The sequence below is a fragment of the Schistocerca piceifrons genome, chromosome 2 (assembly GCF_021461385.2).
Source record: "Schistocerca piceifrons isolate TAMUIC-IGC-003096 chromosome 2, iqSchPice1.1, whole genome shotgun sequence".
NCBI lineage: Eukaryota > Metazoa > Arthropoda > Insecta > Orthoptera > Acrididae > Schistocerca > Schistocerca piceifrons.
Genome location: NC_060139.1, coordinates 833315804 through 833387892, shown reverse-complemented (window position 1 = coordinate 833387892; position 72089 = coordinate 833315804). Strand labels below are relative to the sequence as shown.

Genomic DNA, 72089 nt, shown 5'->3' with positions numbered 1-72089 from the left:
CTATTACGGTTTCATGATTTCCTTGTGAGTGATCACATTCACACTTATACGAACACCTAAATCGAGCAAGGAGGCATATCTCACTCACTCTACCAGGCGTACAAATTAGGTGTGTCGGTAAGAGATTCCCATCATATGACAAACGTACTGTCACTAAACCGTGTATGACAGCCCAGACGTGTTTTCAGGTGGATGATTCGGTTGACTCGTCGCCTTGTCATCGAACGTTTGCGTTTCCCATTCGAAAGCCACATCCTTTCGGCTGCTAATACAGTAGTTGCGCAGAATCAACTGTCATTATAGGTCCTTTCGTGACATCTCGCTGTTGCGAGCGGGCGTTACACAACCATACAGACTCAAATTTGAATATAGCGGGAAAAAAATTGGCACGGTCGTCCTGCTTTCATGCTTGATCTGTGTTCAGTTTTTGACAGGCTGTCCACTGGGCCTGTTACCACTAAATCTGAGGATGTTGCGACGGGGAGTTTCCTTATTAGAAGTGGAGTGCTGTCATACGTTACACGTCTATATACATACGCACTGTATAGTACAACAATTAAACATTGACTCGTAACTTTTGTTTGACAATGCTCCTCGCACACTAGCCTTTGAGAAAATTTATTTATAAGTGTAGAAAGTATGAATCTACATTTCGACTAAAGAAACCACTGACAGCTTTAATTCTACTGCTTAATTTTTTCGTAAAAATATAATGTATTATGCCTATTTTGAAACTATGTAGTCTTGTTTGCACGTGATAATTCGTATATTCTGCTATCTTTTAAAAACAAATCCCACAGACAAAATTTTTTTTCTCAAAATTTCTTTGACAGCCTTGAATCAAGTTCTGTGCGTCAAAACCGGTGAAGTTTTCCTACAATTTTATAGATTTGTTAATACTTTCAGCCATTCTTTCTCAGTTGCTCCCTCAATTATGTTTATCACGTAGATAAAAAGAAACCCGTATTTTGAAACTAAATGCTTATTTTGTTTTTAAAGAAACATGTTTCGCCTATTCATGCTAGGCATCATCAGTGATCTATAATATAAAAAAAGAGTTATACTTTTGCTACGCATCTGTGGCATTTCCTGGCAGCACATTTACATTAGTAAGTGTTCATATTTATATCGTTCCGATTTATTAATTACTTTTTACTATGCTTTTCACATATCCATTGGTTCTTCGGTAGACAGTAGGTGCACATTGATTCAATGGACACATGAAAAGAATACAGAGTTTAAATAGATAATTTAGATTTGCTGCCAGGAAACATTAAAGATCTCAAAATAAAATACGTATAACTAATTTTTTCTTATAAACCGTTGATGACGCGTAGTATGAATAGGTGAAACATGTTTGATTAAAAATGAAGTAAACATTCATTTGTAAAACACGGAATTTTTATTATTTACAGGATAAATGTAATTTTATAGTTGTTTGTACTGTTGATAATATTGCAGAAACTGCTGCCTAATAACAAATTTATACATATCGTCAGTACGGTATTTGTTGTGGGAATTTTGCTTCTGCTTCTCTGGGCTAGATACTTGAATCCCACTCACAAGGGGACGTACGAATTTCCCCTCTCGGATTTGATCATATTGAAGGGCTCTGGAGCACACGACTATGGCTTCAACATGTGTAAATAGAGAGACGCAAAAGAGATTTTGAACACGCTTAGTTTCGTAAGCACGAGCACTGTGGCTCGACTCTTGCTTCTGGTGTTTTTTCCATCATACCCACGTAACTCTAACAAAAGATATACGTGGTACACGGCGAAATTGTGTCATGGCCGAGTACCGTCTAAAAGTGTAACACACCGAAAAAAACTATGCACATGTTCATTACAAGTGCTGTATGTCGCAATTATTGTTATTTCCCACGTTTCTATTATCCGTATCATCGTCATCCGCACAGTGCTCCATAGGTTACACATTACATTTGCCACGCATGTAGATAAAATAATACAAATAAAATTGACTATACTGATTTGATTGAAAGTGCTTGTTTATCCTTTTTTCCCAATCTCATTACGAAACTTTTTTTCTCCTTTCAGGATAACGATTATGAAAATATGGATGGATCATTCAGTAACAACGGTTTGCACATTTATAATAATTACGCGGGAAGAAAAAAAAAGAAGGGCGGTTACGAGCATTCGATGCATGAACCTCACGATCCTGAAACTAATCTTTTTAACACGCTGAGCTGTGGACTTCCTGAGTACTAGCGACCACAAAAATATATAAATACGCGTAAAGTTTTCAAACCCGATTTTCTCGAAAACTGGTGAGAGTTAGGACTTCCTGTTTACATATGTAGAAGCCGTAGTCCGGTCAATATGAATCAGATCTGTGCGGGGAAGCTTGTACAGTCCCCTTGCCAGTTCATCATCGCGTCCCTCCTGACTTAATCTGCGTACTATCGAATTTCTCATAAACGTCCCGTCACCTTTTCCGTCAACGCTGTCACTCCTTCCTTCTTTTCATCGTCAATAACCATAACGACGTTAACAACAGGCCGTTGTGACTCCGCAGAACATTATTCACGATCTTTTTCCTTGTTTACGCTGTCGGTAACAACGCGAACTGCTTTGAAATGGAACGTGAGCGTACCAAGTAACGTGACAAAAGTTGGTTCCCGCTACGACCGGGTCTACAGTCCGCTTTGTCGAGTAGTAGGAGCCTACCTGCTGATGATCGGAGCAACGGCGGTGCAGCGCCAGCTGTTGTAGACGGGAGCGGCGCGGCTGTGACAGTGTGGGCGGCGTGACAGGTAGCGCGCCGGAGAACGACTGAGCGGGCGGTGTGGCTGGGGGGCGGATCCCACGAGGTGTGTGTGTGTGTGTGTGTGTGTGTGTGTGTGTGTGTGTGTGTGTGTGCGGCGCCCCGCGGACGGCCAGCGCGGAGGGCACAGTGGGCGGTCGCCCGCCGTAGCAACAACACCAACGCTGCCTGTGTCGCGGGCATCAACACAGTGGGGCAATCTACTGCCGGCGGCTACAGTGTAACAAGGCTTCGCCTCGCATTCTGCCGAAAAAGAAATGGAATTGTCAGCGTTACAATAAAACCCGAAAACATGTTTACAAGCGTTTCTTCACAACGAACGTTTGGCGACACCACCTCCGGATTGCCTAATTTTAATGCTAATTAACTGGGAAACAGCGCAACGTGTCGAATTTTTTTTATCGATTATTTCTCAGCACAACCTACTCTGCCACACCCGTATAAGCTTTTCAGATTCTTTCTGGCGACTTTGTGTAAATATGACTCCTGACGATACCACTGCCTTCGATAAACACTCACCGTCTGGGATAAAGTACTAGGTTGTATTACTTAAGAATTCTTCGAGCCACTAATATATCTGAAAAGAGAATTCTGAATATTAGGTAGGCAGATAAATAATGAGGTACTAAATGAAAAGAGGGAGAAAGAACTTTACGGCACAACATGACTAAAAGAAGGGATCGCTTGATAGGACACATTCCTGAGGCTTCAATGAATCACCAATTTGGTAATGTAGGGAAGTGTGTGGGCCAGGTGGTGGGGGGAGAGGAAAAAGGGGTGGAGGTGGGAAGCAAAAACTGTACATCGTGACCAATCCTCGACTACAATAAGTGGGTTCAAATGGATGTATGTTACAGTAGTTACGTACAGGTGTAGGGGCCTGCATATGAGAGCCTGGTGTGGAGAGATGCATCAAACCAGTCTTTGGACTGAAGACCGCAGCAACGACAGCTCTCCAGTAACGAGTAGTGAGTGAAATTCTATTCAGATCTGTGTTTTAAGATAATTCTTCGCTAACTTGGGAAAACATATAGTGTAACCATTACTGAGACCGGAAGGTCTGTGCGCCACCTTTAGGCGCTGCGAAAGGTCAACACCTATCTGCTGTAAGGTTGACGATGAAAATTGCGTTCTATGCAAGGGACACCTGTATTGGACTCCGCAAGTTGAGGAAATCTGCAGAAAACCGGAAATCTCTTGGAACAAACACCGAAGTTCAGAAGTCGTGTAGGTGCAGAGAGGCTGCACAAAAAAATCGAGTCCTACGACAGGTACAGTGCTGTCAGTGCCAACTGCGGAGCGACAAGACGCGAAAATGCAAAGTTCTACATCACTGGTCCAAAATCACCCGTCACTGGTTTGGCGCAGCTATGACTGAAGCAGAGGAAACTGTTGAAAATAAAAATGCGGTTTTATAGGCTAGTATATCTCTTCCCCACCTCCCCTAAAGCTTAAAGTTGGTTCAGGTGGTCCATCACTTGTGGCGGATTTCCGAAAGCGTCACGGAACTATCTGAAGCGCGCTCCCCTCTTTTCATGTGTCGCCGGGAAGGAGGACTCCTTGCTTCCTTTGGTATAAATAATATTATAAGTTGTCGCCTCTACAAGTGTTTGGTAGCAATGGGGCTGACAGTTGATACTTCTCATTTGCCAGTCAGGATCCCTCCTTGATTGCCTTAGCTGAGCGTTTCCAAGCCAGCATGAGTGGATGCCAGCAAACAGGTATTTGCAGCAGGTCTGATACAACTGTGTCACTGGAAACCTCGATGTGACTAGCAGAGTAGCATCGCTTAAGGTAACGCCCATCTTCAGCGGCTCCGGCCAGTTCCAGCGATGGAAATGCAGTCGCTATGACAGAGACAGAGAGCGTTTGCGGTTCTATTATTTCTTCGTCCGTATCAGTTCGCGCTTCTGGTTTCGCCTCTCGGTTTCTCACACACCTTCAAAAATATCGCTGCACAGAAGTTTGCTTCAATTTTGCAATGTATACAGCTACAGGCTCTAAAAACAGATCACGGCACACTTGTGGAACCTCTCAGTCTTCCTCCACTACTCCGAAATATTTGCAAGCATAAATAAATTTGGTAAAGCCTCAATACATTTGCAAATGTTGCTTTAAACAATTTGTTTCAAATACACTAGCACCCAAAACGCTGCACTGCCTTTCCAGGTACACGTGGAACAGAAATACATTACGGAAAATACATTGGGGAAAAAAATACATCGCAAAAATAAATAACCGCAAATCTACCGCGTCGAAATTCTTAAAGAGGATCCTGCACAATATTGTTAAAGACACTATCACAATACTTTGTCACACAAGGCACAGTCGTAACTGGGGGACCCGCAAAGCGACGGTACGTCCGTCAGCAGCTGCAGCTCACACAGAGTGAAGTCCAGACTGGAAGCAGGCTTTTTCCAGCTGAATCCCCGAGCGCGCGAAAACCGTAGCCAGCCAGACCAGCACCAACTTGTCATGCAAGCTCAGGCCACCTCATGATACGAAATTCATATCAAAGTCAAAAATATATTCATACATATTCTTTATTTAATCAGTTTGCGAGAGACGTGGTTCCTCCACTTGGGTCTACATTATGACTGCACCCCTCACCATTGCACGCCATGACATAATAACTGCAATCAGAAGGGAATGGAATGAAGTGCGATATAGTAGTCACTATTTGAGGTCTCCCACGAATGTATCTATCGTCAGGGTGCCGCCACGAAGTTCAAAACAGTCCATGTTCTAATTACAGATCACGTTACTAAATACCACCGACCACGCACCGTCTATCGGCCTCCTTTGATCTCGTGGCCCCCAAACAAAACATCAAGTGGGGGCATTCTGTTGATCGGCAAATTACGGACTCGCTTCCTGTCTCTGTCGCTCTCAAGTGGCCACTCACTGCTAGTCTGTGTGAACCAAAGTCTCCAAACACGAAGATGGAGGTTTCATCTCTCCTCAGAACATTGTATTCCTATTAGCTAAAAAAAAAGGGAGACAAAGAGAAAGTTGACGCAATTTCGGTATCCAAAATATAGTTAAATAATCCATTTGACCTACCCTGTCAAATTAATTGTTTAACAATTTGCAGGAGTCAAAGAGATCGCTTAAAGCACTCACATCCACTTTACGATGATCCTTCTTCATAATAAAACATATTTTCAACGTTTGAGTACCACACGCAAACATTACGCAAATCCAGTGATAAAATTTCCGTCGTAAATAGATCCTAGTCCTACATATATCCGAGGTCTTGTACGCACCCTCCTCCATCACAACGATTCCACGGAACATATGTGGTGGAAAAAATCCTGTTAACCACAATAAGTCGCAACCACAATGAACTGAATGGTAGTCGCTTTCACGTCCGCATGCAATACCATTATTGGAAACAGTAAACTGATCAATCGGGAATTTGACATCGCACGTGAGTTTTTAAAAGTACTATAGGCTTCCTAAATTGGTTGTCTCCGCCACATTTGGAAGGAGGGAGGAAAGTTCTACTACGTGATGGAATAGAGAGAACAACAAATACCACTGCAAGGAAGAGGCCACTGCGATATAGTGAGAAGCACTAAACACGACACGCTTAAACTACGATCCAGTCCGTAACAGTAGTTGTCATGACTAGATGTCGGAGATAGCTGAAAACGCACATAACGCGCGCTCCTGTCCCGAGGTCCACACGCAGAGCGCCCTCCCCCACGTACACTGGCAGCGCCACGCAAAGATATCGGTGAAAATTACCTCTGCGGCCACAGCCGCAGTCGTGGACGCGCATGTATGCCACAGCGCAATATCCCCGTCATGGAGGGCATCCGGGGATGATTGGAGTGCTAGGATTTCGGATGCCATCGATACCTCCAGCACAAACGTTGAAGCGGCGATGTAGTTAACCATACACCTCGAATTTCTCACGCGAAATATAGACTCCTCCCTTTCACACGAGTTATTTTCGAAGATAGAAGAAATCGGAGAAACACGCGTTTTCACGTCGCTGAAGTATAGTTACTTCCGAAACTCCCGTGCAGGACTATGGCACAGGACATTCCCTCTAACAAGGGGAGGCCACGACGATTGGAACGCGGATTTACTTCAAACTTCGTGCACTCGTAGTACTCCATTCCGTGCGGTTAAAGGCGCTGCAGTCTGGAACCGCAAGACCGCTACGGTCGCAGGTTCGAATCCTGCCTTGGGCATGGATGTTTATGATGTCCTTAGGTTAGTTAGGTTTAACTAGTTCTAAGTTCTAGGGGACTAATGACCTCAGCAGTTGAGTCCCATAGTGCTCAGAGCCATTTGAACCAAGTACTCCATTAGGACAACAAAATGTGTAAACAGTAGCGCGTACTTCTCAAGCGTTATTGAGAAAATCGCAAGATAATTTCGGTCGTCCAATATATACCTGTGCGTGGCCATTTTTATCATCAACTGGCAGCAGCCGACTGGTTAGCGTTCAAGCCCCGTAACTATTGGGTCGCTGTATCGAGTCCCGTTCGTCAGTTTTTTTTATTTTCAACACAGTTATTCTTTACTATTTATATTACAATTGATGTAATGAGAAAAATACGTGTAATCGGATGAACTTTTATTAATTTACAATGTTGTTTGGCAGTCTACAAATTTTTATTATCATAAATAATACAATTTACTATCGCCTAGTAAACGACCAAAAGCATACAGTGTAACTGAAAATGTATGCTTGTCCGTGTCTTCAAAATTGTTCGTATTTAATCGAAAGAGAACGAGAAATTGCTTCTCGTGAAGACGCTATTAAAATACAGTTGATACTTCATGACCAATTAGTAGCGCCGACATTTAAGGAAATGCTGCATTATGCATGGTTTGCTTCCAAATTATCGTCTGAAAGAGAGGTTTCTGAAAATGGTAACGAGGTTTGTTTCCCCACGGAAAACCTCAAAAGACCTTGCGTATGCGGAAATATAGCATTTATTCAATGCAGCTGGTGCCGTTTAACTTTATGTTTTCCATGTTTTTACGAAAAATACCATCCTGCAGCTTGTAACGTCAAAAGCGAAGATTAACTGACATCTTTCGAAAGCCGTCTGTGCCGCTCATAAACTTGGAACAAGTCGCTACGGGCTCCTTCCAGGTATGAGGGATTTCTCGAATCACGGACAAGCATACATTTTCAGTATCACTTTATGCGTTTGGTCAGTTACTAGTCGACAGTAAATTATATTATTTGTGATAATAAAAATTTGTAGACTGTGAAATAACATTGTAAATTTAACAAAAGTTCATCCGATTACACGTATTTTTCCCATTACATCAATTGTAATATAAATTGTAAAGAAAATGACTGTGTTGAAAATAAAAAAAAAAACTTACGAATGGGACTCGATCCACGGGGCTTGAACGCTAACCACTCGGCTGCCGCCGCTTCATAGGAAACATTGACCACGCACAGGTATATATTTGACTACCGAAATTATCTTGCGATTTTCTCAATAGCGCTTGAGAAGTACGCGCTACTGCTTACACATTTTGTTGTCCTCGTGGAGTACTACAAGTGTACCAAGTTTGAAGTAAATCCGCGCTCCAAACGTCGTGGCCTCCCCTTGTAGGTGTTCTTTCATCCAGTAGAAAAATATCTTTTCTTATCTGTCCGTCCTGCATCACAAGACTTGAATATTAAACTCATTTTTGGCTCATGACACAGTGCTAAGATCTACCACTGACACAGGACACCTCCTCACTTTCGGACTCTCTCTTAAGTTAATAGCACAGAGAAATTGTAAATAATAGATTTATACTACGTATCACTTTATAAATTCGGTAATGCATCTGATGTTATTAAGATGGTCGTCTCTCCCTGTGTATATGAGTGATACAAATACCTTTAAAAAATATCGAAAAACAGCACGCAAAGTCAAGAATCATATCCGTGGTACCCTAGCCATCGCCTACAGCCGCCAGCTGGCCTGTCACACGGATAGCAAATTGATAGGCTAATTAATTAAGTTGATCATGAAAGTCACTTTGCATGGCGAGTAATTTTTCTTTATCAGTAATCGTATTACACTCACCAGCTAGTTTAAATTGAAATCCCTGGAGGGAAGATGGTGTTCTTTTCGAGGAGCACTATTGAGAACCGACATTTGAACCTGACCACAGACGGATTCTACTGCCCGCAACATACATTACACATAAGGACCGCGCTATTAAAAATTAGATCGCAACGACCCTGCATAAAAGGCGCTTTTGGTTCTACAGGAACACACATGAGTCACTGATAGTGTGACGCTTTCTGGTAGAAATTCTGTCTGTGATTTGGAATCAAATGTCTCATTCAATCACACACTTGCATTGGATTCTATGTAGACGTCTTTTTATGATTACAGCCACTGGTGAACAATATTCGTGCCACACTCATATCTCGAAACGAGTCACCTTTTTCGAACCTATCTGCTACAGCAAAACTTCAACGCGGTTTTAGACAGTCCATCTTTTAACTGTTCCTCAGTATCTGCACTGGCCTTCCTGCAGCTTTGTCCATGTGATAGCCCCAATTAAAGTCGGAAGTGAACGGAAGTCAGAGAGCACTATATACACCACCATCTGCAACCCGTGTAGAAACAGATCGAGCTGAGTTAATGCAACAGGAACGTCTTTTGACCACTCGGTGGAAATGGGAATACGGTCTTAGCTCCGCCAATGGTGTACGACGTGTAAGGTCAGCGCCGAAATGAAGCTTTCTCCTGCAACACATTGTAGTATAAAAGACAGTACAAACTATTACGGTGGTGTTTTCTTATTTAGAAAATTTGGAAGAATCCACATCATACAGGAACTGGAAGAAGGACGAGGATTTTGCTACAGTATAACGAAGTGTTTCCAAACTACATACAGGTACTACAGTCCGAAGATGATCTGCGTCCCTCAGGGTGCATTCACATCTGCGCCCAAACATTCAATCACCGTTATTGTGTACCATCCAACAGAGAAAAATTACGAACTATAAAAGCTCCGCTAACTTCGTCCAACATGCTGTACATAGATATAAAGGTTAGAAGATGTGTATGTAACAATGACTAGTCTGCGTATGATTGTTATGTACACAACTTGTAACCATTACAGGGTGAATCAAAAAGGACTTTACAACTTCCAAATGATATAGAAATTTATTGAGATAGCTTACAGAATCAGTAGATGTGTAATTTGGTAGGAAACAACCTCAAGTTTCACATAAAAGTGTTAAGTGTCAGTGTGGTTTGATGTGACTACGATTTGCCATGCAGCACACATCCCACCGGTCATCAATTTCTTCCCACAGTCACTGCAGCAAATCAGGTGTAACTTAGGCGATGGCAGTGTAGATTCAATTTTTCAGGTAGGCTAAACTGTTTGGTAGGGGAGGAACTCACACAGTGTTTAAAGCAACCCCTGAGAAAGAAATCAATTGGTGTCAAGTCTGAGGGGCAAGGTGGTCACGTGATGTGCCCTTCATGGCCAATCCACCGACCTTGGAAACGGTTATAGAGGAAACCTGGAATTTCTGTGAATCTGTGTGGTTTCAAGAGTAAATGACTCTGCAGTACCGGCCAAACAGTCTTTTGTGGAATATCAGTCTCGCCAGACACACGTCACAATGAATTCTGTGGGCTTCCAGGAAAGCTCTCCCCAACCTGTTCGACATAATCATCAACATGCAGGCAATCTGATGATTTTATCATGTCGCAGTGAACAACCCATCTCAACAAAGTTCTTGTCCCACGAGTATATTGTAGACCTGCTTGGAGGTTCTTCAGCATATTTGGCGTGAAAATTATGCCAAACAGTTGTTGCAGAGTTTCTTTCCTGAAATCTAAACACTCAGCGAGCACACTGCACACCAGTCAAAGTAGCCATTTTAACTGTGCATTGCACTGGCGTTCCTGGAGGTGGAAAGGGTACTGATGCACTACATCAATAATACTTGAGGTTTTTTGCTACAAAATGACACAACTACCAATTCTGTAAGTTATCTCAATAAATTTTTATATCATTCCAATGTTGTAAAGCCATTTTTGATTCACTCTGTTTAACTATGTGCAGCATGTTGCTCCTAGGTACCTGAAGATGGCAAAGTCTGAAATGCATCATATTACAAGCAATAAAGTCATTCTAGTTTTGATGTAGAACTTTTTGACTAGCGACCAATCCAGCCACTGTTAAATCTAAATGCCTTGTCTGAAGACCATCTAGAACAGATAGTTTGTGATCCCACTCACTCCAGAAATGTATTAGATCTAATGGCAACAAGTAGACCTGATTGAAATTGGTATCACTAACTGCAAGTTGGTTGTAGCAATAATTATTACCAAAGTACAAAAGGCCAATAAATCACATAGAACGATTTATATGTTCGTATTAATTGCTGTCTGGTTAGACAACTTTACTATTACACATGAAAAGCACAAAATTGTGGATGTTCTGCGGTAAACTACACACAGGGCAGTAGTCACCTCTCAAGGAGGAAGAGGAAAATTTAACTCCGTGTAGGAGCTTGAAGAGGAACTGTAGATGAAATTTAGAAGAACAACTAAGCACTAGATAGGTATGTATCTTCCAGAACAGTTTGTGAGGTTAGGGACCTTCCATGGTATACAGTCTGTAAAAACTACAGCTACATAAACTGCAACTACTGTACAGGGGATGGACAAATAAATGGATACACCAAAAATGCAACACATTATCATGCCTAATGCAGTGCAAGAAAACCGTTGGAATTCGAAACAGCGCCCACTCAACTCAGAGTGGATAAATATAGGTATCATATGGTTTTCAAGGGATCTGATTCTATTCTTCCCACAAAATAATGGCAAGTTCAGGTAACAATGATGGACAGGGATAGCGTTCACATGCCCTTCTCTCCACAGTAGACCACAACTGCTCAATAATATTAAGATTTGGTGACTGTGGTGGCAGGAAGGGTGCAACAATTCATCCTCTGCTCTCAAAACCAATCCCAGACTAGGCAAGCTGTGTGAACAGGGGCCTTGTCATCTTAGAAAGAAGCCTCACTTGTTGGGGAGCAAACACTGTACAATGGGGTGGGCCTGATCAGTCAAAACAGTCAAATAAAAAAATAATCACTGGCAGTACAGTGAAATTGTAGAGCAACCATGGTGCCCCAATCTTCACTGAACTCCGGTCATGTTTCACTGTTCGAACGAAAATTCGGCCAGAAGTTGGAAACAGCGTGAAACAAGACTCATCCGTCCATTGCTCCATAGTCCAGGTTTTATGGCCTTTGCTTAATGTTTTCCTGTTATGGGGATGCATTGCTGATGAGTGGTTTTGGAAGTGCAGCGTGCCCTGCAATTCCCTGCTTATGGAGCTCCCTTTATGTTTTGGTGCTCACAGGATTTTCAAGTGCGACATTCAGTTCTGCAGTGACTTCTGCAACTGTTGTCCTCTTATTTTTAGCCACAATCATTCAGTACATACTTTCATTTACTTTGTGACTTAGTGGATGACGGACTTAATGGATGACATTTTTCCACTTTCCCTGAATGCAGTACAAACATTTTGGGTACCGTTGTTACAGAAGCATCCATATATGAGCACCAACAATTTACACATGTTCTCAGTCACTTAGCTCCAACATAATGTGCTCACAACCACACAGAACATATTCTGACCACAACTGACATGGCAACATATTGAGGACATGGCACTGAGGACATTAGCACAACCTGCAGGCTTGGCCAGCATAGCATTTATATTCAAGCATGTGTTTCTTGTGGTGTTTCCATATTTTTGTCCAACTGCCATACAACAGGTGTAAAACACAGCACAAGACGATAGATAGATAGGTAGATAGACAGATAGATCGATACAAAACAACCAAACTTGGTTGTCAAAAGGGAAAAGTGTGAAGCTTTCAATGATCAACATAGCAGAATCTTATCGAAAGACCTTTTACAAAACAGAAAAAAACATAAATCATGTGTAAGGGATGTAAGTGGCATCAAAGTTAATGTCCTCTCATGGACGACCAATGAACTGAAATTAATGGCAGCGAAGGAAAGGCAGAAATGATTAACTGGTTTTCCAATCTTCCTTTACACGGGGAAACCCAGGAGTACTCCTCCAGATCAATTCTCACAGCAATGTGCAGGCATCAGTGCCAAAACATCTGAACTTGCTAAATCTGAACAAAGCTCCAAGTCCAATGGAATTCTTGTTATATTCTACACAGAATTTGCATTCTAGTTGCTCTTCTTTTAACAATAATATGCTGTAGATCCCTTGAAGAATAAACTTTGCCCACAGGTTACACCTGTCTACAAGAAAATTAGCAGAAGTGATAAACAAAACTACTGTCCAATATCATTGATATCCTTCTGAGTAGAACCTTTTAACTTATTCTCAGTTCAAACAAAATGAGGCACCTGCAAGAGAATTATCTCCTCCTACCAACCAACATGGATTCTGAAAACATCAGTCGTGTGAAACCCACCTCAAATCTTTCTCACATGACATTCTCAAAGCCCTGAATCAATAACAGTCAGACAGATGTAGTATTCCTTTCCAAAAGCATTTGACTCAGAATCACACCAAGGCTTATTAATGAAAGTAGAATCATGGAGGGCATCACACAACATTTGTGACTGGATTCAGGATTTCATGGTAGGTGGACACAGCATGTTGTCTTTGATGGAGTCATCAACATATGGTAGCTTAAGGCTGCCCAGAATAGAGTCTTGGGAACATGCTGTTCACTGTGTATACCAATGACTAGGCAGTCAGTAATAATAGTAACCTCAGACTTTTTACAGATGATGTGGTTATCTATAATGAAGTACTGTCTATGGTGGCAAAAATATTCAGGCAGATCTTTATAAGATTTCAAAGTGGTGCAAAGATTAGCAACTTGCTTACTGAAATCCGTCAACTCCCATAACGCCTGCATGCAATAATTTGTAGGTACATGAAGTGGAAAATAAGCACTGGGATATTATGAACAAAAAGGGAACTCCCAATCTTATAAGTGCTGAAACACTTATATGACAATATACAGATAAATGATAAGAACACCTCAAAGGAACTCATTTCTGAATACACGAATATGGGCACAGAACAAGGCTGCTCTTGAGTGCCAATTTTATTTATGTACTGACAATGCTATTCAAGAACTGAAAAGAAAAATTCCATGTTTAGATTTGGAAAATTACAAACGACAAGAGCTTTGTCTTGATGCTCATTTATCAATGATCAGGTAACAGTCTCAAATTATGACGATACACTACAGTGAATACTATCTGTATTGTGTAAAGTAATGGAACAGTACAATTTTGAACTTACACTACCTAACACAGAACCATGGAATTTTGTAGTCCATCTCAAATAGGCTGGTTATTGATAACAAACAAAGTAAAGCACTCCTTCTTCAGGCCACAAGTGGCCCATCGGGACCATCCAACCGCTGTGTATCCTCAGCTGAGGATGCGGATAGGAGGGGCGTGTGGTCAGCACACCACTCTGCCGGCCGTTATGATGCTTTTCTTCGACCAGAGCCACTACTATTCGGTCGAGTAGCTCCTCAATTGGCGTCACGAGGCTGAGTGCACCCCAAAAAATGGCAACAGCACATGGCGACCAGGATGGTCACCCATCCAAGTACCGGCTACACCCGACAGCACTTAACTTCGGTGATCTGACGGGAATCAGTGTATCCACTGCGGCAAGGACGTTGCCAACAGACAAAGTAACAAAGGAAATAATGCTAACGTTCTGCAAGACTACAGCAGTGTAAGCAACCTTACCCTAGTCTAAAGCATGGGTTGTAAGGATAAAGATACATGCCAAGCCTCCAAAAGGCAATTTCTTCAATCATTTGTGAGGTGACAAAGAGGAAGAAAAAAGAAAAATCAAGATGTCTGACACCCACTGAACAGTCATAGTTTAAATGACAAAATTTCATGATGTCCTCAAAATTGGAGATCTCACAGAGAACATATAAGCAATGAATGTTTGCCAGTATTGATAAGATCAAGTTTGAAGTTCGCAACATGTCAAAAAGCCTAAGGGACAAAGAATAAGAATAATAAAAATAATAATAATAATAAGAAGAAGAAGAAGAAGAAGAAGAAATAGAATGATCACATAGGTACAGCAGTTGGTACGCTTCAGCTCATTGGTATGATACAAGGAAAATGCAATGAGACTACTAAGGAGACTGCTTAAAAAACACCTGTGCAGCCGATCCTAGAATTCTGGTCACATGTATGGGTGCAGCTTTGTTTGGCACAGAGGACAGTGTCACAGAGATCCTGAAAAATCTGAACTACCCGGTACTTGGAGATAGATGTCAACCATCCCACATAAGTCTAATTACAAAATTTCCAGAACCTATATTAAGCAAGGATTATGCTACAATTTGCTACATACTGCTCCCTTAGGGACAACAAAAACAAGATTACACTAAGTACAATGCATATAGAGGCATTTACGTATCCTTCCTATACTACATTGACGAAGGGAGCAGGAAAAAGATTAATATTTGGAGCAATGGGAAGTACCCTCTGCTACACATTTTTCAGTGAAGGAACCTTGTTCAGCAGATATTCCATTTCCAGCAGATAGGCAACTACCCTTACCAATTGCATTCTGATGTCCTTCATTGTCACCTCTAACAAGACTGTTTATTTACTTCCATTAGAAACAAAATTAATTTACACAAAATTCAACCAGTTTCTTTTAATCTTTTCTTTTACCAAGATTGCATCTATAGAACCTTAATTTGTTAGCAATAATTTTTGTATCACAAGAAGTGAGCAATATGGACAATAACGTAACCTTTGGTTGCAACTTCTGAATTGAAGTTCTTCATAATTTTGCATACATGGAATGGCTTGGCAAAGCACACAAGAAACACTTCTTACTGTGGACTCACTGTTTATTAAATAATTTTACACTAAACATAATTTTTTTACTAGACATCTGATTGACACGTAATATATTAGTGCCACCAGCGTATAAAAAATAACAAATGAAAGTAGGACTTTCCTCAGCTGTGAAGGTTGGTTCGAACATCACAGTGCTTTACTACACAAATTGTCATAATAGAGGTTTACGAGAGATTCAAAACCACAGAGCAAACTTTGTACCTTTATCTTTAATACATCATTTCCAGAGGTAAATGAAGTGATAAGCCTTAAAGAAAATCCTAGCATTTATTGAGAATTGACTCTCATACTTTTGGATTTTTCAATCAATGTTACCAATATTTTGAAGTGAATTGCACCTTCAGCCTAGCCCAGGAATGCCACCACCCCTCCCCCCCCCCCCCCCCCCTCACACACACAGAAATTCTGTTACCATATCAATAATATCTAAACAAACATCAACATTCTTACTATTCAGTGGTAAATATTTAATTAAATTAGTTATGTAGTAATGAACAAGTGACATGGAATTATGAGTATAAAAGTTAAATAACAGACCATATAGGCAAGTACAAGGGATTAATAAAACCAGTCATTTGAATAAAAGATTCTGTTATTATTAGTCATTTTTAAAAACTCATAAACATGATGTTATTATTAACAAAAAGTAACACTGCTACCTGTGAATGACATTAAATACCACAGTCAAAAAATGTACTCTTTTACAGAAAATTATCAACAGTTACCTTTTAAGGCATTATTTTTAGACCAAAAACAATGCAATATTAAAATTTTTGATGATAACATTCACTCAATTTAGTTCTGTATTTTTTCTTCAATTTAATGCTAAAACATAAGGCGCTCTCTCTCTCTCTTCTCTCTCTCTCTCTCTCTCTCTCTCTCTCTCTCTCTCTCTTTCACACACACCTACTGCAATCACCCACTTTGTCGTCATTATTACCATCATATTTAATGTATTAAAATGACACACAATAATTAAGGCTTAGGTACTGTCATTATATTTGCAACTCATATGAATTCAAAGAAGCACAATCATGTCTCCTGCAACTGCACAGAGTTTTGAAATCTTGTTATAGAGATCAGAGTTACGAATGTATCACTCTTAATAGTGACAGTATAAACATCTTTAAACTTAAACGCTTTTGAGTATTTATCAAATAGTAGCCACTGTTTTAATATAAGAGTGGCTTGCTGAATCTTAGAGAACAGCAATTTGATTTCTACTGTCGTGATTATGATGAAATGCTTATGATTTTTATTTTCTCAGGTACACACACTGGACTCAGTTAAAACTGTACACATTCCATATTTAAACAACAATTTTCACTCTGTTTATAAGAAAAATAGATAAATAAACAGAATACAATAATTGCCAACAAATATCAATTTTAAAATACTTCTGACTTTCCACACAGCATGTTCAACAAAGAAACAGCTGGAACCTTTTACCTTCAAACCAGAAGTGAAAAGTGTGACTGGTGTAAACATTTACGCATGTACTAAATGGAATAAGATAGGACATAATAAGCTAAAAACTGAGTTGATGTGGATGGAAGTAAATATCTGCAGAAGTCAAAAAGAGTCTAGAATTTAACCTTTAAGGGTTAGAATCAAGTCTCTCTTAACTGCAACAAAGCAAAATGTGGACCCGCACTGCATTCAAAAGTAGTCAGTGGGAGTTATAACAACATTTTTAAATAAAAGGTATACTGCAACACGAAAATGACTACGCTTGATTATATGTTCAAATATCACAAGGCCATACGTTTAGTTTATAATCAACAGTATGGACAGTCAGAGGAAGCAGCTCTTCTTTTATGCTTTCCAGTTTCTTATGCTTGTGGAGTCAGTTTTTTGAACACATAAAAGCATATATTGTAGTACGAGCCATTACATCAGCCCTTTACAAGCGTAGTGACGACATCACATATTATTTAATGACACAAGTAAAGCTACAATACTTCATAGAACATTCTGACTTGTTCCTTAGCCTCTTCAACTGAAATATCTCTGTTCCTCATTCATGACATTCATCTTCTTTTTAATCAAATTTAATGTCTGCAAATTTGTGTGTCCCTGTCTTGACATCATTAATTTGCTGCAACACTCATCTCCTGACATTCTAAAAAAAGTATTATCACAATCATTAAAGGGTTCATTCAACCATTCATTGATTTCCACACTTTTAATAGCACAAATTACTACAGTAACATACATGTCACTAATTCCCACTTCCACATCATTACATGTATTTAACCCTTTGAGTACTAGTGGTTTTGTATGAAACTACCATTTCATAAATGTTGTTTTGAAGTATAAATACCTTTTGCATAAAGTTTCCATGCTATTACAAGACAGAGACATATAGTAGTGGCATGTTGAGGTACTTCTAAGAATGTAGCACACCGTGGCAGTCACTTGTAGCATACAAACAACAGTCAGTACAGAGACTGTGCTGCACGATTGTAGGAGAATGTGATGTGTGGTTTTTTCCTTTTTTGTGATCTTATCGAAATCATTGAGAGTGGAAGTAAGCATAATTTAAATTATTGTAATGTAAATTTGATTTGTAGTACTGCTTTTAAGAGTAATTTCAAAATTAAACAATGGAGCATTATGTACTTTCCATACAAATTTATTGAATTTTTGGATCATTTTTGCTTGTTATCTAGGACAACAAATAGTTTTAGGCACTATGAGTTCATGGAAGTTTCAAGATGTAGGATTGTGTCGAGCACAACTGCAATATTGCTTTCAAACATACCTAATGAAATGATGGGTGTTAGAAAACTGTGTGTCCCAGTGGTGCCAAAGTGAAACCACCAGCTCAAACAACTGATTGTTTACTTATCGCCCTTTCTTCTTACGTTCATTTTCTAATACGATGATAAAGGTCAATTTTATCAAACTTTTGATTTTTTAAATATATTATTGGGAATTAAAGGGTTACACAGCAAAGAGAAGAAGGTTATACCTCAGCTGGAAAAGGATGGAGAAAGAAATGCCTGAGTACTTTACAATGTATTATTTTTGTAAATATCTGAAGAGACAAACAGGGACAGTATGAGTGAGAGAGAGACACAGTAGGTCTTGTATTGACTTGATCCCACAGTGATCTGAACAACTCTATTTTCAAAACAAACACCACTTTTTCTCAAGCAGTATTTTTCATTAAGGAGCACTGCATATGTTGTGAAATTTCCAGTGACAGTAAAGGTACACATTGGAAGGGGACTCAGAAATTAATCCTTACCTTTCACTGACAATGCTTTCAACAAGTATGAGCATTGTACAGAAGAAGCACTGCTTCAGCACATGGTTTTAACTTATTAGACACTTTAAATGTTGTCAATACAAACAGGTTTCGTGACAGAAGTAAAGTAAGAGACATTATGGTGCTCTAACGATGTGCCACCATGTGAATAGTTTTAAAACCACTCCTGACTGTAGAGCCAAGATCATAAAGAAAGCTTTCCTTCATTTTATGTGCTCTGCATTATTATCATAAAATTTCATTAAATCATTTGTGAATAGTATTAAGAGGCATATTTTAACCCTTATTAAGCAACAAATTAAAAAAAAATGAAAAAGCGATTAAGGTTTCATTTTTCACTGATGACAATGCCTTCAGTTATGATCCATAAGATTCAATTAGGCAAAGGAAACAAACTACACCATTTTCTAAGAACCAACCTGGGTTGGACAAGGATTTGAGTCCCATCCTTCCAAATTCAAGTCCAGTGCCGTAACCATTACGCCACCACTCTCAGAAATAAATTACAGAGCATTTTCTCTTTAGTGCATTGAGCTCCTCTGCCTAAACAATATATTTTGGACAGCTCCCCCCACCCCCTACCCCTGTTTCCACCATTTAGCATACCAAGATATGTACAAAAGACTGAATGTTTTCTTTACTGTGCTTATAAATCATTCCATATTTACACATGTTGCAGGGCATAATTAATGTAGCAAAGAAACTGGTATAGACCAATGTAATTCTTTCATGATACGGACTTCTTTAATTAACTGCCTTCTATATCAATATTATTGTATCCATATTTATTACGAATAAACTACTACCTGTGTTACTTCAGTTAATAGGTTCACATTGTTACACATCAAACATATTTTAGTAAAACTCATACATTGAAGGACACAGGAAGTCATGGGTGTTTGAAAGGTGAATGGGTTACAGGTGAGGACATCATTTTATTTGGATGGAAATTAACTCAGTTTCTGATCATTAATAAGGAGGGCAGAAAAAAATCAACAATTTTTTTCCAGTTTCTTAAGCCCGTTCTGGATTCTACATATAACAGTGCTTCCATAAAGCCAAGCTGTGGAATCATCTCAGACTATCATTTCCCACAGATACACAATTTCCTTACATTATCTCCAAATCAAAAGGCCCTTACATGGATTAAATATGATACAAAACAACTTGTTTGGTGTGCAAGTTTATCTGTGATCTCAAAGAACTGTTACGCACCTGTATACTAATATGAAAAACAGGTTTTGCACATTATCTGACAAAATATTTAAAGCTATAATGTTGTATAAGCCAATACTGTGATTGTCTGTCTACTCTACTAACTACTTCGACTACTTTAAAAACACAGGCATCATCTCCAGTTTTAGTTTGACTGTAACTTCAAATTGATCGACATCTCAACTTAACATGAAAAAATATTTTGAGCTTCTCACTGAAGAGGCTTATTATTAACAAACTAATATTTTTTTTAGCCTGCCTCTTTAGCTGGGAAGGAATGATGAGTTGTTTCAAAAAGATTACATCTGCTTTCACAAGACTATATCTCCTACATGAATGATGATAGAAACTTGGGTTTATATAAATTACGCATCAAATCTTGGCTTCTTGTTGTATGTTCCAGTTCATGTGACCACCAGTTAGGGTCTCCCTGGCACAGTGACTAGCTTGTTTGCTTTTCGATATCCAATGTGTGTCAACTCAAAATATTGATGACTCAGCAATGAAAGCCGTTTTGTCTTCTCCATTTCAATAGGTGCAATTCAGCTACAACAGTGCAGTGTAATTTACGTTCAGAGTGAGGTGCTGTACCTCCCACAGCATAAGGGGTGTATGGGACTTGCATTATACAACTGGTCTTCCTAGGTTGCCTGGTTTCTCAATGTGTGGCTGGCGTGGGGTTCCTCTTGCAACAATTTTGATGTAACAACGGCAATGAATGCAGTTACTACAGAAATGTTGTAATATACCTGGTGGAGGGGGAGGAAGGAGGGGTGCGGGTCGAGGGGGGGGGGGGCAGCATACAGAACATTTTCAAAATCTACATATAAGCTTTAATCTTACACACAATCATAAGAAGCATCCCAAGGTTCTATGTGCATGCATGTAAAAGAAATACCCTTACAAAAATAGATGTTTCTTTTGTAGCCATAGTACAAGTCAACTACCCAAAAAGTTTTTTTTCCTTCGTTCGTAGAGAAGGTATGGCCTTATGAAAATAGTTTTACTTTTTAAAAGATCCTGAATTTGTCAGAAAGATATAAGATAAGCATCACAGTTTCATCAAACCATTACATACTTTACTGAGCCCACAAAATCACATCAACAGAGTTGAGAGCCACAATCACTTAAAAAAGTCCATACTATTTTTAGCAAGCTCATTTGTCATTTACCTTCTCCACTGCTACCTACCAATTACACAATCTCATTACCATATTTATATTGGATTATGCAGTTATGATAGTACACAGCAGAGTGATGAAGCAAAGAAAATTGCCAAAATTTGCACGAATAAGCTAGGAGAAACGCACAAGATGGGAGAAAGTGAATGAAATCTACTGGGAAATGAATAGTAAAGGAAAATAGGGCATAAAGTGGAGCGTGCATGTGCACACACTCAAGTATATATATGGTACCAGAAATGTGCCCCTTTCTAAAGATACTTGGTGGTATTGGACAAGAGTATGAGAAAAGTAGTTAAAGAACTGCTCTTATAGTGTCACTGTTCTCTACATCACACTTTGGCTTCAAGGATATGCTGTTCTTTTAAGAGTAATTATAGTACAATCATGGAAATTTATTGTTACCACTACAAATAATTATTTACCATATCTCTTAAAAGCTGCAACCTAAAAGATTCTTACACATTTGTCTCAATTCTGTAAAATAATAATAATAATAATAGGAAAATAACAATGCTAGGGGGAACTATGGCACAGATAAGGTGACATTAAGACCTCAAGTCATTTGATAAATACCATGTACGTCCAAATGAAGTGCTGCTAATATCAATTTTTGTATACCTGCTGATGGTCAAATTCTAAGACAAACTGGTTATAAATTAGGAGGATACCACAACACAGCATGATGGCGCATTATGAAATTCAGATATTTTTTTTTCCTTTTAGCATTGTTTACTCTGTATTTAACAACTGAAAAGTATAGCCCACTTCATCTGTTGGTACTCATGTCTGGAGCTTCTATCTTTGTATTTCTAAATCAGGTTCCACAACTGATTACCAGGTTCTGCTCTTTTATTTAAACGGATTTCAAGCAATAAATTCCATCCTTTAAGTCTTATTACTGGAACCAAATAATCATCTCATCTTTCACCTTTCCAATCACAGTCACAAACTCAAATACTGGAAGGCTTATGCACATAAGATTTATGTGGTGTCACCACCAGACACCACACTTGCTAGGTGGTAGCCTTTAAATCGGCCGCGGTCCGTTAGTATACGCCAGACCCGCTTGTCACCACTATCAGTGATTGTAGACCGAGCGCCGCCATACGGCAGGTCTAGAGAGACTTCCTAGCACTCGCCCCAGTTGTACAACCGACTTTGCTAGTGATGGTTCACTGACAAAATACGCTCTCATTTGCCGAGACGATAGTTAGCATAGCCTTCAGCTACGTCATTTGCTACGACCTAGCAAGGCGCCATTATCAGTTGCCATTGATATTGTAAAGAATGTACAGACAAGAGCTACGTTCAACATTAATGGATTAAAGTTAAGTATTCCACCAAGTACCAACTTTTTTTCTGAAGTTATAATACCTTGTCCTGTTCCAGACCTCACGCCAGCCTGCGTGAGCTAAACGCGTGCCTTTCGGCTTCCTCTCAATTTAGTGGGTTGGTCTCCTGCCAATCCACAACAATTTCAGATAACAAAACTATTTTTGGAAGATGTCAGCAGTTTCATATCAACTTATCAACCATTAAATTCTTTTCTGTCTTCACTTTCTAATTATATCACTAAAAATTTGTCAGTATCACTGCTTTCATAAGCCTGAGTTTGAATATAATCAGCTGACTACAACCTTCAATGTCATATCATAATGGCAGACAAAGAGTCAGTTTTCTTCTTAAGCAAGACATTGTCCCAACGCCTAAAAATCAATTAAATATAAAGCATTAATATTCCTGAAGGATGCAATTGAGAACTGTAATAGATATCCTCAACACAGTTCTCTAATTGTTTTCTGCATTACAGGTTGAACAAAAAAAAAATTGTAAAGTTTTTCATGATTCTGTCCTGCTCACAACAGACTACCTGTGAATGGAATATTAATCACTGTATCTACACTGGTACCTGAGCAGTTATTTTTGAGAAAATCATTCTCTTGTTGCTGTATGTTTCACCTCCGCCACTTTGCAATATTTTATTTGGTAGCATGTTTCCATGAGAATATTTGCCACTTGCCTTTCTAGGAGCACCAACCATGAGCATCTTTATTCTTCCATCAGGTTTCCAAGTCTATCTGTATGATAGGTAGATTTTTCCTTCAGAATTTTTTCACCACCTTTTTAAAAAACTGTTAAGTCTGATACATTCTTCTACCTTCACTTATAGTAGGTAAGTTTTGGTAGCATGTAAACACTTTATGATTAAAGGAGACCATTTACTGAAAACCAGAAGAGATAAGCTGTCAACAGGTGCACACAAAAAAAGGACAGAAAACCTTTCCGAGTAAATATTTTCTCAAGCTACAGTACACACAAACACAGCTGTGCCCCTACATAGTGACGTAGATAACGCAGGGCGCATGCTGTGTGCATGCTCTAGCTCAAGAAGGAGTTACGTCTTTTTTCGGATGCACCTATCAAAGATTCAACGCTTCTGATTTCAGTGAGTGGTGTTCTTTATTTATAAAATATTTCATTTCTCCTACTAACCTCATACGAACTTATCACTTCTGTTGGAATACATCTCTCAAGTCCCAAGCACTACACTTCAGGCATATTGGAAAAGTTTTCATAGCACAAATTTTCTCACACATCCATTTATCAAATGCAGTTTATATATATTGTTCTTATTCCTGAACTAGAAGTTTTTATTTTGATGTAAAACTGAAATCAGATTAAATGATTGTTTACCTTCAAGTCATAATTTAATTTAGTCGTACCAAGTTCACTTATCCCCTTCTCCATTTAGTACCAAAGCCTCAATACATAATAGTGTTCTTATTCCACACATTTACTATACACAAATACATTATGCTTATTTCTCTCCCATATTATGCAGCTGTTTTTATACTGACCAGTTCCAAGTCAGAAACCATTTAATAAATGAACTGTGCAAATAAAATATTGGGCACCTATGAAACATGATGAATTATTCTTCTAAATGCAGGTAGTAGTATTTCAGATCAACAATATCTTAATCCCATTAAAGCCCTGCACAAGTAGCACAGTCCAAAACCAAGCACAGTCCAAAACCATATAGCATTTTTTTCCATTTTATAAAAACTAATGTTGGAGATTTGAGGACAATGGCTTAAATGTAAATACAGAAATTACTGACAAATGCACTTCCCCTCTTACAACTGTACATCAGATAGTGGACACAACATTGAAAAGACCTACGTGATCTCCAATAATAATTTACTGTAAGGTGCCTAATAATTCATTTTACCTTCATAACTCAGATTAAAAACATTAAAAAAATGCATATTGCCTACACTTGAGCAAAAACAAGGTTATGATGTAATTACTAGTACTTTTATGATTATCCATGCTTGTAACTTATTACATACATCTGTACCAAATTCTATGAAAATATCTGTCTGCATCATCAGACATGAAATGTAACTTTTCTAGTACAATTATACCAATTTATCACTGTCAAGTCATGCAGTTCACAACAAAACAAAGACAATCAGTTTTCTAAAGAAACAGTACGTACCAAATACAAATATTTTATGCTGGGGCAAAGAGGTCAAGTACCACATGGGTTTTTCAAAAGTCAGTATGTGCAGTTAATTATGGATGTAATTAATGGAACACACACACATATTTTTAAAAAAACTATCATTAACAGCAGGTTTCTATTGTCCTGTAGAGCAATAGTCAATCAACAGACTGCTGCTTCACCTGCTGCCTGATGCCTTAGGTATTAAAACAGGGATGATCGGTGTATGCAGGTTACGCAAACTGTACTAGTTTGTTATTCTTGACCTATTGATGCTGATCAGATGCTGTATGAACCCCATATGAAGTGGTATCAGTCAGTCAACAGTTTTACATTACATGCAACACTGCATGACCAGATAAAGTAATGGTCACCACACCGATATGTGATAACTATCACCAGAGGCGAAGATAAGGAAGTGTGTCCATACTGGACATAAAAATATAATAATACAGCATGTTATGGAGATGCATATTTTCTATTAAATAAACAACACATAAACAAACTTCCCAGATTTTAAAGGGTTCAGTGTCAGGCATTTAGCCTCCGCAGGTCCCCCATTTACCTAACGGCTCTTTGTAAACAACCACAAGTCGGCTGCACAGACATGAAACACAAATCACTGATTTTTTTTTTTCTGTATAACTTACAGAAGTATATGAAGAAAATGGTGACACATGGTCTCAGTCATATTGTACACACATTTCATGACAACTCCCCACTTTGAAAATATACGAAACATTGCCTATTACTTTTGAAAGGAAACATTCTGGTGTCTACAGCACACAGCCACTTGAAAATCTCATCCTTTTACATTGCATGTTCTGACAACAAATATTTTCAGTAAGTTTAACCTTGAATAGCTAGATTTTTTTCTGAATGGGCTCGATCCCCGTTAGGGACTGTTATTCTCCAGTTAACTTACTTGAAAAGCTTCCAAATTTATGTACCGCCAGAGGACATCTACAATTGCACAACCATTGCACACAGTTGTAACCCAGATGTTGTGACTGTTCCAATTATACTGCAAAATATGGTACTATAGGAAAAATATGTTTTACAAATCAGTTTTAACAGATATTCTGAAAAAATGTATAAAATCAGAATCCTGTTATATGACTCTTCACTTCAACAAATAAATATATCTGAAACATGACAGAGATTCTTTGAATTTCCAAGTCACTGCATAAAAATGGACCTTCCCCGTTACACAGCTATTACAAAACCAAAATGTGATCTCAATTACCTGGTCTCTTCCAGTTATTCATTTCTTTTATATATTAAAAAATTATGGTGTATGTAATACAATTACAGCTACCAACAAATAGAGTAATAAATTCAAATGTTTTGTCAATTTCACAACAATCATCCAGTTTTCAGTGTTGTGCTTACTCAAAGACACACACAAAATTCACCAGTATCAACCCACCACCAGCTGGTAAGGTATTTACAGTTTTATATGACATTTTAACAACTTTTACCACATTTTTCATGTATTGATTTTTGGAAAATTAATGCAAGTGTTTTAAGTAGTTGTCCCACATAAGTCAATAGATAACACAAAGCTTATATTTAAGACCAAAAGAACAAATTCTTCACTTTCTAAGGCATAACAAAAACAATAAATGTGTTTCCACAAAACAATGAGTTTAGGTGCTACAATCAAAATGTGTGTACAGATCTGCTCTTTAGATCATGAAAACCGTCAGTTCTATAATTCAGTGAGACCAAATTTTCTTATATTACAATAACTAATAATAAAACAAGGATTCGATTCTGTCCATCTACCAAACTTATTGTGCACAATTTAAAATGCTTTGAACACATATTCTCTCTCTCTCTCTCTCTCTCTCTCTCTCTCTCTCTCTCTCTCTCTCTCTCTCGTACACATGTACACACATGCACATACAGAGCAGGTACTAGTCACTGCCACACAAAAGTGCTTAAAACTATTTCTTCTTCTCAGCAATTTTTTGCACAAGAAAGAAGTACTTACAGTAAAAACTGGTGAATATAAAAGGGAACTGTCCCACTTGAAAAAAATTCAATTATAGGAACACATACAAGTTGACAACAGTTTCATTCATTTATTCACCACTTTATTTCTTCTTAAAGAATGAGGAAATACTTTTAGATCCTGATGCAGCCTTCATACGAGCTTTTTCCTTTGCTGTAATGCTGGTTTTTGCAGCCTGGAACAAAAAGTTTTGTATATAATATGTCACATTAGCTTAGACAATAAACTATCGCTGAAGGAGTGTAGGATACTTATAGATAACATCTTGCCAATAATGAGATCATCACAGGCCAAGCATTACACTCAGGTATGGAAGGACAGGGAAGGCATTAGCAATGGTTTTTATATTGGATTCATCCTAATACTTTCCTAATTATTTTATAGAAAGCATAGAAAACCCAAATCTAGAAGTAGATCTGACTGTCACAAGAGTTGTTCACCCAATATGCCCTCACATACATACTACCTGGAAGAGTTTTTTTTAAAAAAAAGTAGCAATTAAGTGACCAGTTTTCTGCAAATTAAAATTGCTGTCAAGGCCTTGTACCTGCTCAGCCAGCAACCAACAACACAGACAGGTTACACCTTGCAGGAGAGTGCTCTTCAGATGAAAGAAAAGGAGTGGCCATGAGGCAGCAATAAAAGTGCCACCAGAGGTCACTGCCCTGCAGACATTTTCTCCTCCGCAGGTCAAGTGTCTGAAAGTAGTACCTACAGTACCCTGGCATCCACATTGTATTTAGAACAGTGCCCAGGCTATGCTCCAGGAGTTTGCTCCAAGTGAGTTTCCTGAATCATGTGCCGATTGTGAAAGCATTCCCACAATCATGACCTCACTCTGGACCCACTGCTACAATTACACCACCATCCATGTCGATCTTCACCTCCAGGAGCTGCCAGCTATGGACCTATACAATTCGTGTCATGAACACCGAAGAGATAAGGCATCCAACAGCATTATCAGCAACTGGATTATGTAATTTTTGTCTTTATTTTTGCATCGACAATACGCCCCTTCTGGACTTTGACTGTGGCATGCTTAGTGTATGACACTGGATTTTGGAACTTTCAATTTAATGTTACATTTTCTGGCCTTCAGCGTGCAGATTTTATTATTGCTCTTCCAATATTCAAGAAGAGATTTGTTTTCACTGATTGTATTCAAAACAACCAAACATCATACTCATTTTATACCCTGGCATATTTCCTGCACTGCATTCGGCGAACTCATCATTTGGTCTGAGGGATTTTTCCACCAGAGTCAGTGCCTGTGTGTTCTCTAACCCAGGCAGGTAGTGTTTTGGCAGCTGTTCTTTCACTTCTAAGTACACTTACTGTCATGCTTCCAGCAGGATGGAACCGGTGGATGTCTCTACTCGTGTTGTTTCTGCTCCAGCAGATGCAGTGCCCCCATGAACTCCTGACTGAGCTGCTGGCGGTCATCTCCACATTGCCTCCATAGCTCTCCAATTGATTCTCACAGATCGACTCCATGGTCAAAGGCTCCTATGCAGTGCCTCCGCTGTTCCAGAAGTTCAACAAGAGAACACAGCCACAGGCGAACAATGTCGCACACACGGAACAGCACTTCTTACCCCACAGCATCACAGGTGATATGCTGCAGCATGCCTTCTTTCTGGGATACATGGGTTGAAGCCCAGTGCATGTGACAGCAGACTGTGACAAGTTTTTCAGCTGGCATAAACTTAACAGTTTCCAGTGTAGTAACACTCAATGTACTTAATCATAAGCAACTTCATTGGCCTGAGAGATGATTCTCATGCACGCCCTCAATGTAGGACTAAGCATAAACTCATTAAATTGAAGGACCCTTTTGATAAAGGGACCTCTTGAACAGTCTCTCAGATCATCAGCCCCCCCCCCCCCCCCCCCCCGTTTACAAAACGCAGGCGAAAACTCGAAGGCCAGATGCCGCCTTCAACAGCTCCTTTATTAGCCAATATACACCAGTGCCGCTGCTAGCGCACTTAGACCACCTCTTGTGGGAAATCTGGACATATGGCTGAAGTGTGCCATGCAGCACTCAAAATGAATACCGACTGCACACTTAATGGATACTTTGGACATGAATGAAAGGGTGGAGCTGTTATTGGTTATATCCTATGTTCAATCTGTGCTTCCCCACAGTAGCCATTAACAACACATACATCGAGCTGCACACAGCCACGTAGTCCACCGCGACCATCATAGATCGGCAATCTTGACATCGCATGGCATTCCATCCTCTTTGACATTTTGACAGTCCACTGCACAGTTACTGCAATGATACCATTAAAGCCAAAGATCAAATTTACAGCCCAAATTCAGTACCATTCAACCGCCAGTTTTTCGCAAAGCGCGAAATAGCGAAATTTTCACGAAATTTTACACATTTTGCTGAAAACGCGAAACTATTTACTTTTAAGCCGAATCGCGAAATAATTGACGAAACTTTGCAAAATCTCGTCATTTTAACTTAACTGCAGAAATTCGATTGGAGTTATGGTAATACAACCTGGATATCGATTTTACACCATTTTGATATATACAATATCTCGAGTATTCCAAAGACATTCTGCAATGTTCTGGCGGTGTATTCAGTATTGCGTGTTGGAAATCGTTGTGGATTGCCGGTGCATTGAGTGTGGTATTTTGTGTTTTGTTTTCGCACTACAGATGATTAATATGGTAGTGACAGTTTTCGACTGAGAAAAGGAATTTTCGTCAGAAGGATTTTAAGTTTTCGACAAAAGTAGGAAGATACTTATGTGCAAATACTGCAATGTGCGTATTGAGTGGCAGACGAAGGACACGTGCCTGAAACACATTAATAACAGTTCTTCCCATAAGAAGAACAAGGAGAAGGCGCTAACAACTACTGCTATAAAAAGACAAGCTACGCTCATGGAAGTCACTGCAGCGGCAAAACGAGTGAAAAATGATAAAGAAGAATTCATTTTATCGACTACTCGAGCTTTCATTGAGGCCAACATTCCAATGGAAAAAGTTGATCATCCGAAGATGAGAGAATGGATGAACAAATACATACCAGGTTTGTGTAATAATTAATTTACCGTCTGCTAATCGCAGCAGAGATTAGGTAATCTCGACAGCCAGTAATTTTTGTTGGTCAGAATAGGCCTATATTAAAAATAATTTTTCCTCCAGCACTCTCTTAAAAAAGTCTTATAATTGGGTAATGTGGTAATTTAATTCGATACATAGTAATCTAATAGCAGTTCTATTGACATTTTTAAGGTGCTGGAGACTTAACCTCAGCTGGAAGACTACGGGAAGGCTACATACCTCGAATCATCAAAGAAGAAGAAAGATTAAAAGGAGCCGTGAAAGACGCGCTACAGAATGTGCACAAGCAATTATGAGTGTAATACAGAAACTTGAAATTCAGTACAGAAATGTAGTTTCTATAACTTCAGATTCAGCCCATTATATGGGCAAGTGTATAAATGCAGTTAGGGTTTTAGTTTCAGAAGGGTTAGTACACACACAATTTGGTTGGCAATGTGTGGGCTGTGGAGCTTTTGTGATTTGAACCATAGTGTTTTGCAGACTAAACACATCTTCCTTAATACCCGAAAGAGGAAGCATGCATACATTTAGTTCTTAGCTCAGAAATACGTAGGTGTACACACAAAAGCTAAACTTTTCCCTATTCCTGTCATCACCAGGTGGAACTCGTGGTTTGAAAGTGTCGAGTACCTTGGAGAATATCTCTGTGACATAGTAGAATTTCTTGAAACTTTTGAAGATGAGAATGTAGCTGTCAATTGTTTTACAGCTTTGACTTCTGCTGAAGCAAAAAAAAAAAATCAATGCCTAGCTATTTTTCTTGTTGAGCACTGCTCAAAATGTTGCAATTTGCTGATGACATTAGAGGGCTCTAAGATGCCGTTAATTCATCTTCTGCAGTCTAAGCTTGATGACCTTGCAAAGAGCTTTAAGTTACTAGAGGATGCAATTCCCCCCCCCCCCCCCTCCCCCCGAGACAACCTCAGAGAAACTTCTTAAACTGCCAGAGCATATGCAATTACAGTTAAAGCACTCTTCCAGTCTGTAGGTAGAGCAAGTCTTACAAAACTGAACCACTTGATGAAGTGTGATACAGGAAAAATTATTTCTTCTACAGGTAAATTGTTTGATCCGAGAAACATAATAAAAGGCGATTTAGACAGTGCTGAAATCTCTCAGCTGATAAAGAAAATTCCCATTCTACAAGAACTTCCAACATCAGAAATTCTTGTACCATACACATTGTTTAGGGATTTAGTAGCCAGTTCTTGTAGAGAAGGTAAAGATGTTGATGTGATTGGTATTCTTCTTTCCCTGAAAGCAGAGTATGGACTTTTTGTGGAAGCTGCAGTGAAGGCTTTGTGGATACCAGTCAGTAATGTTGATAGTGAGAGATCATTTTCTAGATACTGCAATATAATGTCTGACAGGAGAACATCTTTGACTTCCAGCAATATGGAAGTCATGGTTTCCTTGTCTTTCTCAGACTGACTTGTGCGTTGTGTACATAGACTAGGACAGGATAAATGTTTTCCAAACTTTCATGATTTGGTATTTGTGTTTTAATAAGATTTATAATTTTTATGCTTTTTCAATTTATGTAAAATAAAAGATTTTTCACTGCAAATGTGCCATAAATATATTTCCTGTACCTTTTACTGCTGAAAAGTGGAAATAAAATTTGCGAAATTGACGAAATGGAAAAAAAACTAGCGAAAAATGTACCGAAAATAACTTTTTAAAAATGACAAAATCAGGCAAAAATTTTCACCACAAACAGGTGCCTCTAGCCATCACATTTTGGTCACTGACACTCCTAGAGCCAAAATTTCTTGTGCCTGGACCTGTTCAAAGCTCCTGGGGCAGGGGTCGGGGGGAGGGGGGGGGGGGCGGTGGCAAGTGGGGCAGGTGGGCAAGTGAGGCAGGGGTGGGGGTGGGGGGGGGGGCCAAGTGATGTGGGGGGGGGGGGGGGGGGGGGCAAGTGAGGCAGATGGGGCTCAGACAGTGGAAGGAGTACACTAGACTCTTGCTAAACCGACCACTCCTCACAAATATGGGTGCCGGATTAGTGTAAGTGCCGGATTATTGAGTGTGTCTTCAATTTAGTATAAACACATCATAGGGATTGTATTTTATAAAATCCAAAGATACGTTCATTTTCACAGAAAACCTTAGTCCTTGTGTGTGTACATACATCACTTGACACTCACTTTGAAACGTGTCCCAACTTTTTAGTTGTCACAATGATGATACGCGATGGCAGTATGCCTTATCACACAATGGCTTTGCAAGCATGTTATAGGTGCTGCCATGTTTCTGATTGTTGCATAATGTACTCCAGGAAGACGTCTCCAACTTCAGCACCGGCAGTTTCAGATATCCTCATGTTCTCTCTCCTCCTATGTCCTCTTCTTCACCAGCTTATGTTTACCTCTTTTCTGCTGAAGTTTGGTCACACATAGTTGCTCATCTAACATTGTTGCCAGCAACAATGGTTTTCTGCGAAGAACCTCAATTCAGTTTATATCCGATTTCGAGTTGCTGCTTGAGGTATAGCATAAAGTGTTTCCCTTTAGAAGTCATGATAATGATCCGTAAGGAAAGCCACAATTTCAAAGTGTATAGGAATGTTGTAGATTACAATTTACTAACAACAATGTTGCAGACAAAATTTCATTATTTAAGCGTCATTTCAGGTTGAACGACTAGAAGGTGGAAGTGTGCAGATTACTAAGAGGCCGAACAACTGAGTGCCGTATTAGCGAGAGTTTAGTGTAATAATTACTGGGTAGTGGGAGGGAGGAGGGAGACCCAGTCCTAGAATTTGTCTTAAATAATAAAAATCTAATTCAGTAGGTTCACACTGGTACTGAACTCTGTTCCACCCAACTGTAAGATTATTGCACTACCTTGCTGGGTAGGGAAGGTACAGTTGGTGTAGTAGGAAAAGATGGAAGGTAAACTGATAGGCCAAAAGGCAAGCAAAGAATTGTATTGAAATAAATTCAACACTGGACACAGTCAGTCTTTCATGCTTTTGTAATATGTTATGTATCACATGCACAAGTACAACTTCATAGTATTCTCCTTCAATTACATGAATGAATGTAAACTTTCACATGTATGGGGAAATTCAATTCAACTAAATACTAACATAAAGTATCAAATTTTATTCCTGAAACCATTTAGGATAACTATGTCTCATGTCACAAATGTACTGTATCACTGGAGGCAGTTAGTTCAACCTGCCTTGTAATACAGTATCATCTACACATGTAGTTGCCTGCACAGTGAAGTAGTATGAAAAGTAAATACAGGTAGATACTGTGAACTTCCACATTTTGCAGTCGCACTGCATTACTCATAAGGCTTTGCAGTGGCGCAAAAAGGTGGTTGATTTATTGTAATAAAATTTCAGCTGTTGTACCTCCTTCACTGACAGGCATTTGCATTTAATACTTGCAGCACGAGCAAGGGAGTGCATGTACATATATCTTTGAGGCTTGTCATTGATGTTTGTAAGTTATAGTTCCAGCAACTGGATGTACTTTAATGTTATCTTTAAATATTAAATTTCAACACTCTACTGCAATATTAGTTATTGTCTCATTCAGTCAACTGAAAATCATGCAGACAACATGTTATTACACCTGCCAGAATACCATTCATTAAGAAAGAATGTCTACAAATCAACAAGCATACAACTACTTATAAAACAGTAACTGACTGCTCATTGAAGGAAGAAAGATTGCAAAAAGAGATTTATAAATATTTAAATCTCATGAAACAAACCATGAGCACCTTTTCAGGCTTGGTGAGATCCAGTGCATCTCCATTAGGCAAATCTTCTTGACGTGGCCTTTTAGTTTCAGATGCCTGTTGTTGAGCAGGCGCAAGCTTTCGCTTGGATGACTCTGATGGCTGCTCCTCTGGCAGTCCCAACTTACGAAGTAGCTGCAGGCTAAGGTCATCTGCCAGGTACTCAGATACAAGGCCGTGGGCATACTTAAGGTATGCTTCTACAAAACACAAACAACAATTCCCTGAAGAATTTCTGTTTAATTACATGTCATGTGCATATGTAGGTTGAAGAACAACAATGATACCAACGACGGCTTACCACTAATAGATGGGATGAGTATTGAAATAAATATTATAGATAACACACATACACAAATAAATCATGAACACTGCATTAATTTACATCTGAAATCTAAAAACAGATACTTGATATAATATATATCCTACTGCTTCCCATTCATTAGCCCCCAATCAATATTTACTTCCACAAGCCAAGTAGCATGAGTGGTGGTGAGGAAGGAAAGAAGATTAGGGTTTAACAACCTGTTGGCATCAAAATCATTTTAGATGAAGCACAAGATAGGGCTGTGTCAAAAATGGGGAAGGAAACTGGCTGTGCCCTTTCAAAGGGACTATTACGGCATTTGCCCAGAGCAATATAGGGAAATCAGGGAAAACCTAAATCTGGATGGCCAGATGGAGATTTGAACCACGGTCCACACCGGGTCTGTCGTATACAAGGTATCCAATAAAACCATTATCAATTATTAATGAGGCAGAAGAACAAGACACCACAAGCATGTGTGTAACACAATGGACCATTTGCAAATATTGCACCAAATCATAGAATGGAGTAATGGGTATGCATTATGCCTGTAACTCAAAAGTTTGGGGACAACCCTAGAGGAACCAGTCACTGAGTCAATCTATGCCATTACCTGAAAGAATATAAACATCTTCAATTACACAGTATCCTTTTCATCAGGACAGCCAGGAGTATTATATAAATGACCTGGGTGACAGTCTGAGCAGTTCTCTTAGGTTGTTCGCGGATGATACTGTAATTTACCATCTAGTAAGGTCATCCGAAGACCAGTATCAGTTGCAAAGCGATTTAGAAAAGATTGCTGTATGGTGTGGCAGGTGGCAGTTGACACTAAATAACGAAAAGTGTGAGGTGATCCACATGAGTTCCAAAAGAAATACGTTGGAATTCGATTACTCAATAAATATTACAATTCTCAAGGCTGTCAATTCCACTAAGTACCTGGGTGTAAAAATTACGAACAACTTCAGTTGGAAAGACCACATAGATAATATTGTGGGGAAGGCGAGCCAAAGGTTGCGTTTCATTGGCAGGACACTTAGAAGATGCAATAAGTCCACTAAAGAGACAGATTACACTACACTCGTTCGTCCTCTGCTAGAATATTGCTGCGCGGTGTGGGATCCTTACCAGGTGGGATTGACGGAGGACATCGAAAAGGTGCAAAAAAGGGCAGCTCGTTTTGTATTATCACGTAATAGGGGAGCGAATGTGGCAGATATGATACGCGAGTTGGGATGGAAGTCATTAAAGTAAAGACGTTTTCCGTCATGGCGAGATCTATTTACAAAATTTCAGTCACCAACTTTCTCTTCTGAATGCGAAAATATTTTATTGAGCCCAACCTACATAGGTAGGAATGATCATCAAAATAAAATAAGAGAAATCAGAGCTCGAACAGAAAGGTTTAGGTGTACGTTTTTCCCGCACGCTGTTCGGGAGTGGAATGGTAGAGAGATAGTGTGATTGTGGTTCGATGAACCCTCTGCCAAGCACTTAAATTTGAATTGCAGAGTAATCATGTAGATGTAGATGTAGAAGTTAGGCAAGAAGATCTTTTAGGATTTAAACTACTCTTACTGATCCTTAAACCGGGCAAATGAAAGAAAAATGTGTGTTAATGGAACATAACTAAAGCATCTTAGTCTTACTGATGACACTGTACAGTTTGCCTCTATGGCAGTTAAACTAGAGGAAGAAATGCTAAAAACGAGTTTAAAAGTAGGCATGAAAAGCATTTATAATCAGACTACATAGCATTTAATGAATAAAAATCAACAGAAATGGTAACAAAAGACTCCCAGTACAAGGTATTGCCCTCACTCGGCCAACAGCCTTGTCGAAGAATACAGAGGAGGGGATGGTTAAAAGAGAAACTCTTGCCCACGGGGGTGGGAAACTGCACTAAAAGATGGAAGAATCAGCAATGACCAATGGCATGAGGGTGCAGAAGGCAATGAAAGCCAATGCATTAAAGACCATTAGGTGTATCCACAGGACGCATGACCTGTAATTTAAAAAGTGTCATCATGATCTCTCCTTTGGCAAAAGATTCCAGATCAGCTCCCCATTCAAACCTTGTAAGGGGACTGCCAAGGGGGAGATGACCATGAGAAAAAGATTGGATGGCCAATGGAAGGGTGAAATACTATGAGTTGGAGTTGGAGTGATAAATGTCAGAAGTCTGAACGTGGTAGGGAAGCCAGAAAATCTGATATATGATGTGACTTACCAAACGAAAGTGCTGGCAGGTTGATAGACACACAAACAAACACAAACATACACACAAAGTTCAAGCTTTCGCAACCAACGGTTGCTTCATCAGGAAAGAGGGAAGGAGAGGGAAAGACGAAAGGATGTGGGTTTTAAGGGAGAGGGTAAGGAGTCATTTCAATCTCGTGAGCGGAAAGACTTACCTTAGGGGGGAAAAAGGACAGGTAGACACACACACACACACACACACACACACACACACACACACACACACACACACACACACACACACCCAGACATTTGTGAAGTATATATATATAAAACCCACATCCTTTCGTCTTTCCCTCTCCTTCCCTCTTTCTTAATGAAGCAACCGTTGGTTGCGAAAGCTTGAACTTTGTGTGTACGTTTGTGTGTCTATCGACCTGCCAGCGCTTTTGTTTGGTAAGTCACATCATCTTTGTTTTTAGATATATTTTTCCCACGTGGAATGTTTCCTGATGTGACTTACCAAACGAAAGCGCTGGCAGGTCGATAAACACACAAACAAACACAAACATACACACAAAATTCAAGCTTTCGCAACCAACGGTTCCTTCATCAGGAAAGAGGGAAGGAGAGGGAAAGACGAAAGGATGTGGGTTTTAAGGGAGAGGGTAAGGAGTCATTCCAATCCCGGGAGCGGAAAGACTTACCTTAGGGGGAAAAAAGAAAAAAGAAAAAAGGACAGGTATACACTCGCACACACACCCATATCCAACTGCACATACACAGACACAAGCAGACATTTGTAAAGGCAAAGAGTTTAGGCAGAGATGTCCATATATAATAGAGGGAAACATTCCACATAGGAAAAATATATCTAAAAACAAAGATGATGTGACTTACCAAATGAAAGTGCTGGCAGGTCGACAGACACACAAACGAACACAAACATACACACAAAATTCAAGCTTTCGCAACAAACTGTTGCCTCATCAGGAAAGAGGGAAGGAGAGGGAAAGACGAAAGGATGTGTGGATGGATATGTGTGTGTGTGTGTGTGCGCGCGCGAGTGTATACCCGTCCTTTTTTCCCCCTAAGGTAAGTCTTTCCGCTCCCGGGATTGGAATGACTCCTTACCCTCTCCCTTAAAACCCACATCCATTCGTCTTTCCCTCTCCTTCCCTCTTTCCTGATGAGGCAACAGTTTGTTGCAAAAGCTTGAATTTTGTGTGTATGTTTGTGTTCGTTTGTGTTGTCTTTAAATATGTCTGCTTGTGTCTGTATATGTGTGGATGGATATGTGTGTGTGTGCGCGAGTGTATACCCGTCCTTTTTTCCCCCTAAGGTAAGTCTTTCCGCTCCCGGGATTGGAATGATTCCTTACCCTCTCCCTTAAAACCCACTTCCTTTCGTCTTTCCCTCTCCTTCCCTCTTTCCCGATGAGGCAACAGTTTGTTGCGAAAGTTTGAATTTTGTGTGTTTGTTTGTGTGTCTATCGTTTGGTAAGTCACATCATCTTTGTTTTTAGATATATTTTTCCCATGTGGAATGTTTCCCTCTATTAATTCATATATATATATATATATATTTCCGTAACTAACCATTCTCCCGTTACACAATTTTATGCTGCTGATGATATATATATATATATATATATATATATACATCAACAGCAGCATAAAATTGTGTAACGGGAGAATGGTTAGTTATGGAAAAAAAGTAGTGCAGAGAATAAATTACTGAACAGATCAGTGATAGGGTTGCTCTCATTAGAATAGACAGAAATCTACTGCTGACGACAACAGTTCAGGTATGTATGTTGATATCACAGGCAGATGTTGAAGAAGTGGAGAGAGTGCAGGAGGTAATGTGAAAGGAAATGATAACCTAATAATCTGGAGAATCTGAATGTGGTAGAAGGGGAAGAAAGAGAAGAATAGGTTATGGAAAATATGGACTTGGTGGTAGGAATGAGAGAGAGAGAGAGAGAGAGAGAGAGAGAGAGAGAGAGAGAGAGAGAGAGAGAGAGAGAGAGAGTTCTACAATAAATTTCAGTTAGTAATAGCAAATACACTGTTCAAAAGTCACAAGAGAAGGTTGTATACTGCAAAATGCCTGGAGATATGGGAGGTTTCAGATGGATTACTTCATGGTTAGACAGAGATTTAAAAATTAAACACTGGAATGTAAGACATACCCAAGAGCAGATACAGGTATGGATCGCAACTTAATAAAGATGAAGAGTAGGCTGAGGATTACAGAAGGAAAGTTAGGGTTTGACGTTCCGTCAACATCAAGGTCATTAAAGACATGGTACAAGCTAGGAATGTTCCACGGAAGAGAAGGAAATTAGTCATTTCCTTTCAAAGCAAACATCCTGAAATTTGCCTGGAATAATTTGTGGAAATCGCAGAAAACCTAGATCTGGATGGCTGGACACAAATTTGAACCAAGGTCCTCCTGAATGCGAATCCAGTGTGCTGACCATTGTCCCACCTCATCCAATGAAGAATAGAAGTGGTAAAGAAGAATCAATGTGCTAAGAAGTGGGATAGGAAGTACTAAGGAATAATGCAGTTTAAGTTATGACTATAGACATTGCGATAATGTATACCTCAGTAGGCAATTCAGTTGAAGAGAAATGGAAACCTAAAAAGAAGCTGGAAAGAGAAACACAGGTACAAGGAAGGGAACTGAAGAAACCTAGGGTAACAGAATAAATACTTCAGTTCATTGATGGAAGAAGGAAGTACGAAACTGTTCAAAAAAACTCAGTAACACAAAAAGATACATCACTTAGGAATGAAATAAACAGGGAGTACAGGAGAGCTAAGATGAAATGGTAGCAGAAAAGCAGAAGAAACTGTAAAAGAAACAGACACTAAAAGACAGGTCCAGCATACAGAAATGTCAAAACAACCTTTGGTGAAAAAAGCAAGGGCAGCAATGTTAAAAAAAATCAATGGGAATTCCATTGTTAAGTGCAGAAGAGAGAGTACATTAAAGGCCTCTACAAAGGAGAAGACAGGCCCAAAGACATGACAGAGAAAGAAATAGGAGGTGATACCGAAAACGTAGAGGACCCAGTATTAGAGTCAGAATTTAATAGAGCTTCGGAAGGCTTGTGATTAAATATGACAGTAGGGATAGATAAAATTCCATCAGAATTTATGAAATCACTGGGGCAAGTGACAACCAAGTGACTATTCAAGTCTGTGTGTAGAATCTATGAGACTGGTGACTTACCACCAGATTTTTGAAAAAACATCCATGCAATCCTGAAGAGTGTAAGAGCAATAAGTGTGAGAACTATTGCATAATAAACTTAATGGCTGATGCAACCAATATGGAACTAGTTTTTATCTGCATTTGTTGCATTCAAAAACACAACATGTAATCTGGTCAGAATAATTCTTCATATTTCATTGGAAAATGTAATTACAAGTGTTATGATAATGAACTGGAAGTAGGTAGGACATCTAGCCAGGCAAATGGATGGTAGCTGGACGAAGTTCTTTAGTGGGTTCCAAAAGACAAGAAAAGATTGAGATTATGACATAACAGAAGGTGGGTGTATACCATAAGAAAACATGCTGCAACAGCATGATACAATTACGAGGGGTGTTTGAAAACTCCATGCAAAAATAAAAACTACTTACGTGTTTGGGGTAAACCTTTTTTATTTTTCGACATAGTCTCCTTTTAGACTTATACACTTCGTCCAACACTGTTCTAATTAGTTGATCCCTTCCAAATAATAGGAATTGTCCAAGTCAGCAAAATAGCTTAGTTGCTGCAATCACCTCCTCGTTTGAATAAAATCTTTGTCCCGCCAGCCATTTCTTCAAATTGGGGAACAAATAGCAGTCTGAGGGAGCCAAGTCTGGAGAATAGGGGTGATGTGAAATGAGTTGGAATCCTATTTCCATTAATTTTGTGACCACAACTGCTGAGGTTTGTGCTGGTGCATTGTCGTGATGGAAAAGGACTTTTTTGCGGCCCAATCGCCGGCATTTTTCTTGCAGCTCAGTTTTCAAACGATCCAATAATTATGAATAATACGCAACCGTAATAGTTTTACCCTTTTCCAGATAGTAGATGAGGATTATCCCTTGCGAATCCCAAAAAGACACTCGCCATAACCTTTCCGGCTGAAGGAATGGTCTTCGCTTTTTTTTGTGCAGATTCTCCCTTGGTAACCCATTGTTTAGATTGTTGTTTGGTCTCAGGAGTAATGTATCCATGTTTCATCCACAGTGACGAAACGATGCTTAAAGTCCTGTGGATTCTTCCTGAACAGTGGATTCTTCCTGAACAGCTGCAAACCATCCTTGCAACACTTCGCACAATTCCGTTTTTGGTCAAGTGTGAGCACTCATGGAACCCATCTTGTGGATAGCTTACTCATGTCCAAATATTTATGCAAAATATTATGTACCCATTCATTCGAGATACCCACAGCACTAGCAATCTCACGCACCTTAACTATTCTGTCATCCATCACCATGTCATGGATTTTATCAATGACTTCTGGAGTCTTAACCTCCACAGGACGTCCAGAACATTCAGCATCACTTGTGCCCATATAGCCACTCTGAAAATTTTGAAACCACTTATAACCTGTTCTAATCGAAGGTGCGGAGTCACCGTAATGCTTGTCAAGCTTCTCTTTAGTCTCCTGAGGAGTTTTGCCTTTCATAAAGTAATCACCACACAAATTTTTTTTTTTGGTCCATTTTTTGATAATCACTCGACCTCCATGCTTCACACGAATGCCAAGAAATACACCAATATGGCCGAAACTTGGTGTCTGTTCTTTCCAAAGATGCTACTAACTAAACATGACCTCGATACGCGCCAATGGTGCCATCTCTCAGACTTTGCACAGACTTTTCAAATGCCCCTTGTAGTTGAAAACTGTATTCCATGAAGAAGTGTGGAGGAGACTTTTATCCAGCAGTAGATGCTAAACGGCTTTCGATTTTAGAGACACACACACACACAACCTCAAAAAACACTTAAAAAGGATGCTTCTGACACTATTTATTGTGATATATTAGTACAAAACTGTGTTTCAGCCTGTAACTTTTTGATCACAATTGATGAACTCAGTAGCACTGGATGAGCAGACATAGGCTTTTGCTCCACTGGAAAATGTAATATAGAGGGGTCTGGCTACAAAAAATTATACCTATGCTGCAAATATGTGCACTTAACAAACTACTGCTATTAGTGATATGTTGCCAGCACTAGTGATGGTTGCCATCAGAATAGGATACACGTAGGTCTACATATACAGGGAGTACATAAAGTCCAGGAACACTTTCAATTATTTATTGCACAAGAACCAAACATTGTACAGATATCATACATATGTCATTTTGAAGAGAGAGTTCTTTTTTTTCCATGTATACCACCACAGCGTAGTTTGGTAATTTGCCGATATTCAGCACTAGTCACAAACGATGAAAGTTCAGGTGCGGAGTGAGCTTTCTGTGTTTGGAGTTCAACAAAAACAAGTGTGCTACAGCCGTTCCATGGATGTTAAGAACCAAGTATGGTAAGATGCCACCAACAAGGAGGGCCATTTACCACTGGCACAAGAAATTTGTTACAACGGGTTGCTTGTACCCAGCAAAGAGAAGCAGACGTCCCAATGTGAGTGAAATGAATATGGAGCGCGTACGAGAGACATTCATAAGGATTCCAAAGAAATTGGTGCATCGTGCATCCCTTGACCTCAAAATGGTTCCAATGACAGTGTGGAAAGACCTGTGACAGAAGCTGCCTATGAAACCATTCAAATTGGAGTTAATGCAGAAGCTCAATGACAATGACAAAGACAAGCGTTTTTGAGTTCTGTTCACAGTTGCAACAATTGAATAAGTATGGGGATGGCATTGTTGAGCACTTAATTTTTAGTGACGAAGCCATGTTTCACACTTATGGGAAAGTGAACAAGCATAATTATCGAATCTGGGGTACAAAGCATCCACACAAATGCAATGAATTTGAGCGTGATTCCCCAAAGGTAAATGTTTTTTGTGCCTTGTCACATCGAAAACTGTACGGACCATTCTTCTTCGCCGAGAGCACTGTCACTTGATATTCCTACTAGGACATGTCGCAGCAATGGCTGATGCCTCAAATGCAATCAGACTCTCCATTCATCTTTCAGCAGGATAGGGTCCATCTCATTTTCATCATGAACTTCATGAGCACCTGAACACAGAGCTGCCACATCGATGGATCGGCCATCCTACGAAGGGGACAGCTGTTTCACGAAATGGCCTCCTTGATCAGCAGATCTCACACCATGTGACTTTCTTCTGTGGGGACACATTGAAGATCTGATGTATGTACTGTCTCTACCATGTGATGTAGCAGAGCTCCAGGAGAGAATGCGGGAAGCGACTGCCACAGTCGACGATGCCAAGCTGGGACAGGTATGGCAAGAATTCGATAACCATTTTGACATCTGCCGGGTCACTCATGGTTTGCATATCGAATGTTTGTAAAAAACGTTTCGGAGTTTCTCTTCAAAATGCAATGCGTATGACATCTGTACAATATTTAGTTCTTGTGCAACAAATAATTGAAAGTGTTCCTGGACTTTATGTACTCCCTGTATATACTTTCATCTGTTCCAATGCTCAAAAAAATTTCTGCATTTTGTTTCAAGGCTGTGCAAGAGCTCTGTCACTTATCCCTTTTGGCAGAGTGCGCAAATGTGACTGTAATAAATTGCTCATCCTTGGCATTAAGTCGATCAATTTTAATGTGTGTGTGTGTGTGTGTGTGTGTGTGTGTCACGCGTGCACACGCATGGAGAGAAAGGGGGGGGGGGGGGGGGGGGAGTGGTGGCGCTTATGTGAGCACAAGTGGATGCACATTCAAAAGTCATGATGCAATGTTCAACATCTTGTTGATGTGTATATCTAAAGCTAAAAACTTCCTTGTGTCAACCTGAAACCTTACTCTTTCTTTTCATATTACAACACAAGACGAAGGCAAAGAGCGCTAATAAATTATCCTTAAATTTCCATGCTACCACCTTGCAGAAACGCTGGGAAGTTCTCAGGGAGATCAAAAATACAATAATGTGGGTTAAAAGACATAAGAAATCATGAAAAATAGAAAGCAATAATAAAGTGGAGAAATCAGCCAGCAGATAACGGCGATGCTGGGGAACTAGCAAACGTAGGACATTTACGGTAAGTAAACGAGTCTAGTAAACATGACAGAAACGACGTATGTTTATGCCGAACTACGGTTTTCATGATTTCATTTGTTTTCCCAAACGTGATCTACTCACGCAAACAGAGTATACTGTTCAGAGCAGACACTGACAGTGCACTGAAAATCAACATTCACAACTTATGAAAAAGACAAACTTACAAATTTGTACTAACTTTGTGGTCATTAGCTCATTGGGAATTTCACACGTTTCAAACAAAATGGTAAATTGTTAGGAATAAATGGGATACGGTATATATATCTCGCTCATCCATGCCATTTTTGTCAAAATTTCTACTTTTATCACATCATGTTGGAGGCAAATACCTTTAAGTCCCTAAGGGTGATGGGTTCTGAGGAGTGAGACAAAGCACGACACTCTTGATCAGATTTATGCCACTCCTCACTTTCAAAAGGCGTTCCCAAAGAACCTCTTAAAAGCTAATGATCTCTCACGATCTTCAGTCGAGTCTTGAGACCGCATAGTCCTAAGTCTTTCAGCTATTCTGGTGTACTCAGAAAGATCTGACCATTTTCTAGGCATTTTTTATTCATAAACAAAATGAAATCAAAATGCAATGAGTAGGCACGCAAATCATAAAGCAATCTTAATAACTCTTTTTCCTAGCAAAGAATGTAATTCAACCTATTGAAAAAAGCAAAGCGATGTCATTAAGTTTTTAACACACAAAGCAAAATCAGTAAATCCATATATCCTAGCCAAGTAAATTCCATGTTAGTTTGTATTTGTAAAAATAAGATTGTGGCACTTAGTTCTGTCACTCATGTACACCTCCAAAAATACATCTATCACGAGTCAAAAAAACTAACATTGTCACCTATTGGTTCTTTGCAGTACTGCAAAACCCATAGCGCCACCTATTGGTTCTTTGGAGTACAACACCATGATGATTAAACATCCGAACTACTAAGCCGAGCAGATGACTTTAGATAAAACTTTAAATTACAATTTTTTTCCACTCTCTCTGTGATCTGATTTTGATGAAATAAACCCTATATGTTGCCAAAGCTACACTCAAGTTTCCTATAAAGACCCTACAAAAATTCATCCAATATTTTTGGAGATTACCGTGTTCAGACAGACAGTTTTATTATTGGTACCGATTTCATATAATAAATTATTCTACTTACACCATAAAATCTTTGAAGTTCTTACCAGGGTCATCCGACTCGGTTTTTCCACTTTTAACAAAGGTGGCAGCTGTTGCAACATTATTCACTTGAACACCTTTCTGCTTCAGAACTTCTGCCACACGTTCTGTCTTACGTTGCAGCCAATTGAGAGCTTTCTCTTCATTGTACTTGTAGGCATTTAGCTCCTCATCCCCTAATGGGAAGGAAATTTTCATACATTTTTAACTCCCTTCAGGAAAAGAGAAACACACACATGAAATAAAAATTACTCACAATCAACACGAAAACTTGGAAAATTTGTTGTTATATATTGTACTCAGTATCTTCAAATTTATTACTACCATCAACCAAGTAACAAACACTTGTATGAATAATAGCTTGTACAAACATAACAAAAATATGCTGTAACAGCAATGTTCTTTAAAAGACTCAATTTTATGTCTGTTTTCAAACAGTAATTGTTAGATCCATGCCTTACAGGATGTTTGTGTCATTCAATCAACAAAACCATTAAGTAATAACTACAGTAGCAGCTTAACAATAAGATAAACACCGTACATAAATTACACCTCTACCATTAGTAATAATTAAAGAAAACATGGGAAACATGAACAGTGCTGCTTCAGACTAACATTCCAAAATATTTCAACTTTCACACAAAACCTGCCAGTATTGTAATATGCAGGGTTGAAAAAAATCAAAATCTAGGCCCTGTAAGGGATTTCGAATCACGGAAAACTTTTCAAAATAAAAATAGGCCATAAATTCACTGCTGTGAAACTATGATCACAAAATTACGATCAATAATGAGTGAGCAGTAATTAGTCTAGTAAATAAATGTGTTTGGTTATGTCTAGAAGTGAAGTTATGTAAGACTAAGCAGCTGCTGTGTTATGCTGTGGTTGTTGAACTCCACTGCATTTGTTGCTGTATTTCAAATATATCCCTGGTTGCCTTAAAAGGGATCTCCGGTACCTAGGAACACTTATCTATGGCGATATTGCGTGAACAATCAAATATGTTACACACGTTATGCAGTAAGTAACTTACACATATTGTGAATGAAACTGGAATGACACAACTTAGAAAGAGTTAACCCATAATTTGGCCAGATTGATTTTCACATTGTTAGGAAACAGCAGCAAGTACACAGAGTTCAAGCAACTGAAAATAAAATAACTGACTCAAGTCAATTGAAGATGAAATCATAAGAAACTACATATATGCAGCAGCTATTTTTCAATCCATTCTAAAAAGCACAAGTATCTTATGGACAACAATAGTGGGTGGAGCTCATTATTTAAGCATATTATCTAACAGAACTTCAATGTACACCATTTTCCCACTCTTACAGCTCAGATTTAAAAGATTACTAACAGCATGCAGACAACCACATTTATATACCACCCCAAGAACAAACGTCTTCTAAACGTACTGTTTGTGTAATTACTTATAAATCAAACATGCAGGAAGCCTGTATACTCAAAAAAAGTTTTATTCTAAGGAGCTGCAACTATGTCTCACTGAAAACTGTACTGTTCTATCAATCCCTAACCAAAAATATTTTTCATTTCAACATAAAAGAAAGAAAGTTACTACTGTAAAGTTAGTAAAGTGTGTTGTATGTTCTGTCCAATTTTCACAGACAAAACTGTCATTCCTGTAACCATTAGTGAACTTTATATAGCAGATCTGCTTAAGTGTGAGGAATATTCAATTCTCATCATATATTTGCAGCTAATAAAAAATTAAACTCATGGCAACAGCTGTGTATAAAATAAATCACTGCACACCAAAATCTTTTTTAAAAAAGAAATTCATTCCATCAAAATGTTGTACTATGAATTCCAAGATGAAAATAACAACAACAAATATTTAGTGTAAGAATCTTCTCACTTTGATAAAACTTGTTGACAGAAAAAGTTGTGTAGGTGTTGGTAATGATTTATCAGTACAAAGACATGTTGACACTGGCACTGAATGATTCATGTAAACCATATAAGGGCCAGGGAAATAAGCAATAATCCTCTTTGGATGAGCAGTTTTAATGCATTTTTCCGAGTTAAAGCCAATATCATCCAATCAAGTGACCCGTAAGTAGCATTACATAAACCCTAATTCCCAATTTTTTATATAGAATGAAGACAAGTAAACCTCTACATCTACATCGATACTCCGCAAGCCACCCAACGGTGTGTGGCGGAGGGCGCTTTACGTGCCACTGTCATTACCTCCCTTTCCTGTTCCAGTCGCGTATGGTTCGCGGAAAGAACGACTCTGAAAGCCTCCGTGCGCGCTCTAATCTCTCTAATTTTACATTCGTGATCTCCTCGGGAGGTATAAGTAGGGGGAAGCAATATATTCGATACCTCATCCAAAAACGCACCCTCTCGAAACCTGGCGAGCAAGCTACACCGCAATGCAGAGCGCCTCTCTTGCAGAGTCTGCCACTTGAGTTTATTAAACATCTCCGTAACGCTATCACGGTTACCAAATAACCCTGTGACGAAACGCGCCGCTCTTCTTTGGATCTTCTCTATCTCCTCCGTCAAACCGATCTGGTACGGATCCCACACTGATGAGCAATACTCAAGTATAGGTTGAACGAGTGTTTTGTAAGCCACCTCCTTTGTTGATGGACTACATTTTCTAAGCACTCTTCCAATGAATCTCAACCTGGTACCCGCCTTACCAACAATTAATTTTATATGATCATTCCACTTCAAATCGTTCCGCACGCATACTCCCAGATATTTTACAGAAGTAACTGCTACCAATGTTTGTTCCGCTATCATATAATCATACAATAAAGGATCCTTCTTTCTATGTATTCGCAATACATTACATTTGTCTATGTTAAGGGTCAGTTGCCACTCCCTGCACCAAGTGCCTATCCGCTGCAGATCTTCCTGCATTTCGCTACAATTTTCTAATGCTCTAACTTCTCTGTATACTACAGCATCATCCGCGAAAAGCCGCATGGAACTTCCGACACTATCTACTAGGTCATTTATATATATTGTGAAAAGCAATGGTCCCTTAACACTCCCCTGTGGCACGCCAGAGGTTACTTTAACGTCTGTAGACGTCTCTCCATTGATAACAACATGCTGTGTTCTGTTTGCTAAAAACTCTTCCATCCAGCCACACAGCCGGTCTGATATTCCGTAGGCTCTTACTTTGTTTATCAGGCGACAGTGCGGAACTGTATCGAACGCCTTCCGGAAGTCAAGAAAAATAGCATCTACCTGGGAGCCTGTATCTAATATTTTCTGGGTCTCATGAACAAATAAAGCGAGTTGGGTCTCACACGATCGCTGTTTCTGGAATCCATGTTGATTCCTACATAGTAGATTCTGGGTTTCCAGAAATGACATGATACGTGAGCAAAAAACATGTTCTAAAATTCTACAAGATATCGACGTCAGAGATATAGGTCTATAGTTTTGCGCATCTGCTCGACGACCCTTCTTGAAGACTGGGACTATCTGTGCTCTTTTCCAATCTTTGTGGCACACCATTCTAACAGTCATAATAATAGCAGAAAAATCTGTTTATTCAATGCTGCCTGTATCTGTGTGATTAATAACATTTCAAAAACGTGTTGGCCTGTCCTATGGAAAGTGGCTGCACCAGAAAACGTGTTAGTCTTGATTCACAAGTCCCTGCTTACAGTCCATATAGGTGAAAAGATATTGCAAATATCTGTAACAAATCAAAAGTGGCGAAATAATGTGGAGCCTCAGCTTGAATATTAGATGACTTCATGAAAGGTGTCAAAGACAAGAAGAGAGTCTCATGAAGATGTTAAGAGAATCATCAAGAGGGAATTCATAATAGTAAAAGACACAGATGGTGTAGGTAAGTCCTTACAGAATGTAAATACTTTAGGGTTGAAGCAGACCACTCACTGAAAAGCAAAAGTGTTGAGTTGTCAAAAGACACACACAAAAGAAAGGAAATTAGGTAGCTTCTGGATTTATCATTTGATGGACTGGTTGTGGTGGGGGTAGTGTCTGGTGGGGTGGGTGGAGGGAGAGGGAGGCAGGAGGCAAGGAGAGGGACTGGGAGGGGGTGGGTAGCAGCTCGAAGGGAGGTCTTTTTTGCCAGCTAAGGATGTGAGAGGGAGGGGTAGCAAGTACATGGGCTGGCATGTGGCATGATTATAGCAGTCAGTGAGAAGTAGCACCTACTTCAGGCACTATGAGGACGTGAACTGGGAGGGGGTGACAGGGTGGAAGAAGGGGAACCTGTTGGGTAGAGGGTGCAGGGACAGTGGGTTACCTGCAATTGAGGCCAAGACGATTACAGGAGCAGAGGCTGTGTTGTAAGGATGATGCCCATCTGCACAGTTCAAAGAAACTGGTGGTGAAGGCAAAGCTCCACATGATGGTCCACTCTGTTCTTGACAACAAACTGCCAGTGGCCATTCATCCTGGTGGGCAGTGGGCTGGTAGTCATACCAATACAGAAGGCTATCCAGTGTTTGCGGCAGATCTGTCATATGACATGGCTGCTTTCACAGGTGGCCTGGCCTCTGATGGCATAGGAGAAGCCTGTGATGGGGCTGGAGTATGAGGAGCTTGGTGGGTGGATTGGGCAGGTCTTGCATCTTGGTTTCCCACAGGAAGTGGGAGTGGCATAGGAATGGACTAGGATGTTATGTAGGTAGGGTGGACAACTGAACACCACTTTAGTAGAGGCAGGAAGATCCTGGGTAGGATATATCTCATTTGAAGGGCACGATGAGAGACAAAGCCCTTGTGAAGGATATTGCGAAGTTGTTCCAATCTGGGATGATACTGGATGAAGAGGGGAGGGGGTTCTCCTTTGTAGCTGATTCTTGAAGGGTGGTGGGATGATAGGGGATAGCATAGCATATCTGTTTGTGGTCTAGATTTGGAGGGTATTGCCTGTCTGCAAAGGGCTTTGTGAGTCCTTCAGCATACCGGGCAAGGAAGTTCTTGTCACTGCAGATATTTCATCCATTGGTGGCTAGGCTGTATGAGAGGAATCTTTTGGTGTGGAGGAGATTGCTACTGTTGAAGTGCAAGAACTGTTGGTGGTTAGTGGGTTCAATGTGGAAAGAGGTGTGGATGGAGCCATCGAAAGAAGTGTGGATGGAGCCATCAAAAGTGGTGTGGATGGAGCCATCAAAAGAGGTGTGGATGGAGCCATCAGAGAGATGGAGGTCAATGTCCAGGTACATGGCACATTGGGTACAGGTGGACTAGCTGAAGTATATGGGAGAAAAAGTGTCAAGGTTGTGAAGGAGTGTGGGTAAGGTGTCTTGGCACTGAGTCCAGGTCATGAAGGTATCATCAATGAACATAAAACAGAGTTTCAAGAGGCTAGGAAGGTTTCCTCTGGATGATCCATAAACAGGTTAGCATAGCAGGGTGCCATGCAGATGCCCATGGCTATGCCACAGCTCTGTCCGTAAACCTTCCCATCGAAGGGAAAGTAACTGTGGGTCAGGACATAATTGGTATTAGGAACGAGGTGGTGGGTTTGGAGTTTGAAGGACACTGGGAGTCTTAGTGTTCGATAGTGGCATGGCACTGGGCATGAGGTATGTTGGTGTACAGGGGGGTGGCATCAACAGTGATGAGTAGGGATAGAGGAAGTAAGTGAGTGGGGAGGGTGGAAAGCCAGTGAAGGAGGCGGTTATTATCTTTGATGTGGGAGACAGGGTTTCATGCAATTTGCTGGAGCTGTTGCAGTCGACAAAAGCAGAAATTCTTTCAGTTGGTTTTGTGGATTATGGGGAGCATGCACACTATGGGTGTGTGGGGTGCTGTTGAAGTGAGGAGGAAGATCAACGTTCGTGAGGGTTTCTGGGAAGGGCCTATGGATTTCAGTAGGGACTGAGGTTACGTTAGACTTCCGGTATGGGATCACTATGGCAGGGCTTGTGGGTGGGGGAGTCAGACAGCTGGCTGAAACCTTCTGTCAGTTAGTCACTGTGACTCATCACAACACTGTTGGTGTGGATCCTTCCTGAGTAACCCACTGTCCCCACATCCTCTACTCAACAATTCCTCTTCCTCCATCCTGTCGTCCCTCCCAATTCACAACCCCACATTGCCTCCAGCGTGTGCCGCTGCTCACAAACCACTACAATTGTGTGTGGATGCACAAAGTATTTATTGCTTTAAGCTGAGTAAAGTCATTACTTTGTGGTAGATGGAATTTTATTGATTCTACTGTGGAGACAGTCTACTGGTTTTCCATCATGTCAGGAGCTTCATGAAACTGCCACAGAAAGTGATGGGGCAGCTTTAACTCATAATTCTCAACAAAAATTAAGGATTAATTCATTACAGTGTAGAAATAATATGATTACTTTTTTAAGTATTGGTTGGAAACCTTATGAAGAGAGTTATTCATTTGTTCAATTAATATTTAAGTAAAAATAACACCCCAGCTCGTAGTTACAATGGTGTGCCCAAACAAAGCCTCTTGGAAAGCATACAGCCAGCAGAAATACTCTCTTACATGAACAAACAAGACAGCAACAGTTGGGTGAATCGTGTGATTTATTACGTGTGGGTGGAAAAGATTAATAGTGCCTGCATAAGCATAATCAACAAGCACTGCTCTGCCCATTCGGTAGCAGTACTGACCTGACTGCAAGCTCGTATTGATTCACTTATCCTACAACACACTTACTGCTGTTAAATGGTTTCATTTTTCAATGTTTTCTATTTTCTTAAGCCAGTGTTATGGCACGAAGTATCTTTTTCTAATTTTTGCAAGTCAGCTATGGCATCTTTTCTGGTTAAATAACATATATGAAATGTAAAGTCATTTCTCCAAGTGTTCCATCATGAACTTTATGGGGTTGTGGTTGTCAATGATGTGTTCTAGGAACTATTCCAGATTTTCATGTCAATGAGGCCATATGTTGAAGATATTTCTATATAGTGATAAAAACAACTAGGCTTCTCAGGAGTCATTTCCAATTCGATGTCCTCTAAAAGCTCCATAAAGAGGTTGGCTACAACTGGAGCTAATGCGCTCTCCATCATGATGCTGTCCATCTGGTTGCAATATTCACCACCATGTAAAAAATATCATGATGTCAGGGAATGTTCAAGTAAATCCACGATGGTGATGTCACAGAGCTGGAACAGCAAGACTGTAGAGTCTGTGATGGGCACACACATAGGAAAACTACAAAAGAATTAACTATAACATCTCATTCACCAAGTCGTCAACAGTTAATTTGATCCATGAAGTCCTCCATACTATTTATATGATGCGCAGTGTGCAACGTGGAGAATATTTCAACCAGATGGACAGCGTTACAATGGAGAGCCCATTAGCTCCAGTCGTAGCCAACCTCTTTATGGAGAACTTTGAGGATATCACCTTCAACACAGCTCCTGCACAGCCTAGTTGTTTTCATCACTATGTTGACAGGACCTTTGTCGTAAGGTCCCACGGACATGAAAAGCTGTAAGGGTTCCTGGAACACATAAACAACTTCCATGACCACATAAAGTACACAATGCAACTAGAGAAGGATCGTAAATTGCCATTCCCGGATATCCTTGTCTGCCATAAACCGAAAGTGTGTCTCAGTCACAGCATTTACTACAAGCCCATCCACACGGATTGGTATCTGCTCGCCTCCAGCTACCACCAACCAGCACAGAAATTGCCTGTTCTAAGGACCTTGGTACATTGAGCTGAAACCATCTCAGATGCTGAAAACATGCTGAGGGAACTGGGCGACTTCTGTAAAATGGCTCTGAGCACTATGGGACTTAACATCTATGGTCATCAGTCCGACTTCTGTAAAGTTTCCATGGAAAATAGTTAAAACAACAGACAAATTTTGCAAGCAGTTTCATCCAAGCCATGAAAGCAGAAGGTCCCGAAAGAAAATGCGAAGAAGATTGCATTTTTACCATCTTGTGGCACAATAACAGGGAAGATTAGCCAGCCCCTGAAGAGACATAAAATTGACAGTCTTCAGGCCCCCAGCAAAGATTCAGCAACTACTGAAGTCTAAGAAAGATGATGTAGGCCTCAGAATACCTGGAATATACAAAATACCAGGTGGGTGTCAGCAGTTTTATGTCGGTCAGACTGTCTGCACTACAGAACAGCACCACATACAACATGGAAAGTGTTTCTGTCTATGCTATCCCAAAAAAATCAGCTGTAGTAGAACATGCACTGCAAAATGAATATCAAATTGCATTTGATGAGACTTCTATTATAAAACAGACCAACGACTTCTGGGACAGCATAATAAATAAAGCAACAGAGATCAAAATATTGGACAACACTCTAAACGAAGTTGGTACATTACAGCCAAGTACAGCCTGCGATCCTGCGAATGGGAAATTGAAGCAGGTGCATCGGTCACACCACCAAAATATTAACAATATCTAATTACCTGACTTTGTCAGAAGGAAAGCGATTTCTATATCAATGTAAAAAAGCTTCGAAAACAGAAGTTTTATTGCCCAAATCTGGGTAACAACTTACAGTCTGGGTAACACAACTTACATTTTGGAAGCTTTTTACATTACCACATACGGTGCAGGACTGAGCCGAGGTGCACGAGAAAGACAGGCCACGTCACAGCATGAGACACTGTACATCTTACAAGTGCCAGCAGCTGCCTCCAGCAGGGAGTGAGTAACTATTTCAAGTGAGTTTAATACTTCTTGACCGCATATTTAAATGCACTCTAGTTCTCGATATCACACAACAAAATTAAGACCTTTAGTGGGTACCTTTTCAAGTAAATACTGATATTCCATCAGCTCTGCATGGAACTGAGTGTTCACCAACTGTTGTGGACAAGCTGACTAGTTTGACGTCACAAGTTCATTGCAAGGCCCATATATCTTGTTGACCCCGACTGAGCACCAGTGACGGTACGGCTATATGACCATGGCAGCAGCATCCACACGACAGTCAACCACTTGGAGAGGAGATATCTGCTGAAAGCTTATGGACAGTTAACCACTTGACGTGGCTTGAAACCCTACAATATTTTATTGAAGGCTTAAACCATTTGCTTTGGTCAAGGGATAGCTCTGTTCAGTTATCACCTGATCTGGTCTGGTAAGGGCGAGTTTGTACCCCTGATAGAATGTTTGCATCATTAGTTGCTGGCCGAAGTGGCCCAGCGGTTCTAGGCACTTCAGTCTGGAACCGGGCGACCGCTACATTCGCAGGTTTGAATCCTGCCTTGGGCATGGATGTGTGTGATGTCCTTAGGTTAGTTAGGTTTAAGTAGTTCTAGGGGACTGATGACCTCAGATGTTAAGTCCCATAGTGCTCAGAGCCATTGTGCATCATTAGTCATCACTGCATTTTTGATAATTCACAATGACAAAGAGGTAACTGAAGGCAGAGCAGCAGCTCGAATTGGGGAGCATAAGTAATGAAATCAGCCATGCCCTTTTCAAAGAAAACATCCTGGAATTTGCCTTTTGAGAAACCATGAAAAAGTATTTGAACTGTCATTCTCCAATATTTTACCACTGCGCCAACTTGTTCAGCAATTGTTTAAGAGAAACAACAAAATCTTCATTTTGATTGACAGATGGAGACAAACTCCAAAGAAAGGTTTACAGCAGCCATAGACAGTTCTACAATCACGCTTCACAGATGGAATGCTGAAGAAATACAAGATCATTTCTTTGTGCATTTTTTACCTAAAAATGGCATATGTCAATGCCTGGCCAAGAAATTTACCCTTTGACTCCATACTTTAAAATACGAGGGCTATCCACAAAGTACATTACGTTTTGGAATTAAAAATAAATAAAGTATTGGAAATTTTTTTTATTATATACAGATGAAAGCCACACTTAAATACTACTTTTCTACATAGTTGCCATTTAAATTAAGGCACTTATCGTAGCCATGGACGAGCTTGGAAATTCCTTCGTCGTAAAATTTGGCCGCCTGCACCTTCAACCATGTGGTTACCTCTTCTTTAGGGACAGAAAAGGTGTGATTTTTGTGGATTTCTTGGAAAGAGGCACTACAATAAACTCTCAAAGGTATTGCCAAACTCTGCACAACCTCAGAAGAGCAATACAAAACAAGCGCAGGGGAAAGTTGCGGTCAAAGATCTTGCTAATTCACGACAACGCCCAGGCCCACACAGCAAACGCCACTCGTGAAGTTCTCGAATCTTTTAAGTGGGAGTTGTTTCCTCATCCGCCGTACAGTCCCGACCTGGCACCGAGCGACTTCCACTTATTCCCAGCAATGAAGAAGTGATTGGTTATGCAGCGTTTTGATGATGACGCACAGCTTCAAGAAGAGGTAACCACGTGGTTGAAGGCGCAGGCAGCCGAATTTTACGACGAAGAAATTTCCAAGCTCGTCCATCGCTACGATAAGTGCCTTAATGTATATGGCAACTATGTAGAAAAGTAGTATTTAAGTGTTGCTTTCATCTGTATATAATAAAAAAATTTTCAATACTTTATTTATTTTTAATTCCAAAACGTAATGTACTTTGTGGATAGCCCTCGTAGATTTCATTTACAATGTACTATACTACCTATCGCATGATAACGTTTACCTTTTTTGTCTGCAACTTGAGATAAGTGTTTCAGGCCAGTCGACCTAAGAAGTCTTTCTGTCTCAGGGTAGTCCTCATCCTTCAATAACTGGTCCAGAGGCACAGCATGACTTGTCTGTAACATGACATATGTATAGGAATTCCTATTACAGATGTAAAAACAAAGAAATACAATGAGTAAAAACAAAGAAAGCTTACAAAAGAAGTTTTTTGCAACACTTTAAATCCACGTTCAAGCAGGACTCATACTGTGTGACATTTTTGTAAGTCTCACACCACCCAAGAATAGCTTGCATCACAATTGCTGTGTTCATAGGTTTGGATATATAGGATCAGCTCATGTATGGTTATGATAGAAACATCCACTGGTAGTTTCTCTGTATTGTTGTTGGTTGGTGCTCCATCTGTTGCCTACTTAGAGTGCTAGAAAAACAAGAAATGCAGATTTGTGAGGCTAGTGCCACTTTTGGCATGCTGTGACCAGTGGTTGCCACAGCTGTGCGAGGATATTTTTGATCATTAAATAAAGATATACTGTGTTTCTGTAGTATTCATTCACCAAGTCTGTACATGATAAATGAAACTGGCTCTCAGTAATCTATTACCAGACTTAGCTAATTGTTCTTATATTAGAAGGAAATCTGTTTGAGTTATGTGATAAGGTATCTTCCATTGTTAATTATTGTCAGTTTACAACATACAGAAACATTTGACCATACTTATTCAAGCCTGACAAATCATTTACAAGTAAAGATAGGAATACCATTTCTTCTCAAACAAGCAATGACAATCTTGCTGTCTGAACAACAGATCACCTTCTCAAGCAACAAAAATTTTTGCTGTTTGATTAACAGGTCATCTGCAACTCTTAATGCAACAAAAAGAATAGAAGTATTAAATATGTTGTCAGATTTGCCATTTACTGACTACAAATGAAAATTAGCACAGTTTTCAGAAAATAGATGAAATACACTAGCTATCAGATCTCAGTAGTTAGAGAAGTTTTTTACAATTTTACTTAAGAGTATAGACGTAGTCAGTGGCAGCATACATATCTCAAGACCAACAGATATAGTTAACTCGTAGTGAAAACACATGAATCAACATCATCATGCCTCACAGTATGTGGGACATGCAAGGTGAAGATAAAACAGCATGAGCCATAATATGAATCTTTCACTTACATTGTCAACATACGTATAATATGCTGGGAGACTAGAAAATAAAATGTGTAATGTGGCCTTCTACCCAAATCCTGATCAGTATATATAAATGTGCAGCAGGTAAAACTCATTCACTTTCTTGTCTGATGAGAAGTAGTTAACCCACCCTAATATTTAAGGATAGTTAACCTACCCTTAGAATCAAGGACATACACCAAACCCTGCAATTTATACCACAGTAACTGACACCTTTCTTACACAAAAAATATTGCTAGAAGTACAAAATCTTGTAAAGTGCCAGAAATGTGCTGATATTAATACAAAAAAAATTTCCTTCATTATTTGGTGTAAGGGAAACTTATGTTGAACTGACACGTACCACATCATTACAAAATGTCGTATTCATGATTTATGGAACAAGGATTAATGTATGTATGTATGTATGTATGTATGCATGCATGCATGTAATAAGTCTCATAAGTAAAGAACCACAATCTTCTTCTTTTTTAGCTAAAGGCAACTTGCTACCTGCCAGAAAAAGGAACAAAGTAATGCAATCTTGGAAACAGTCTAGACACTGACTGAGACCGATTACACAAACAGAAAGCCAGTATGAATTTGGTCCACAAAGACTGAGGGAAATTGCTGTTGTCCTATAAATGGAGCATTTACTCACTTAACAACTGAAATCGAAAAAATCTAGCAAGTATTTTGGGGACAGTGTTTCCAATAGATTTCTCTTAACACACAAAACAAAACTTTATCGCCCAGCACAAGTGAATGAGGTATGATCTGCAAACCTTGTACATACACATGCAAAACAGGAACAGTAATTATCCATGATACCTTGGACGTAAACAAGGATTTGAGTGCGGCAGTGCCAAAACTCCAAATCTTAGTCGCAGGGACATGCTGATTGATAGGAAACTGCTAGAGGTGGGGAAGTCAACAAAATGAATTACAACAACAAAAAAATGGATGGTTGTGATGACTGATCTGCAGCATACAGCATGAGCAGGGATCTATGTTTGCTATATATTTTGCATAACTGTGATTATAAATAACTAAAACTGCAAGGAGACCTCAGAAAATCTGTACTATGTAATAGGCATATCACCACCAGCAAGTAGTTTACACATTATCTGTGAAAAATGCAAGGGAGCCACTTGGTAATTATTCACACAAAAAATCCCTGCAATCACTATTATTTCAAATGTCATCAAACCATATATGGGTATGTATAAATACATATGACATAACTGATTTCATCCTTGGTGTCATCTGCTAGTAATTAAATTAAATTTCAAGAATTATAAATTTAGCTGTAACCAACCTTCGCAATATGACTATGACTTGTAAACTAAATTCATAGGGATCATGTCAACTTATTTAAATGGGACTAAAAATCTGTGCATCAAGAATGTAGTACACATTATGAGTAAAATTAAATACGTAATCCTTATATTTTATGTACTAAATGATTAATTTTTTAATCCTCAAATCATTCTTCCTACGTATAATTCAACTCTCGTTCCCATTTGCACAACACAAATATTTTTGAATGTTTACTTCTTGTGGTCTCGCTAATAAATACTTTTTTAATTAATCTCTGATACAATTAAGGTGCAGAGTAATTTGTCTGAGCTTTACTACACCAATTACAGTGTAACAAAGCAAAAATCCTGTCTTCCTTCCTACCTAATCACTTTTTACAACACAAACCTACCAAGTTTTAAGATTACTTCTAGAGATAAAAACACAGCACCTACAAAATAACAGTAATAGAAGAGCGTCTAATCCCTCCATAACTTCCATGCCCCTAATAAATCAAATTTTAACATTTCTTAAACCGAGTAAGGTCAAATTGTGAATCACCACTACAACGAATTTTTTATGTGGCCAGTTTTGATTGACTTATATCCAACTTACCTTTCTCAAGTATGGTATAACTAGAAATATTGGGTCTATTGGCGTAGATAAATGCATTTTGCCATCAGATTTCACTGAATCTTCAATAAACCACGACCTGAAATTAACAAATAAAGGAAACGGATGAGGAAAAGTTCCATTTCAGCTGCAAAAATAATTATTTCCAGGCTACTTCTCACCTCTTATTTTCAGAGAATGTTAAAACCTCCTGCACCATTCCATCTCCTGGTGAAAACATAAACATTGCCGGTGCACCAGACAGTGGATGTCTTAATTGTACGATATCTGGCGTCCCATCTGCCCCATCCAAATTTTCGCCTAAAAATCAGATTCATTAGCAAACATAACGAAATGCTTCGCAATGCAGAAGCTGTTTCACTGAATGTTGTTATTATTCGTGTGACTCAACCCGACGCCAAAATAACAACAGATACTTAAACATCAGCCAAACAAAGCAACGCTATTCACAAGCGTTCTTGCACCTTCCAAAAATGCATATTTACAATCATCATTGGCAAAATTATAGATTTTAATCGAGAATGACATAATCTTTCAAATTAGTTTACTAGACGCCGTGAAGCTTCCCATTTATATAAGCAGCGTCCGACTTACCTTTAAGGAGCAATACCCATGTATTCGAAGGCTGTTGAGGATTCGGTGACTTAACACATTTTTTCGGTGACGCTTTAATTCTCGGCATAATGAATTACGCGAAATAAAATTCTTGATTTCATATAAATAATTCAGCCATCAGCGCGGACCTCGAAAAACACAGCATTGCCCGGGTACAGGTTAGCCAATATATAAGAAATATTCGTTGCGCAGTCACTTGCTCGGAGCACTACCGTTAGTTGATTTGTGGTATAGGTTTTAAAACATTGCGCACAAATATTGTTGTGTTAATTCCGAGATATGTTTCTCTCATGCAGTCCTTTAACTCAACCTGTTGTCTTTCATGCAGCGATTGCAAATTTGCGTTTCCTACACTGCGTCCATTTAAGACAATAAATGGCAAACTATTAAAGGTTACTTCAAGCACTTTATTTATTGGCTATCGTTTACGTTAATCTTCTAAAACAATCATAGCCGTAAGACACAGAGTAACATTTGTTTCATCTTATCACCACACAAGCAGCACTTAAATAACTGAACGACGTTATTTAGCAGATGCGACTTTCTGAAGTTGTTACACGCGTCCTAATGTGATCAATAGTTACTGTGCAGCGAGGAGGGGTCACGCGTAAAAAAAAAATAAAAAGGAAAAAAAAAAAGAGAAAGGTTGTTAGTGCCATTTCACATATCAGATACCAGTATCTCGACAAGACTAATACGAATGAGAAGTGCAGAAGAAAACGAAAGGTTCAGGCGGAAAATCAAGGGTTTTCACGTCAGCCTTTATACCGACATCCGACTATTATTGCAGTCAACTCGTTTGGAAGCCATTATTTCTTTACAATTGACCAAACAGTCGCGTTTGTATTTCTATCGCTAACACAGGAAGGATTCTACTATTGTGCTGTAGCTAATATATTCGTTAAAATTTAAGCGAATTGTGACATCTCAATGTTCACAACAAATCAGCGGAAATGTTTTGCTTGCAAATCGGCTCTCTACCGTTGACTGCTTTGTTTCGAAAAAAATGACCAATTAAATGGTATGATTAGGAGTGCTGGAAACTTTGTGTCTACGTATGCTTCAGACTGTGTATGTCGATATCCTTTCTCACACTTACTGTAGTGCAGAACAGCGAAAGGACATGTTGGAATGCATTTCATGTACGTTATTGTCACTTCCCAAGGTCGGCGAACAGTGTAGTTATTCAGGAACACCACAAAAAAAAGCTACACACACATACACATATTAAATCCTCTGGTGAGTTCTTTGGAGATGTAAAATTCCCCAACGACTACTGAAAATGTGCTTTTTACCTGAAGCAGCATTGGTTGAACTTTGAATCATACCATACATGTCAATACTTCCACATATTTGTCAAGCACTGCAAAGGTTTTACGTTGAAGTACAGGTACGAAATTCCGTGTCAGAATGATCCTAGGAGTGACTATGCAGTAGCTATTGGTTTCCACTATTGCGCTGTTGTCCATCTACCACTGCACACAAATATTGAATATGAAACCCCACTTACAACGACAAACGACAATATCGATGTATTTTTGAGCAGCGAATAAGTATTTGGAGACATAAATCACGATTCATCACCTGGCTCTCGGATGTGCGTGTGTAGTGCTGGTGGATGTTGAGTGAACGGTGTTTACCTGTGTGTATTATGAGAACCCTGTAATTCAGTGCAGATGGTGTAGAGTGGTAGTTTCGACATGTTTCTCCTGATTTGAATTCGAATCATTATTTTTTATTTCTGTTTTATCGATTTATTTAGCTCTGAAGTCGGAATAAACTTGTCTAAACAATTTCTAACACTTATTGAATATAGAGGGTGCGTAGATGCTAAACAAATTTACAGCTTTAGTCTCGACTCCGTTGTGTCATATCTCTTTCTCTGACAGAGTGCAAAAAAACGTGTACGCTAAACTGCTCGTTCGCTATCACTGAGCTTATTGAGTTTGATGAAACTTTTCACAGCGTAAAACAGAGTTCAAGGTCGAAAACCAGTAGTGCACTAATACGCCAATACTAATAATTCCTTGGTAACATAGCAGTCTCATCAGTTTCGCGGTGAATTAGTGGGCCTACATTACAGATTAAGCTAACAGCAGTCAATACCGTCCATTACCTCCAAGTCTCACATCCTTAGTAATTAACGCAAAATCATACTATTAAAATCTCATAAACTCGTGGTGTGTTCATTCGACATTTTAACGAATTTGTCATGAAAGGCGCAGAGATCTGATCGGGCAAATCAGTCTGACTATAGATTTCTGTTGCAAATACATCGATAATGTTTGGGTATCTGTTGAGTGGTCATACGAAGCAAGTGGATGTAGAGTAAGATTTAAACAAGACAGTATATTTATATATAAATTTTGCAGTAAAAATACTGTTACATAGAAATTTTGTGCACTTGTTGTTGACTGTAATGATGGTCCTCTCCGTGGAGTTAAGAACTGCCATTGTAGGCTGCTGGCCATTAAAATTACAACGCCAAGAATGATAGGAATTAACGACATTGTGCTTTTAGGCATACACAGGAAGATTACATCATTAACCTTCTCACTGATCCAGACGTATATCTATGCTAACCATTTCAGCGCTCCAGGCGTATTACACTACTGGCCATTAAAATTGCTACACCACGAAGATGACGAGCTACACACAAGGTTGGCGCCGGTGGCGACACCTACAACGTGCTGACATGAGGAACGTTTCCAACCGATTTCTCATACACAAACAGCAGTTGACCGGCGTTGCCTGTGAAACGCTGGGCCTCGTATAAGGAGGAGAAATGCGTACCATCATGTTTCCGTCTTTGATAAAGGTCGGAATGTAGCCTATCGCGATTGCGGTTTATCGTATCGCAACATTGCTGCTCGCGTTGGTCGAGATCCAATGACTGTTAGCAGAACATGGAATTGGTGGGTTCAGGAGGGTAATATGGAACGCCGAGCTGGATCCCAACGGCCTCGTATCACTAGCAGTCGAGATGACAGGCATCTTATCCGCATAGCTGTAACGGATCGTGCAGCCACGTCTCGATCCTTGAGTCAACAGATGGGGACGTTTGCAAGACAACAACCATCTGCACGAACAGTTCGACGTTTGCAGCAGCATGGACTATCAACTCGGAGATCATGGCTGCGGTTACCCTTGACGCTGCATCACAGACAGGAGCGCCTGCGATGGTGTACTCAACGACGAACCTGGGTGCACGAATGGCAAAACGTCATTTTTTCGGATGAATCCAGGTTCTGTTTACAGCGTCATGATGGTCGCATCCGTGTTTGGCGACATCGCGGTGAACGCACATTGGAAACGTGTATTCGTTATCGCCATACTGGCGTATTACCCAGGATGATGGTATGGGTTGCCATTGGTTACACGTCTCGATCACCTCTTGTTCGCATTGACGGTACTCTGAACAGTGGACGTTACGTTTCAGATGTTTTACAACCCGTGGCTCTACCCTCCATTCCATCCCTGCGAAACCCTAGATTTCAGCAGGATAATGCACGACCGCATGTTGCAGGTCCTGTACGGGCCTTTCTGGATACAGAAAATGTTCGACTGCTGCCCTGGCCAGTACATTCTCCAGATCTATCACCAATTGAAAACGTCTGGTCAATGGTGGCCGAGCAACTGGCTCGTCACAATAGGCCAGTCACTACTCTTGATGAACTGTGGTATCGTGTTGAAGCTGCATGGGCAACTGTACCTGTGCACGCCATCCAAGCTCTGTTTGACTCAATCCCCAGCCGTATCAAGGACGTTATTACAGCCAGAGGTGGTTGTTCTGGGTACTGATTTCTCAGGATTTATGCACCCAAATTGCGTGAAAATGTAATCACATGTCAGTTCTAGTATAATATATTTGTCCAATGAATACCCTTTTATCATCTGCATTTCTTCTTGGTGTAGCAATTTTAATGGCCAGTAGTGTATTAAAGCCACTAGACGTCTCGTTTTGAACTGGACATAGCGTTTTTCAACATGTGGTCCCAGTGTCCCGATAGATTTTGTCGGGACGGCTCTTTGTTCTGTTTTACTAAAAGATAGCATTTATTTTTTTATTTTCTCTCTTATTTTACGTAATATTTACATCCTTAATCCATAATCACTAAGAACAAAAGTTATGTTGTCGATGGGCATAATTCCTTACGAAAAACAAATCATATAAATGGCCACACAGCCGACAATGTTTTGATTACCGTGCTTCATTTCGACAATTCGATTCCACTGTCTCAGTGACGTAGGAGTGTTCTATGCATTGTTTGGCAGTACCGTGAGATATTCAACATGCCAAAACGAAAGTGTGTGCTCACTACAGGAAATGTAAATATCTTAGCCTATGGCATAGAACTTGCAATTTATAGAAAATTTGAAATAAACTCGCGATAACTATGCATAAATCAACAAGTACCAAGTTGTTGGTTTTTTTTTTTTTTTTTTTTACTTGTTCTGTATCGTCTATCGTAGGTACACAGGTAAACGCGGTCCGTTTCCGATGCTCAGCGCATCAATTGTGACACCGAGTTTTTCGTGTGTCATGAAGGGAAGAGCGGCATTGAGCAACATCTAAATTCAAGTAAACATAAAAAGGCAGATATTGCTACTGCGTCACCCAGAAATGCGACCAAATTCAGCAGGAGACCGTGAATTGCACTTGGCTGCAATTGAAGAAGCCTAATTGGAGGAGCCTGGGCATACATTGTGGTTTTCGCTCAGATGACTGTCCGAAATCAGTACGCCATTGGTTGGATGTGCACGGTACACAAAACAATTAAGACTGCTGCAGATTGTTTACCTATAGAAATAGAAATGGTTGTTCAAAAAATTTACTACCATTTGCACACGTACACCGTGCCAATAGAATCACAAGGATTTCTGCAGCTTTGCTGAGGTTGAGTACAGGAAAGCAATAGGTTATAGTAATTCTAGATGGTCAGCGTTAATGGCAATACTTGGTTCAGTTCATGACTTTTCGAAGCACTGTGGTCCTATTTTCTCAGTCAGGAAAAAGTCCAGTGATAACAAAATCTTTTCTTGAAAATCCCATTGGCAAAAGTTGTTCTTCTTTTTCTCCGCAACCAACCCACAACTTCCCACCACGGAGTTCTGCGGGTAGAAGGTGATCTCACAACAGATGTTGAAGCGGGTATGGCTCTTTTCTAGTTGTAAGAAAATATGCTTTGCATGAACTAGAATATGGTTCAAATGTCTCTGAGCACTATGGGACTTAACTTCTGAGGTCATCAGTCCCCTAGAACTTATAACTACTTCAACCTAACGAACCTAAGGACATCACACACATCCATGCCCGAGGCAGGATTCGAACCTGCGACCGTAGCGGTCGCGCGGTTCCAGACTGTAGCGCCTAGAACCGTTCGGCCACCCTGGCCGGCCGAACTAGAATATGAAAGTGAGATACAAGTAGAGGGTCTCCAAACAGTAGCATGGTTCATGTATTGAGCACCTAAAAGTCTGGACTGACAGATTTGCTGCGAATGATAAATTTGTGTGGATCTTGCTTAACAATGTCCTAAAATGGAGTGATATTGAAGTACGTATCCCAATGATTAGAAATGCATCTGGTTTATCAACAAATATCGATGACAATGTCATCTTCAGCGAATTTGTTAATGTTAAGCAATTTGCTACTGCTGACAAAACTGCTCAGTAGAATAATGAGGGAAAAGAAGTTCATTTCAGAGAGGTAGAAATGTTTCAGTATTTCTTTTCTCAAAAGTTATCATTCAGAAACTCTTCTAAGGCAGTAGAACTTGGATTATCCCTGCCACGTACTAATGCACCTGTAGGGAGAGTTTTTGTAAGCATGAACAAAATGTGGCCATCAAGAAAAACACAATTGCAAATTAAGACGCTGAAAGCATTGTTGCTTACGAAAATAAATTTCAAATATAGCTGCATTTAGTTTTCAATTACTTGAAGTAGAATGAGAAACTTCTGAAGAAAATTTATTCTTCAGAAAAATATGTCCAATGACAGACAGTTTTATGAGTTACATAACATGATAATTGTTTTGGTGTTCCGTTTTGGTGTTTCTATTTATAATGTTGACTGCAAAACTCTCTTTCAAATTCTAAAGGTGGCAGGGGTAAAATACAGGGAGCGAAAGGCTATTTACAATTTGTACAGAAACCAGATGGCAGTTATAAGAGTCGAGGGACATGAAAGGGAAGCAGCGGTTGGGAAGGGAGTGAGACAGGGTTGTAGCCTATCCCCGATGTTATTCAATCTGTATATTGAGCAAGCAGTAAAGGAAATAAAAGAAAAATTCGGAGTAGGTATTAAAATCCATGGAGAAGAAATAAAAACTTTGTGGTTCGCCGATGACAATGTCTTTCTGTCAGAGACAGCAAAGGACTTGGAAGAGCAGTTGAATGGAATGGACAGTGTCTTGAAAGGAGGATATAAGATGAACATCAACAAAAACAAAACGAGGATAATGGAATGTAGTCGAATTAAGTCGGGTGATGCTGAGGGAATTAGATTAGGAAATGAGACACTTAAAGTAGTAAAGTAGTTTTGCTATTTGGGGAGCAAAATAACTGATAATGGTCGAAGTAGAGAGGATATAAAATGTAGACTGGCAATGGCTAGAAAAGCGTTTCTGAAGAAGAGAAATTTGTTAACATCGAGTATAGATTTAAGTGTCAGGAAGTCGTTTCTGAAAGTATTTGTATGGAGTGTAGCCATGTATGCAAGTGAAACATGGACGATAAATAGTTTGGACAAGAAGAGAATAGAAGCTTTCGAAATGTGGTGCTACAGAAGAATGCTGAAGATTAGATGGGTAGATCACATAACTAATGAGGAGGTATTGAATAGAATTGGGGAGAAGAGGAGTTTGTGGCACAACTTGACAAGAAGAAGGGACCGGTTGGTGGGACATGTTCTGAGGCATCAAGGGATCACAAATTTAGCATTGGAGGGCAGTGTGGAGGGTAAAAATCATAGAGGGAGACCAAGAGATGAATACACTATGCAGATTCAGAAGGATGTAGGTTGCAGTAAATACTGGGAGATGAAGAAGATTGCACAGGATAGAGTAGCATGGAGAGCTGCATCAAACCAGTCTCAGGACTGAAGACCACAACAACAATATTTATAATAATAGTAATGTTATACATAATATTTTTTGTAAATTGTAATATCATTGCCTTTGCCGTTATGAACGCTTTAAGTACTCTAATTATATTTTGTTTATCTACTCTTCGGCCAGCGAGTCGGAGATGATTGTTGCACAAGTGTGCGGTCTGATTATTGGAATACTGGGAATTACCCGAACGACTTATTGAATGCTGAATTCTCTTGTACAGGTCACTGGTATGGCAACAGTACCTAGTTTGTGTGCTGCTCTTTCCGTGTTACCGAATAAAATGACAGGACGCTACCGTCCGTTTACAGAAGACGAGCTGCTAGTCCTCCAAATCAAAGCGACGACGAGCAGTCCAGCTGAGTGTGGTTGAATAGACACGCACTGAAGCCGGTGACACTATACGTGAATCTGTCACCACGAATGTTCAAAATATTAGTGAGCCAGCAAATGCAGGACCAGTAAATGCAGATCAAGATTTTGTGGTTACCATCGCTTCTTTCTCGGACTCCGATGAACAACCAGAGAATAGGCCTGATAAATTTGCTAATAGACAAAAAACAGATAATTTTAGATGGAAAGACTCTGATTTGGACCTCAAAGTGTATAATTTCGATAACACTCACTCTGGTTGCAAAATCGTTAATTTAGATGATTCAGCCACTTTATATTACTGCTTCCAAGCTTTTTTTAACCAAGGAATTGTAAACTATATAGTTAAGCAATGTAATTTACATTATTAGCACCTTTGCAACGACGCCAGTGAAAATAAAGACTACGACTTCGGAAAAATACAAACGGCGACGAAATTAATTGTTTCCTTGGCATATATTTTCTTATGGCTCATGCGAGAAAAAATGAAATGTACAGTTACTGTCCACCCCAGTGTTTGCACAAATCATGTCATAGATTGAAATCTTATTCCATGGCTAAGTTCATTCATATGTGTAGCTATGTTGTGCATAACTGATTGTGATAATTGAAAAGGGATTCTATTTCACTATGACGTTGCGTGTGTTTAGTGATTTCCACTACATGCAAGGGAATATTATTAACTTCGCGCCCTACGGGCGTAAATCTAAAATTAGTAAAACTGTAGCGGCAGTTAACTTCCTTTGCCTGAACACAAAACCTCCGTTAACTTCCATTTGAAAGTACAAAACATATTTAATTCAGTATTAGTTAATTTTGAAACGTTAATAAGACTAAGAATGTCACACTGTTGATATCAATGGGGACGCTGGAAATGACAAAATCTGGAAAATTTGGAAAATTGTGGATCATCTAAGAAAACCACTTCCAGATGCTTTCCATCCTTTTAAAAGTTAGTGCATTGACGGAAGTTTAGTTCTTTACAAAGGCCGCGTCTTCTTCAGACAGTACACTCCAGGCAAGGCCATATATTTGGCGTAAAGCTTTTTTGTGTTGTGTGATTGTGAAACTGGATAAGTTCTTGACTTCATTACTTACGTGGGTGCTGCAACAGACGTAAAAAAAAGAAGCTGATTTTGGTGCTGCATGTTCACAGTTGGGACACTAACCAGCCGTTATTTTCTTATGTGCATGACAGAGTGGCTAATGCTTGTGGAACTGTAACGAAAAACAAGGGAAAAACTGTAAAGGTATGTCTGGTTTATAAAAAAAAAACATAAAATAGACGAGATTGAGTTTACAGCGACAGATAAATTTCTTACTCTCAAGTAGCAAGAGAAGCGGGAAGTGAGGATGTTTTCAACTCTCCTTAAAAGCAAAATTACAGCGACTGACAAAATTGAAAGAAGCACATATGAAGCAAAAAGAAAACCAACTCGCATCATAAGCTGTACTGAAAATATGGCGGTCGTTGACAGGAGCGACACGACGCTACTTTCATTAGAATGTGTACGGAAAACTGTCAAATGATATAAAAACGTATTTTTTAATTTGGTGGATCTCTCTCTGCTGAGCATACATGCGTTATGTAAAACTCAAAAGGAGAAGAAATATTTCATCATCCGATTCTTTGCAGAAACTCATCAAGGAGATCCCAGAGCCCATTTGTATAAAATGTAATGCGGCTTAATGTTTGAATTTGTGTTTCGAAAACGCTGTAGAAATAACATCACTGGTTTGAATGACGTGAAACTGCAACGGAATATTAGCAGAGAAGGGGGAAAACGTATGTCAGAAGGAAAAAAATAGTGTGAAAATTGATCAGTAGATGTCGCTGTATGTGTCAGAATAGTTAACTGAAAACAACTGTCACGCGCACGACCCACTGAAGTTCCGGGGTGGCCGAGCGGTTCTAGGCGATACAGTCTGGAACCGCGCTACCGCTACGGTCGCAGGTTCGAATCCTGCCTCGGGCATGGGTGTGTGTGATGTCCTTTGGTTAGTTAGGTTTAAGTAGTTCTAAGTTCTAGGGGACTGATGACCTCAGAAGTTAAGTCCCATAGTGCTCAGAGCCATTTAAACCATTTGAACCACTGAAGTTGGTATAAACACGCCGGGTACACGGCTTTTCCTCGTTTCGCATCTGCGACGTTCGCCATAACTCTCTCAATGCAGGATCGCGTTCTGGGTAAAGCTGTTATTACAAGAATGATGACTGCACACGTCGCTCTGCAGAAGTTCCGGTCACTGAAGGGTTCAAAAAAATGGCGCTGGTCCGATGACTGCCGTGTGTCTAGAGAAAATGATTCGGAAAGACGGGTTCTTTTGGTGTGCAACCGGTTAGAGGGAGGAAACGAATTGATTTGATGTCAGTGGAAACAGTGGCCACAGCAATACAGGAAAAGACGAGTGGTGGTGAGCAAACGTGTAGCGCACGGAGAATTGCCCGAACATTGGACGTACCCGTGAGCACGGTGGGTAAAATCCTACGAAACATCCTTCTTTGCTATCTATTCAAAATTACCCATGCGCACGAGCTACTTCCTGTTGACCTGCCAGCAAGAGAGACCTCTGCTTTAGAATTCCTCGCTTGCATGGAAATGGATAATGATTGGCCATGGAAGATTTTGTGGACAGGCGAAGCCCACCTCCATCTGACAGGATATGTCAATACACAGAATTGTCGAATATGAGCAACGGAAAATCCACATTCAAATCAACCAGTACCACTTCATCCTGAAAAGGTCACTGTATGGTGCGGATTTACGTCATCATTTATTATAGAACCATATTTTTTCGAAGAGACAGGTGCTTCCGGTACTGTTACCTGTACCGTCACTGGTAAGCCCTATGAGTGTCTTTTGCGCAACCACGTCATTCCAGCTCTCCAACAGCGTGGATGTGTGGATGGGATCATTTTTATGCAAGATGGCACAACTCCACCCATTGCAAATCGAGTTAAGCAGCTGCTGAAGTGCCATTTCGGAAATGCTAGAATTATCAGCCGCCATTTTCCTACAGCCTGGCCGTCCAGGTCACCTGATTTCAGTCCGTGTGACTTCTGGCTGTGTGGCTATCTGAAAGATGTTATGTTCAGTGTTCCGATTGCGAAAGCTGCATTCATGGCAAGCATTGCGCAACACATTCCGGACGTGACCCCGGAAACATTTTGATCAGTTGTGGAACATGCTGTTTCTCGATTTCAACTTATTGCAGAAAACGGTGGACAGCATATTGAACATGTTTTGCGCCAGTCTCACGGAAATTGATAATCTGATTTGATTTTGATTGATGCTTTTTATGCGGTTTTTGGCTTCAGGACAATAAAATCCGATGTGATTGATGGTTTTTTTGCTGTTTTTGGCCTCAGGACAATTAAAAACCGATGTGACTGATGCTTTTTATGCGGTTTTTTGCCTCAGAACATGCTTTATATGCGGTTTTTGCCCTCAGAACTATTAAAAACCGATTTTTCCTATCCGATGTTATATGACCTCGCCGTGGTGGATGGGCTTTCGCAACTAACAGTATCACACCTGTACACCCATGCACACTGAGTAGTACAGTTTGTTTAACGTCAAATGTACACCTTAGGCATTGTTGTATGATTCATTTGTCATTTGTAATCGACCACTATTAAATTGTGATCTATTTCTAGATTCTGTAGCTATTTATTTTTCTTCTGCCATAGTTTTCCCCCTTCCCCGATAATATTGCAATTTTACGTCATTCTGAACAGTGGTGTTATTTCTATAGCGGTCTGAAACTTTAACATTAATCGTAATCATCTTGTATATATATTCTCCTAATAAAGTACCTTTTTGAAAGAAATAAGCATGGTTACATCATGGTCAGACAGAGATTCCAAAATCAGATACTGGATTGTAAGGCGTACCCAGGAGCAGATATAGACTCAGATCACAATATAGTAGTGATGAAGAGTAGGCTGAAGTTCAAGACATTAGTCAGGAAGAATCAATACGCAAAGAAGTGGGATACGGAAGTACTAAGGAATGACGAGATACGTTTGAAGTTCTCTAACGCTATAGATACAGCAATAAGGAATAGCGCAGTAGGCAGTACAGTTGAAGAGGAATGGACATCTCGAAAAAGGGCCATCACAGAAGTTGGGAAGGAAAACATAGGTACAAAGAAGGTAGCTGCGAAGAAACCATGGGTAACAGAAGAAATACTTCAGTTGATTGATGAAAGGAGGAAGTACAAACATGTTCCGGGAAAATCAGGAATACAGAAATACAAGTCGCTGAGGAATGAAATAAATAGGAAGTGCAGGGAAGCTAAGACGAAATGGCTGCAGGAAAAATATGAAGACATCGAAAAAGATATGATTGTCGGAAGGACAGACGCAGCATACAGGAAAGTCAAAACAACCTTTGGTGACATTAAAAGCAACGGTGGTAACATTAAGAGTGCAACGGGAATTCCACTGTTAAATGCAGAGGAGAGAGCAGATAGGTGGAAAGAATACATTGAAAGCCTCTATGAGGGTGAAGATTTGTCTGATGTGATAGAAGAAGAAACAGGAGTCGATTTAGAAGAGATAGGGGATCCAGTATTAGAATCGGAATTTAAAAGAGCTTTGGAGGACTTACGGCCAAATAAGGCAGAAGGGATAGATAACATTCCATCAGAATTTCTAAAATCATTGGGGGAAGTGGCAACAAAACGACTATTCACGTTGGTGTGTAGAATATATGAGTCTGGCGACATACCATCTGACTTTCGGAAAAGCATCATCCACACAATTCTGAAGATGGCAAGAGATGACAAGTGCGAGAATTATCGCACAATCAGCTTAACAGCTCACGCATCGAAGCTGCTTACAAGAATAATATACAGAAGAATGGAAAAGAAAATTGAGAATGCGCTAGGTGACAATCAGTTTGGCTTTAGGAAAAGCAAAGGGACGAGAGAGACAATTATGACGTTACGGCTAATAATGGAAGCAAGGCTAAAGTAAAATCAAGACACTTTCATAGGATTTGTCGACCTGGAAAAAGCGTTCGACAATGTAAAATGGTGTAAGCTGTTCGAGATTCTGAAAAAAAGTAGGGGTAAGCTATAGGGAGAGACGGGTCATATACAATATGTACAACAACCAAGAGGGAATAATAAGAGTGGACGATCAAGAACGAAGTGCTCGTATTAAGAAGGGTGTAAGACAAGGCAGTAGCCTTTCGCCCCTACTCTTCAATCTGTACATCGAGGAAGCAATGATGGAAATAAAAGAAAGGTTCAGGAGTGGAATTAAAATACAAGGTGAAAGGATATCAATGATACGATTCGCTGATGACATTGCTATCCTGAGTGAAAGTAAAGAAGAATTAAATGATCTGCTGTACGGAATGAACAGTCTAATGAGTACACAGTATGGTTTGAGAATAAATCGGAGAAAGACGAAGGTAATGAGAAGTAGTAGAAATGAGAACAGCGAGAAACTTAACATCAGGATTGATGGTCACGAAGTCAATGAAGTTAAGGAATTCTGCTACCTAGGCAATAAAATAACCAATGACGGACGGAGCAAGGAGGACATCAAAAGCAGACTCGCTATGGCAAAAAAGGCATTTCTGGCCAAGAGAAGTCTACTAATATCAAATACCGGCCTTAATTTGAGGAAGAAATTTCTGAGGATGTACGTC

General features: G+C 39.7%; 1 protein-coding gene across 3 annotated transcripts; it reads right to left on the bottom strand.

Moving 5' to 3' along the window:
* Positions 1 to 24950: 24950 nt before the first annotated feature.
* Positions 24951 to 59522, bottom strand: LOC124777095 (ribonuclease H2 subunit B). Of its 3 annotated transcripts, XR_007015684.1 has the most exons (8): positions 58920 to 59522; positions 58487 to 58625; positions 58308 to 58404; positions 55216 to 55330; positions 44674 to 44844; positions 33728 to 33954; positions 26784 to 27080; positions 24951 to 26744 (listed from the first exon to the last, which is right to left on the bottom strand). XR_007015684.1 is itself a non-coding variant. In XM_047252376.1 (7 exons), the coding sequence occupies exons 1-7, from the start codon at positions 59005 to 59007 to the stop codon at positions 26988 to 26990; spliced, it is 930 nt and encodes a 309-aa protein (XP_047108332.1). In that variant the 5' UTR covers positions 59008 to 59522; the 3' UTR covers positions 24951 to 26987. The 3 variants fall into 3 exon arrangements, 2 of the variants coding, with proteins under 2 accessions (XP_047108332.1, XP_047108333.1); XM_047252376.1 differs by having other exon boundaries at positions 24951 to 27080; XM_047252377.1 differs by having other exon boundaries at positions 24951 to 27080; positions 33737 to 33954; positions 58920 to 59519.
* Positions 59523 to 72089: the final 12567 nt, after the last annotated feature.

Excerpts from the sequence above, each read along its gene's own strand:
- LOC124777095 (XM_047252376.1), bottom strand. The coding sequence starts at position 59,007 with ATGCCGAGAATTAAAGCGTCACCGAAAAAATGTGTTAAGTCACCGAAT. Across the intron at positions 33,955-44,673 it reads AACCGAGTCGGATGACCCTG|AAGCATACCTTAAGTATGCC; the intron begins GTAAGAACTTCA and ends TGTGTTTTGTAG. Across the intron at positions 27,081-33,727 it reads AGCCTGAAAAGGTGCTCATG|GCTGCAAAAACCAGCATTAC; the intron begins GTTTGTTTCATG and ends TTTTTGTTCCAG.